Source organism: Cyprinus carpio, chromosome B20 (assembly GCF_018340385.1).
Source record: "Cyprinus carpio isolate SPL01 chromosome B20, ASM1834038v1, whole genome shotgun sequence".
Lineage (NCBI taxonomy): Eukaryota > Metazoa > Chordata > Actinopteri > Cypriniformes > Cyprinidae > Cyprinus > Cyprinus carpio.
In genome coordinates, this window is record NC_056616.1 from 20566713 (window position 1) to 20638801 (window position 72089).

Consider the following 72089-nt stretch of genomic DNA (forward strand, 5'->3'; position numbering starts at 1 on the left):
ACGGTGATATGGAGAGACACAGAGGAGACTGTTGACAAAGGAATTGTTGAATAAAGTCGTTATTTTTGTATTCTTCGCTTACAAAAACTCTCATTTGAAAATTAAGCCAAAGCGATTGAGAAAAACAGTAAATCTCCATGCACGGTAAAATTTGATCTAAACTAAAGTTGATTTCACCTATAGCATCTGGACATATTGTGTCATAATATTGTGTACTTACATGCTACAGAGTGAAGGTTATTTCTCTGAAGTTGAATTTGGCCCCACCGATTAGAGGAACTGATCTGTTTTTTGCATTCCAACTGCGACAAGGAATTTTCATCTAGATCATCAAAACCATCAGTCATCTGATTGTCAGACCTCTGAAGAGGGGAGTATCAACATCTTTCTCTGATAATGCATGCATCCTGTCTTTCTAATCTTCTCCCTCTTTATCCTTTCCTTCTTATTGCTCTTGTCATGTAATACTGGTACCCTTACAAAACCTTCAGCCAATCATAATGCAAATTAGCATACAAAATATGACAACTGCCAATGTGCCCAAAAAAGCACTAAAAGAATCGTCTCAACCTGCAGCCCCTGAATCAATTTACATAACCGGAAGTAAGGCCATTATTACCACAAACCTATATGAAACTAAACATTGCTTAACTGAATTTTTTATTTTTTTTCATAGATTGTGGAATTCTTCTAACTTTATTTTCAGGGGTTTATGGTTCTGTGCAGGTAAATAAAAATGCTAATACTAATAATAGCCTATACATTTATATATTCATATTTTGTAAAAATATAAATCTCAATTAGGTAAACCTTTCCATGCTCATGCTTTAAAATGTGCATGAGAGGTGTAAAGAGGTTCAATATTCCAGTTGGATGTAGGATGAGTTTCCCTTCTGAGCTTTTATCTATATATTATTTATTCTGAAATGTGCATGCTTTAGCATAAATTTGTGATTTTAGCTTTTCATTATTTAAAATACTCTCCTTGCGTATTTAAAAAAGCTATCAAGTTAACACTTGGAACTTAAGCATTGTGCATGGAATATAAATTTAAAATTTCAGTTAATCTTGAGGGAAAAGGGAGAAAAATACAGTGTTTTGATTGGCTCTAAAATCATTTTTGGCTGAACAAAGAGAAGGAGCAAAGGTTTTGTGAATTTGTGCTAAATCTAACTAAAATAAGAAACACGGCAAATGACCAGTGCTTGCGTAAATAACAGGGAGACAGCATCTGTGCCCTGCATCCCTTGAATATAGAAATATGCATCATAGTGTGCAGCCAATTGGGAATGTTTTAAAAATGAAAATACAGCCATTATTGTCAATTACTCACCTCATGTTGTTTCAAATCTTTAAATCCATTGTACATTTTTGTTTTGTGCTAAAGTTGTATTTTTTATTTTTCATTATTTTTAAAATCAACATAATATGTAATTATTTTATTTTTTCAGCTATTGCTTACACATTGTGACATTATGATTAATTCGGATATTGAAAAGTGTTATACATTGCTGTGCATCCGTATGAATTACATACTCATGTAAACACATGATTGCATGATTGACAGGTCTATCACATGGGGGCGGGGCTTTACAGAATAGAGCTGTCAGTGCTACATATGAACTGCCAATACTGGATTGAACTGAGAAATGAGTGGATTTTTGTCGCCGTTTACTGTGACCAGCCGCATTTTCGTAATAAACTGAGCTCTACTTTCTTGTAAAAACCGCTCATTGCTTTTCCTAGTTTAGCTCTGAAGGACCTTGCTGAACAACGACTATCATCATTATCATCATCATTATCATCATTTTCAGAAAGAGAAGTAGTCAGACCGACAGCCCCCCAGCTGAGGCGTTCAATAACAGAAGAAAACAACTGCGGCGCAGTGCGTGTGATTTACAAATGTGGATTATGGAGAAGTATAAGTTATCGACTCAATTTTAGGATAATTTCCAGTCGAGAGAAAAGTGCTACAATCATCGGGATGGTTGAAGAGTCATAGCAAAGTACGCGTTTGTTTTTCGGGAAACATTATAGGCATTATTGTGAGCGCTTTCCAAGCGATTATTGTTGTGTTGCGTGCATTTGTTGCGTCTGTTTTTGTGCTTTTTAGTTTGTTTGTTTGTTTGTTTACGATCATATAGCCTATCTATGATAACTCAGTCATAAACAGAATGCTTAAAATTAACAAAGTTTTCAAATGAAGCCTTGATAGAATTGTTGTTTAAACTTTAATGATTGTATGATTAATTTTATTCAAATTAATAATGTCCTTTACAATGTCTTGCTTCAGTATTGTTTTTTGTTCGTTGCATTTTCAAATGATTGATACTCTGTTTAAAGATGCTAAGTAGCCTACGTCATTGCAGCTGACAGATACAGACAGTTTTCACGGCTAGTCTACGTGTGTTATTGCAAAATTGGTGGTTTGTTTTTAGGTTTTAGGAGAATAACATTGCCATAAGGAAATAAGATGTTTAGATTTCAACACATACCAGAAGTAAGTGCAGGGTTTAGCATCATCTACTGATGTTTCACAAAGTTCAGCAGATATGATATTATTAATTATTCAGAAATTTTATAACGTTTAATACAATACAGAAATCGACTTATAGGCTTTTAACAACTTGTGATTCTGTATGTTTGTTTTAACAGAATTTAATAAATGAACATCCATCAAAGCCTTTTATAGCAACCCACTCTGATTCCTCAAACAAAAGAGCAGTTATTCTTCACTGCTTTTTATAGCAAGTCACATTTCTCTTGTTAGTTCTAAGAGGTCATTGCACTTTTTTTTTTTTTTATGGAACTCAAAAACTGACTTATCATGTGACAGCTTTGAAATGATTATTGCATGCATCAAGTGGTCATCTCTTAGAACAAGAGCCTATTTTATGAGTTTTCATTATTTAGAAAACGTATTTGGGGGAGGGGATTCACTGTTAAGTAACCTCACACATTTCCTTTCACGAGTTTTCAGCGGCAGGGGCTTTAACTGAAACATGGATGCAGCATCACCTTTGATCTCCTGGAAGATGATTGCAAAAGCTGCATGTCACCAGAGAGTGTAGTGAATGCTCATTAAGTTAAGGCTACCGTTTTTTTTCCTCCATAAATCCACTAGAAGCTTTAAAGTGACTAACGGTGCTGATAGGAAACATCAATACTGTGTCCATTTTAGCTCTAGTTTCAATTGGTTTTAGATAAATGATTGTCTTTGGCTGTATAAAGGTTTGTTTTGAGGTGCTTGACAGGTGTTTTTTTTTTGCTACTCTGCCAAGTAATAGCATTTTTTTTGACATGACCTCACCTTTTTGAAAAAAACAAAACAGAAAAAACAGTCTATATAGTGGAGGCAAATACTGGACTTACAAAACAAAAATGTGGCATGGCTACATAATCAAATGTAACTTTACTGTAATGGGAAGCAATTATAGTAAAGTATGTCTGTTGCACTAGTAATCTGTTCTGCTGAACATGGTGTTGTATAAAAATCCTGATGTTTTTCTACATGTTCTTTTGTCTAAAGCTGACTAAATTTCTTTATTCCCAAATTTAATATTTTTTTGAAAATGTTAAATAAATAAATACATAAATTCAATAATCCTCAAGGACTGCCAATAAGCAGTTTATAGGCACATTAGTAGTCTAAAATAATTAAATGAATAAATAAATTTACTGATTAACAGTAGACAGCAAGTTTCCTGCAAACCTCAAGATACCAAATGAAATGATATGCCTATATCTAAATATCATCTTTATAGATAAGTCCATCTAGATAAGTGGTTTTATCTGATATTGCTTGAGGGCCTGGATTTCTGCAGTGTCACTTTTCTGTTCTGTGATTTAATTCATTTTGATCATTTGATTTGGAACTGTCAAATGAATGAATGTGTGTAAGGATAAAACCCCTGCTGTTACAGTAATTAGCAACCTTATGTCATTTACTGTGAATGACATTGGAAAGGTATAAATAGGACAGATAGAGGAAGGTGCAAAAATCACACACAAAATCACATCGTATTTATTCCAGAACTATGTGTAATTGATGTCTTGAAAGGACTGACCAAATGGAAGTCGCTAATGGTAATCATTTGGACAAGCATCAGTTACAGTATTGCCAGTAATATCTCCGTAAATATATGTAGAACTTATCTATGATAGCAAGAGATTTGTCTGATATTGTGCTAAATTGCACATCTTTAGAAGACCTATCATTAAACCTTGGAAACTGCTCTACTGCTGAGAGGGATTGCTGAGAAATTACATGGCTAGCAGGTCTAACTCATGTCTAATTCCTATGCCATTTTTCACCACTGTCTCAAATGCATCCGTTTTGTGAGGGGCAGTGATATATGTTTATTTTGTATCTTCATGCTGCTTATATGAACATTTTTCATGGGAATGCATGCACTCACTGACTCAGTATGTATTGATTACAGATATGAAGGGAGTGTCTTCAGGTTCAGTAGCCGATAAGAGATGAGGTGGTTTGTAGAGCTTAATCTGGAGCCTCAGAAGATTGGCAGAAGGTTTTCGAATTGTAAAGCTGTTGGATATGGCACCCCTCCAGCTTATGTCTCAAACTGAATTCAAATATTATTCTGTTTGCGTTTTTGTTTTGAATTTTTTTCCCGTTTATTCTGCAGGAAAGTAATCACACTCCTCAATAAGGCCCTAATGGAGAATGAGACCATCTCTTCGGGCTATGTCCCACATTACCTTCTTCGAGGAGATCCCTTTGCTTCCAAGCTGTCCAAGGAGGCAGACATAGTGGCAGCGTTCTACATCCTTATCATTGGTAAGTGCACAAAGTTGTTATTCATGTGAAAGGGTTCTTTATAAGCAGCATATGAATTGTCTTGGATAAGATCAGAAATAATAATTTAATAATAATTTGAATTTGAATATTTAATTTATAACAGAATGTCTGGAGTTACAGTGATTGTACTTATTTCTTGTTGATTTTAAGGAGTTTGTCTTGTGAAATGTCTTCAAACAAGTATTTGTAGTGAATTTAACATACTGAAATGTTCATTATATTTTAGTTACCAACAATGACATGATTGGCATCAGATATGACTCTCAATGATGTCAGAGAATCGGGTTTTGCAATCAGTTTTATTGTATTACTTAATCTTGCCTGAACATATAAAAGCCTTGGCTTATTTTTAACGTCATGTTGGTTATAATAATAATAAATAAATAAATAAATAAATAAATACATAAATAAAATAGTAATAATAATAAAATGCAAAACAATTCATCAATTAGCAAAAAAGATAAAAGGTGACATATTCTTTTTGTACTTTTTAATCCTTTGTGAATTAAGAAAATTCATAATGGAATCTTTGTATTGCAGAGGTCTTTGTTTCTTTCTTTTTTTTAACCTCTTTTCATGAATTTCTCTCTAAACCAGAATAAACATTTCTAAAACTGACATGACCTCTCCAAGAGATTGAATGCTATGTCCAATCTGTATAGTTGTTAGAAATAATTCAGATGTTTTGCCACTGCATGTCTTTTACGAAATACACTTTTGAAAAATTTAATGTAAAAAATGTTTGCCAATGTGCCAATGTCTTTTGTGCAGTATGCTTTTGAAAAATGTAATTTGAAAATCCTTTTTTTTTTTTTTTGTTCAGCACAACATAATTTATAGCCCATTCATCCATCAATAACCATGGTATTACAGCTATTCTTTGAAGGATGTTGCATTCCTTTTTCCTTTGCCGAGATTTCCATGTAATTCTCCTTTGACCTGAAAGATGTGTGTGTTTCAGGGTAAAGACTGAATCAATAGTTCTTCCTTGTTGTATTTCACAGTCTGTTCTCCTCCGTTTGAATCACGAGATCAGTCAGAAGGTGTTGCAATAGACATTTACTCTCAGTAACACATACAGATCAGCAAATGCCAGTGATGAACAGGGTTCAGTTCAGATCATTTGGTAGGTAACTTTCTAGACAACATGATAGTATTTTCATTTATTGTTTACTGTCCCTTTAAGAGCACTGAAGAGTTGAAACAATGTATCTGTTAGTGATGTTAATGTGCGTAATCCATGCACACTGATTCATGATCATATGAGAACAGCAGACTAAAGGAAACTGAAAGAGTTCATTGAATAGTCACATGAAATAAACAATCTTCTCTGAAATGTTGCATCAGTCAGCTGACACAAAAGGACAAGATGTGAAATTACTGTATGTGGTACTGACAGTGACCTCTGCATTGGAAATTTGATTTTCATAAAGGGGCCTTGGACATTATGGACTGAACATAAGATTTTGAGTGATAGATGTATTATTTAATAAAATTTTGGACAGATTTTAGCAGGCACATTGGGGAAGTCGTGGCCTAGTGGTTAGAGAGTTTGACTCCTAACCCTAAGGTTGTGGGTTCAAATCTCGGGCCGGCAATACCACGACTGAGGTGCCTTTGAGCAAGGCACTGAACCCCTAACTGCTTCCCGGGTGCCGCGGCATAAATGGCTGCCCACTGCTCTGGGTGTGTGTTCACGGTGTGTGTGTGTTCACTGCTGTGTGTGCACTTTGGATGGGTTAAATGCAGAGCTTTCATGTGTGGTCATCTTGTTAAAAAACAGAGAAAAGAAGAATAACATGAATGGGAGCATCGTTTCATTTGAATGTATGTGGCTGTAACCAGAAATGACTAATTATCACACTGCTCTTTTGTTATAGTGACCTATTTTTGCCCTTTCACTGGGAAACAAGATAACTAGTAACTTTGGACTCTTATTAGTTCTCTAAAAATTACTAGTACAACAGGGGTCTTAATATGCAGTCAGTGTATTTCAACAAATAAAAAACCATTAAACACCTGCTTCTCAAACTGATGCAAAGGACTCAATATAACGGAAAGAATTAAAAAAAAGCCTTTTCCAAGGTCCAAGACTTACTTTTTCTGGCATTTTAAAAATACCATCAATCTGCACATCATTTGTAGTTGTGTTTACGGTTTAAAAAGGTAATGAATTTGTGCTTTGGACTTTGTGAGAAAACATGCAGTAGTACAGTTTGTCTTGTGTTTTTACAGGTATCTTGTCCGCCTCTGGAAATGGTTATGTCATATACACAACCATCAAACGGAAGGGCAAATTAAAGCCACCAGAGTTCATGACGCTGAATCTTGCTGTGTTCGACTTTGGCATATCAGGTGAGACTGAAAGACTTGATGTCATGCTGCTGAAATACTGTTTTCATCTGTCAGATGTGCTTTTCAAAAATTGAACGTATTACATAACTGAAAGGATCTCTTTGTTGTTTATTGGATTTTCTGCCTTTGTGTGTGTTGAAGATACATACATAAAGCTTTCAGTGTATAGTTTGTAGAGCTTGTATTTGGCTTTGGGCATTGTGTTCTGAGTAGACAGTGTGACATTAAATCAGCCAAGGTTATTCAGTGCTGCCTCTCTTATGATACTTGTCACAGTCCTTATTGATTTATTTGCTGTCATTGTAAATCAAACACAGATTTTAAGCCACAAAGTTACACAAATGAACGAAAGATCTATTTAATGCCTTGATTGACTACTAAAAAATGTAAAGTCTCTCTTTTCCTTCAGTTTACTCTGGTAATGAATTTTTCACATAAATACCAACAGTAAATCATTTTAATTACTCTTTGTTTAAATCTGAATTAATTTTTTAAAACAACCGTTCATATTTTATGATAGCTTTTAATATTATACAATAAGAATGGAAACAATAATATCTATATTTAACATGCATTTAGAAAGACGATGGCGGCATGTTGTAAAGTTTCCAAGAGTTTACTGTGGCCTTCATGTAACAATATAAAGTAAAGTTTGTGTTAATTTTTATACCAAATCATAAAGTGCTTAAGGTTATTGATTAGAGCATGTTTCATTCACAAATTTGCCATTGTTAGTTCTGGCTCTAAACAGCTAATAAAAAACACACATGACATGATTGCTGAAATATTGGCAGGGGAAATTATTTTCAAGTTAATAGAATATAATTTCAATCAAATTTATCAGTAAAATTTTAATGGGGCACAGAGGTATTTCACTGGGGCTTGTACCCCGGTAAAAAGGAACCACTGATTCCAATGTGCTGGCCTTTATTCCTTGTTCATAATAAAATATCCTCTCGTTCAAAAATTTGTATTCATACTTGTACTCTAGTCCCACCTAGTGGATGTTTAGTGTTGCTTCCTCAGGGAGCAGTGATCCCTGATAATAAACCAGCGTTTCTTAAGCTTAAAGCATTGCATGCTGCTTACAGCTCAGTTTTCATTTAAATAGATCATTTTTCGTAACACTTTACAATAACAGTACATGAATAGTCATATACTAATTTCTTAATTAAATACATTAAGTAATGATGATTATGGCATGTACTAATCAAGAACTAACTTTAATCACAGCACAAGTCACATGAATTCATGTGTGATTAATGACCACCTTGAATACATGTTAGTACATGTTTATTACACACATGAATTCATATGACTCATGGTGTAGTAGGTGATGCTAGTTCTTGATTAGTATATGCCTTAACTCATCATTAGTTCATATTTAAATAATATTTCATTTAGGTGTTAGTGCATGATTATTCATGTACTTTTATTGTAATGTGCATAACCTGTTTAGTCGCCATCATCCTTAAACACCCACTTTCTGAGATTTGCAGAACAAACTAGCTACTGTGTAGCTCATAAAGTTCATTCCCGTTAATTAAAGGTGGGCAGTGTAATTATCTGAGCCACTGACAAAAATAATAACTGTTTTCAAATAAGTTGTCTGCAATTGGTCAGTCAACAGTCCTACCCAAAAATCACAGCATTTGATCAAACAAACTGAGTAATAATGTTTTTCGTGAGAATAAGTTTACAAAGGGCTTACTAAGCTGCCTTTGCGTATTATTTGGGAGAGACGAAAGTTAATTACATAGAAAAAAGTTAACTTGAGTGTAAGTGACAAGAAATTTAATCAGATATAATCATTTTAAGCACTCGGATTCAAATCAATAGTTACTTCCCATTTGCCATTGAAGAAGACTTTTAAACTTGTCACCTACTATTAGGATGGCATCACTGTATATAAAAATAATGAGGTTTCCCAGGAGTCATGCACATGGCAGACTAATCTAGAGAGTCACATTTACGCAGACTTGATGTGCTTTCCACCTCTGGACTCTTCCTGGTTTTTTCATATCTATATGTTTACAGAGAGTATTAATAAGAATCTGCATCATATTTCAAACAAATGTAAATTTAGGTAGTTTTAGATACAAACAGTAATCAAAGATATCAATTATATTTAAAAATATTAAATCTACTGGAAAAGAGCCGTTTGGAGTGATAAAGACTTTTTTTTTTGTTACAAAATTTTTAAGAAACATCGTAACATCATAGTTTGCAGTTCATTCTTTTGCAGTGCTCTTATTGCCCTCTGAGAGTTCACTGAAAGACAAAAGTATTCTTTTGCTTCTGAAATTTTTTTATGGCTTGTTTAACATCAAGTTCTTTTTGTATGTTTTGTCAGTCTCTGGAAAGCCATTCTTCATAGTGTCTAGTTTTGCCCATCGCTGGCTGTTTGGCTGGCAGGGTTGTTGCTACTACGGCTGGGCCGGCTTTTTCTTCGGCTGTGGAAGTCTCATTACGATGACCATTGTCAGCTTTGACCGCTACTTGAAGATCTGTCATTTAAAATATGGTAATTACAATGAGCCTAACTGTCTGTCAGTGATTCTGCTTATTTTGTCTGTCATTCTATCTATCATTCTACATTTCTGTCTTTCTGTCATTCTATCAGTTGTTCTATCCATCTATCTGTCATTGTAGCTATTGTTGTGTGTGACAGGCAGTGTATCTGTCTCTTATACTATCTATATTTTTTTCTGTCTGTCATTCTGTTTCTATTTGTTTGTCTGTCTTTATATCTATTTTTGTATCCGTCTGTCTGTTGTTCTCTTTATCGTTCTATCTATTGTTCTGTATGTTGTTCCTTCTATCATTCTATCTGCCTCTCTGTCATTCTTTACTGTTCTATTTGTCAGTCAAATCTATTCTGTTAGTCTGTCGTTCTCTATTTCTGTCTATTTCTGTCTATTGTTCTATATCTCTGTCTATCTATTGTTCTGTTTGTCTGTCTGTCATCCTGTATTTCTAGTTGTCTGTCGTTCTATCGATCGTTCTAGCTGTCTAGTTAGCTTTACTAACATCAGTTCACTCTGCCAATCAGGTACATGGTTCAAACGGCGTCATGCCTTTCTCAGTGTTGTTTTTACATGGATCTATGCTGCCTTCTGGGCCACCATGCCAGTGGTGGGTTGGGGCAACTACGCACCTGAGCCGTTTGGCACCTCCTGCACGCTGGACTGGTGGCTGGCCCAGGCCTCGGTGGCTGGCCAGAGCTTTGTTATGTGCATGCTCTTCTTCTGTCTCATCTTCCCCACCGGCATCATCGTCTTCTCCTATGTCATGATCATCTTCAAGGTTAAATCCTCAGCCAAAGAAATCTCTCATTTCGACACACGGAATAAGAACACTCACAACCTGGAGATGAAGTTGACTAAGGTTTGTGCGTTTTAATAAGCAGAAATGCTATGTGGAAATGCCATGTCATTTTTTACATGGTTCCATTTGCATCCTCCAGGTGGCGATGTTGATCTGCGCAGGGTTTTTAATAGCTTGGATCCCTTATGCTGTGGTATCAGTGGTGTCTGCTTTTGGAGAGCCTGATTCAGTGCCTATCCCAGTCTCTGTTGTGCCAACTTTGCTGGCCAAGTCCGCTGCTATGTACAATCCAATCATATATCAAGTCATTGACTGTAAGAAGAACTGTGCACAATCTTCCTGCTTTCAATCTTGGAGGAAAAAGAAACACTACAAGACTTCAAGGTATGTGCAACGTTCAAATTCTAGAGGAATGAGAGATAAACTGGCTTCTGATCACATTTTTATATATCTACATTCTTAGAGGAGTTTATCACCCAAATTTGCTGAAAATGTACTGATCCCCAGGGCATCCAAGATTTGTTTCTTCACCTGAACAGATTTAGAGAAATGCATCACATGCTCACCAACAGGTCCTCTGCATTGAAAACTATTCTTTTAAAATACTTTTATTTAGGACATGATTTACTTGGGTTGGTAAACCTATATAAATGTTCATAAATTATTCCTCTGCACTAGGTCATTATATTGTGAATCAAGCGCAATATGCAAATGCATATACTATTGTGGGTGGATGTTTTCTGCTGCTGTGCGCATCTCCCTTTCTGTCTTGTTCCATTAGTGTTATAAGACACTGCCTTTAACTCACTTAAAAACAGATAACTGTGTCGAGATGCATACATCGAGTTTTAGCTGGTTAGCTTGGCCCTGTTAGCCTTTGCTGGTAGATTTTCTGTAGCTGCAGAAAATGCAAAAGTGACTATGTATTCTTATGAAATATTGTTTTCAAGCAACATATTGCTGATATTTCAATATTATATTAGTTGTTTTACAAATTTGGTTTTGCAGAGCTCTTTAAACAATGGGAATTCTGTTTTCTGAATGCAAAAACACCAGTCCTTATAGAGTTAGTATGCAGCAAGAATGTGATGCGTTTACATGTTCATTGTCATTCTGCGTTAGCAAGCTTGGACACTGTACAGTAGTATTCCCTAATTTTTTTTAATGCTTATTGGAAAGATTGTTGACATAAAACCTAGTATGACTGGATTAGGCTAAACGTAACAAAAAACAACTGATTGACTTAAGGCTATTGAATGTAGCTGTCTTGTTTTTCCCAGGTTCTACTCCATCTCTGCCTCCCTGAAACAGCGAGCAGCCAATGAAGTTCCAATTGAGATATGAGGAAATGACAGGAACTCACAATAGGCCTGTGATAGGACACTGGGCAATTTGTTATTGTGCAATTTAGACATCAACAGTTCATACCCACCTAACTTTGCTGTTGTATCCTACTGCCATCAACTGCACATACTCTGCAAACACATCTTTTCAGTTGATCTGTGTGTTTCTAAAAGAATTAAGTGGTAAATAGGATTCATTTTTATATATTTTTTATGTTTATTTGTTTGTATTGTATCCCAGCATTTCTCAGAACCACTATGTTTAAATCATCTGCTTGAATGCTAAAGTGGCTTCGCTTTTCAACAAGTCTGTGTTCAGTCTATTGTATCTAACTGAAACCGGTTGTATCTCACATATGTACAACAGCATGGTCACAGATAAACAACAATATATAGATAGCTATATACCGTATAGACAATATATGTGAATAATGTTATTATTAGTAGTATTTTTTTAATCAAATTGAATGTACACTGATGCACTGATTTAGACCATTAAATTTCTTTTGCATTATTATAACAGACATAGCCTTTACTAAGAGCCCCTAAGGTCAAAAGAAAGTGAACAGTTGGTAAATATAAGTTGTTTACAGGTACTAGTGTGGTTAAATGTTTTCCACAAATATTATAAATGTTCTGTGGAAGCTGGACAATAATGGAAGTTCTAACAGTTAATAATGTAGCAAGCTGGGTTTACAAAATGTTCAATGTTTAAATATGTTCAAAATTGTTGAGACTATCATATGTCAGAAACTTAAAGGGCCTAAAATGAACATTCACTGTATAATGATAACTGATTAGAGAGAAGCTTGTAAATACTCAAAACAAAATGTTAGCACAATGATAGCTTATTATTATTAAATATTAAAATTTAAACTTATTTTGATGCTGATCACTGTTTTACCTGAAAGGCTGGAGGTTTGGTTATTCAGTAGACATATTATCAAAATGAAATTGTATTTATTTTATTTTTTGCAAGGCACACTCCATTAACGTTTATGTATTTGAAAAATATTTTTTTTACCCTGTATAGTGATAAAAACTAAATAAAAAAAAAAGCGAATAGTTTTTAGGCAAAGTATTTAGCAGAATGTCCAGAGTAATGTTTTTAGCCCTTTGAAAAAGTGAACCACAATTTGAAAAGATTTTTACCATGATTGAGTAAATAAAGGCAAATATTTTGAGAGAAATTAATTATTAAATTATTTTTGTGCAATGTATTTTAGACAATTGTTCACAAAGGTCTTGAATGAGCAGATTTGTGGTGTGCTCTCATCAACAAATGCTAGAATAAAGTTTAACTTGCAAATGCATGGATTGACCTTGTTGGGTTTAGGTTTGAATGACCAGAGATTCCCCATTCTTATCTCCTGAGCCTCTGACAACTGTATTACCCAAGGTACTTCTTCAAATCCTCACAGTCTGTTGGTAGCTGAGCCTTATGGTGTTGGATTTCCCTCAGCAGTTTATCCCGTTTTCCAGCAGTTCAGTATAATGCCCACGTCTTTTCTCTGATGCTTTCATGCCGTTGTGACAGAGAGGGTGACTTCCCCTGCAAATCAATGCCCCAGTTGCAGGAAGCAGAAAATGCACTGGATGCCTCACTGACTGCCTTCTGTTGTCCTTGCCATAATGCAGTTTACAGCACGCAGGAGCTAGAATAACAACCAGACAATACGCTAAAAGACCCTTCAATTTCCACCGAAGGCTGTAATGGCCAGCTATCACATTGTCTTTAACTGTGAATTGAAATGAATGCCTTTTCATGTATCTTGTGCTTTAATCAGCTTGATGAATTATGTACAGTATAAAGAATGATTAGCACATTGAACCTGAAGTGAAAAATATAATAAAACCAAAGGAAAACCTATGATGTTTCATATAGGTAGATAGGATACGCTTTCCTTCTCAATCAGATCTGACAGGCTTGTCTATCAATAAGACTGATAAACCTTACAAAAAAGCTTTTAAAGAAGAAATCGCCATTAAATGAAAGAATAGACTATTCTACTAGAAATAACTTATGCTTTATTATCAAATCTGTACGTTTTTACAAATGGTAAAGGGAAGGACTTAGAACCAGCCAGAAATGCATTGCCATGTGAATTGATGTTAAATAGGACATCTAAAGTGTGCTAAATCTTAGTGGTGATCTGGAAGGCAAATAAAGCTGGCAGATTGAAGAATACCAAAGATTTGCATATTTCACAAGTGTGAGGCATAATGCATCTTCTGTACTATTTTTAGAATTCTGCTACTGCAATAAAGCCTGTCACAAGTAACAAATCATTGTTCTGGTGCATTCAACTTCAAAATGCCATTGCATTAGTCAGTTGATATAATACACTGATCTCCGGCCCTGAGGATATCAGCATTTTTGTCTTCAGCAGATGTCTTGGCATAAATAGTAATCTCTTCATCGTAGTTACAGTAAGTTAAATTTAATACAGGACATTGATTACATGACAACATTCAGTGTAGACTGATATAGTTCAATCTATAATATAGAATATGACAATATAAGACATTCAGTATATGGCTAATATAGTCATAACTTTTGTGCAAGTGCAGAATACATGTTGATCTATTATTATCATGTTCTCTTTAACATTATTTTTTCAACTTTATTAAGGTAGAGTTTTACTGCAAAGGACATTAGCGATATGGTAGACAGGGTTTTAATCTTTTATTTCCACAGGCTGGAATGTTTCTCTGTTACAGTGTTGATATTACATTTTACTGTAAACCCAGAAATTATGTTATCAGTTGATTATTGCATGTTGCCAAATCAATAGAAATTTGCTTATTGTGCTCATCAGTTTGCGTTTTGGAATTACAGTTGTTATAACTTAAAAATTCTCTTCCAACAAATGACAAAGAATAGTTGGCTGGAGAATTCATTTGTGTGTATCCATGTCAGAAAATTTAATGTCATTTTTTTTTTTTTTATTAGCTCATTGGTTGTCTAGCTAGTTAGGATCCCATGATGTTAGGATTGAAAATAACATCAATCAGTTTAAATAAAACAAATACATACATTTTAGGGCATTTATGGTTTAGTTATTGTTTCATTCATCATTTTTATAATAATTTTTTTTTTTGCCATATCATTCTTAATTTTTCACTGACTGTGGAGTCCAACCTTGGTAGGACCATGATCTCAGCGGGGGCCGCAATATGATGTGCGTGTGATAAACTCCACACACACCGTGAATTTGTGATTTCAGAGCAGGCAGAGAATGGGCTGAGAACCGAGAGAATGAGCTCAACACAACAGACACGCTGAGCTGATGAGCTCACAGCTGCTTACCCTTGAGCGAGCACATACCCACCTCCCTGTGACAGTCAAATGGACCGTTCTCACAACCTGATGGGAAACACAATTAGCCTAAAACTCCTTTACAGTTGCAGTCATTTTTTACTCACTCTTGGACTGGGAGTAAAAAACGGCCCTGGATTTTCTCCCAAATAGGCCCACCACAACTACAAACAGTAGTACACAATATTATAGCAATCCTATTGCATTTATGGCAGACAACATCACAAAACCCATGGTGAACCTGCTGACAAAAACAATAGAAACCATCACAGAAATTTTAATGATTTCCACTACAAAAACCATTACAAACATTACAAACCATTAACTTTTAACCATTAAAAACATTAAATAATGGTTTCCTGTAGTGTGTTTTGGGACATATTACATTAGGATTTAGTAACTTTAACAAAAGCCATGAATAGAAGGTGACCAATTACCAGTAGAGACCGACAGGCACCATTACAGTTTCCATTAAAACAATACAATTTTCATAATAACAATAACAATAACAAATTATGTGATGCTTTCTATTTTCTTTTTTCAACAGATGATTGAAATAAATGTATTATTGTATGAAATAAAATACTTGAAATCTACATAAAAAGAGCAGAATGCAAAATGGATATGACAATGATAAACATAAACCTAAAATCTAGAAACCTGAAACAACAGAATTCTTTGAGTATTCATATGTCTTTGTGTGTGTGTGCGTCATGTTAATCAGACTAATCACCTTACAGGCTACTTCATTTATTCTTCTAACTCAATAGCTCTCAAATGTACCCATTGTAGAATTGCTGCGGTATCTTTATGAATGAATGGAATATTCTTGTCAGACAATGCGGAGTAATAAATAGCAGTGGGCGCTCGGACTAGGGGTGTCCTGGGATTTTACTATTCAGATGCTGTGGAACAAGATCGGTCCGCTGGTTAGTCAGGATTTACTGTCCCATAGCGCAAAGTCACATGACTTTTTTAATGCACTTGGAGGGATTTATTTGCAAAATGCATTTCCATCTCCAATTATTCGCATTAACCATTTTTCGCACTAGTCAAAAACCACCTCAAGCGAGCATTAAAACTTATTCGAAATTCAGCATTTCCATCACTCAATTCTGATGCGATACTTCAAAATGCGCATGAAAACAGGGTGATGGAAACCCAGCTAGTGATAGCGGAATTTAGACGCTCAGTTGTTTTGCACCAAAAATACCTCCATAGAATGACCTCAAGTTGACCAATATATTATGGCGGATGGCTTACTTACAGCGGCCCATCGAAACAGTGGCTAATGAGGCATCTACGTATATACACTGACCGGCCACTTTATTAGGTACACCTGTTCAATTGCTTGGTAACATAAATTGCTAATCAGCCAATCACATGGCAGCAACTCAATGCATTTAGGCATCTAGATGTGGGGAAAATGACTTGCTGAAGTTCAAACCGAGCATCAGAATGAGGAATAAAGGGGATTTAATTATATTATAGATACTTTACCATTTAGCATGCTTTTTATTAATTTATACATATAGATTGTGGATGGTAAGATTTTTCAGAGATGTCTCTTATGGTCACCAAGCCTACATTTATTTGATCAAAAAACAGTAAAAACAGTAATAATGTGAAGTATTACTACAATTCAAACCAAATGTTTTCTATTAAAATATATTTGAAAATGTAATGTATTCCTGTGATGGTACAGCTGAATTTCCAGCAGCCATTACCCCAGGCTTCAGTGTCACATGGTCCTTAGGAAATCATTCTAATATGCTGATTTAGTACTCAAGTCAGTCAGTGTATATATAGAAACTTAGAGTAATTAAGCTAAAAATGTTTTCAATATTCAGGGATCCTTCACCATCTGAGCAAATGAGATGAATAGTAAAATTGGAGAACTGGAGAAATGGTCTCATAGACCTCCCTGGGTAAAATAGTGTAGCTGACAAGCATGCAAATGGACCTTGTGGTGTCACTCTCTGTTATTATAAATCTTGTTAGAATACGTCTTAATAATTAATGCAATTTACAAAGACAAAAACTGTTACATTATGGATGACACTAATGAAATCAGTTTGATTCACACTAATGGTAAATACTAGGATTCATTCATCACTCTTGTGTCATCAGAGAAGAAAGATGCTAAATTTGTGCCAGAGTGAATGACGGCTGATCCACCCACCCGGTAAGCATTATACACAGAGGGCTCCCAGTCATAATGCCATGAAGTTTCATAGACAAAGGCTTTAATGAAAAAATCCATATTTCCATGTTTCCATATAAAAATGTACATCAGCATAATATTTATAGCTTCAACATAGCAGGCAGTAAAAATATTTTACAACGAAAATATTCAGAGCATTCAAATGCATACATCTTATAAATTCAGACTTAAAGACATTCCTTTAAATGATCGCTTTACTATGTTTTTTTATTTTTGGCTGATTGATTCAGTTCACGTTACTGGCTACCTTGAATTGTGACGAAACTCAAATGAAACAGTGTTCTGGTGCATGTCACAAACTAAACACCATATTAATGGAAGACATATTAATTTAACGCTATGCTCATGTCTACCGTTGTGCGTTCTGTAACACGATAAAACCAAATCATTGCATCAGAATGGAATCTAAAACATGTTTTTAAGTCTGACATATCCACTTCACAGTGAACTCAAAAATTTCAAGACACCCAACAAGTGTACAACTGCACAAACAGACTCTATCAGCATGTGACATCAATCTTGCGGCTCGCTCACTCTTCTTTCTTTCGCCTGTTTGAAAAGATTTGATCTGCATGAGAGACTTGCACTTTGGGCCTGTTTTCAGGGCTATTCACACTCTTTGAACAAAGCACAGAAGTAATCAAGTAAGTAAGAATACACAATCACTGCAGATAAGTTATGTAACCCATTTGTGGCAGTTCATTGAATTAAGCTCTGATGAGAGCTGCTGAGAACAAAGCGGTGAGAAATAAGAAAGGAGGAAATGGGTCTACATGAACACAATTCAGATTAGGAACACAGACTAGGAATTACATAACAGCGGTTTTAGGCCACACAACAATGACATTGTCTAGCTTTTAGCTATTGTGAGCATCACAGTTTCATTACTGATGTGTTTTGTTCTTTAGAAATGGGTTCAGAATCAAACGTGCCGTTTACAGTACGGCACACCAGTGGCTTCCCTCCCATTCCAATGCAAGCATGTCTATAAAAGTAAACGTTGTATGAGCATCACAGTGTTATACACAAGCATAGGAACTAAACCTTCATGCTTTAGGACTAATGTATTAATAAAAAGACATAGAGAGCATCTTTGCATACATAGTATCTTAACCATAATTTCTCATGAGATGTTGTTCATCTTAGTGCCATTTTAAAATTGCTACACTACTATTTCGCCTAAAGATCTCACTTAGCTTGTGTCTTTGAGATGATATAAAACTACTTTGTTACTGTAATACCATTGCACATCCCTATTATGTTTTGTAATTGCACATATTTGGGCTCTTAAATGGATTTGACTAACTGTTCATTTTGTCCATACTAATTCACTGCTTTGTATTGAGGGTGAGTCAGGAATCTTTCTTTTTTCATTTTCAGAACTAACATAGATACTAAACAGACAACAGTGAACTAAACCTTATAGATTACTTTTTATCTGTTAAAAAACCCTTTAAATCTTAAGGTACTAAAAGTAGGTCTCATTATTGTTATTTACTGTTTAGGTATGTACTAATTGCATTAGATGTACAGTACCACTAAAAACTCACATTACCTTTTACATTATGCATAAGCTGCTTATAAAGATTCACTGCTGGCAATACGTACAACAAATGGTCACATTAAAATATATTTAGCACTTTGAACTGTCTCATATTTTATGAACTTGTGGGTCTTTGATTGCAAAAGCTAACATTTTAAAAGCTTTGATATGACATACAATCCATGGCATTCTAATTCTTGCCTAATTTTGTTTCAACAAAGCTGATGAGCACTCGCATAACAATCACACATCTTCAATGAGTGCTTCATTACCATTAGCTTCAACACAAAAGAAATAAATGCCAAAATTACCGAATGGAATATTATCTTAAACACCAGTTAATCTGCACTGTCAAGTATCATTTCCTAATAGTAGACACCAAATCAGATCAATGACTATAAGTCACTCCTTATTAGCAACGATTTAAAAAAATATTTTAAAACGTGCCCTCACACTTATTATGCTGGATGATGGTTTTACTGTAAAAACAACACAGTAGACTTTATACAGTGTTGAACAACTTTTAGCTCACTAGAGAAAATTCTACAGAAGCTGCCTTCTCTTCTCATTGTCGGCTTATACAACACAAGACATGAACGTTTTGGGCTCATTGTGTGAATAGAGGTCACAGATTATGCAGCCTCACCTAAATCAAAGTTCTCAACAGTGAAGAGCTTGTTAAACCATTCAACATCATAAGACAAATGTCTGTCTAATGTCAGATTTATATTTATAGCTTTATGGTTTTAGCTGATTTGTTTTGATTAACCTGACTAAAACATGGACTTGGAAAACTTCAGATGGGCATATATCATTGCTATGGCCAGGATCCAAAATTAACTTTTTGTTACATTTGCAAATGCTTTGAAAAAATGTATCAGTCCTAAACATTTGTAACCTGACATGAAATTGTGTTTTACATTATTTATTTATTTTTTAGGAACTTATTTCTCTTTTAAGAACAGCATATCATAACAAATATAATACCATGTTTTAAATTATTTTTATTGTTCAAAAAAAACAAAAAAACCATTGCAATAATTAGTAGGTTATTGTACAGCCTTGCAGTGAAATATAACTGCACAAATATATGAAGATTAATTGTTGCTTTTTTCCTCAGATTTTAATTTTGGTGACTTAATTGTGAAGAATATTTCACATATAGGAGAAAAAAATTTACTTTGTTGAAGTAACTCTTTTATTAAGCAATCAAAGCCATTTTACTATGGAATACTGATATAGTTAGTGCCTTTCCCAAGCTCAAGATCTCCTTACAGAATTGCACTGAATTTATTAATAAAAGTGTTAATTTTGGACCCTGGCAGAGTCTGAAAAAGCCTTGCACCAGAAGGGAAACAACAACATACAGGTTTGCGCTTTTTGTCTTATTATTGCTCTGTAGTATTAATGACCTGATCATGGAAAATAGTACATGCTGGTGTCTGCTATAAAGCTGATTGATATCCGTTTTATCATCACCTTGAATGCACAATATTGTATGTTTTTTCTGTATTAAAAAGGTGCCTCTGTGTATTGCGGTGAGTTTTTGTCCTTGGCAATGTAAAATACAGCTGAAATTATACACAACAGAAAGCAAAAGATGTTAACACTGTTATTTGCATTCTAAACAGCAAATCCCATGACAAAACTGACTAATTAGGACAAGCCTTTAAAAACAAAATAACAGTGATATCACTGCTCGTGTAATAAATGGTGTTAAGGAATATGAAGGTTATTCAATTAAATCTGTCCTAATGCAGCTACTGATTAAATTATCAGAAATGTATCTGATTTTTAATGAGCATTTAAATATTATAAATATTATTGTTGAGTGAGCTGTATTCCTCCTTCACAGAGCAGTAAAACGGTAAAAAATATATGTTTGTTGATTGACCTCTAACGTTGCATTTGCAGAAAATGGGGTACAGCTAAACGAGTCCCCTGTAATGAAAATTACTAATAATATTAGCAATGATTCACAGTCTTAGCTCATGAAAACTAATATGGCATGCTTGTTGTCAAAATGATTTGAGCCCAAAAGTGCATATTTGATTTATGGCCCTTAGAATACGTAGCTGTGTGCCTGAAGTCTGTAGTTTCACTGAAAATGGTGGTGACTTTGTGTTGACTTTGATTTGTGGGCCACTTTGAAGTTAAATAAAGCAGATAATAAAAATGTCGACTAAGTGATTTATGATCTGATCCAAGAACATGCATCACAACAAAAAGAACAGTATGCAGATTTTCATTTATACAGCCTTAACTCGATATGACCAGCAGTCACCAACACAGTTGGGTTATATAATTAGAACTTAATTAAGTGTCCTGAATTGTCAACATAGTTATTTGGCATTTTTAATAGCTTTAGCAATATATTTAGCAAATTTCTTACAAACTCTTTATACCTATGTCTACACATTACATTATAATTAAGATTTCTAATTAAGATTCAGTTTTGGCCACCTACTGTATAAAGAAATGGATTTTGCTGGGAGAGATGTCGTCTCCTGCAAAAATTGTGGTTTTTCATGTAGGCTATTAGTTTAAGTAACAACAAAAGATCAAACTGTGTAGTGTGGCAAGAACTGACCTGTGAGGATGCAAATAACATTTCATGTGTTATTACTGGCCTACTGAGTTTAGAATTTATTTCATTCCTTTTTTTGTTCTTTTTTGCTTTTTATAATAACATGATGACCTTCATCTTAAAAAAATGTTTCCACCTCTCATTTCTTTAAAAAATTAGAAAATTCTATACATTTATTTTACAATTCATAATTTTTTCTACTGGCTTAAAGCACACCAGAAAAAAAGTAAAACACAATTTTCTGAAGATGGTATCAAGTATGCATTAAAACAAAGTTTCCACTCCAGCATCTACACCTCTTAAAAAGTCAGGGGAAAAAATACACACACTAACCAAATACATGCATACATACAATACATGCATACACAGTTATTTTGGGAAGTATATGATTTCTTTTTATCATTTTCATTATGCATCTCTTGTCTTCGTATATTTAATTTTCATGCCTTCTTCCAACACAAATTATATAGCTCTTACAGAATATGGGGATAGACACAAAGTACATAAAAGTTTGGTTGACTAATATTTATGAAATCTGCTAGGTTTGGAATGCTGCATCTAAACATGGTGGCCTTGACGTGCCTAACACCTGTAACATTTAAACAGTCCAAAAATTAAGACCATCACTGTACATGAAGCGTTTTATCGTTTCTAATGGATTTTTCTGTAGCAAACATTTGGTCTATGTATCGCAACCTCTCAAGTAAACTCTAGTCAACGAAACCTTCCCCGGTGAGAGGCCATCTGCCTTTGGAATGACTCTACAATGAACCCAGCTGTTTGACTGGATCAGTAAGGCTCTGGCTACCACATGCGTTTTTCACAGTCCAGTGATCATGAAATGTGTACAGTATACACAGCAGGACAAAAGCTAGCAGTATTTTTATAAGACATTTTTGGGTTCAAATTCCACTTTTTTTGGCAGGCAGTCTATTTTGAGGCATATATTGCAATGACTGACCTAGAATCCATTCGAATCGACATCTGAACCAATGGAAACATGGCAAGCACGAGAACAGTTTGTTGTTGCATGAGATAAGGATATAATTACTTTGATTACACCTTTACACTGCTGATTAGGACAATCAGAGTTTGATGAAATATTTATACTAAATATTTTTAATTTGTGATTATTGGAACATTAGCCAGAAGGTTTCCGGGATGCAGGCGTGGGGGGAATAAGACTGGCAAAAAGCAAAGAGCTGATGATTTTTGCCTCCATCTACACAGTTCATTCCAGAAACTTTCAAATTAGAAGGACAGTTCACCCAACAATGATTCTGTCAATATTTACTCACCCTCATTTTTTCCATTTTGGACCTCATTGTATGGACAAAAACAATCTTGGAAATATGTATTCTGCAGAAAATAGAAAGTCATACAGGTTTGGAAAATGATACGCGACTGAGTAAATTATGACAGAATTAAAAAAAATTTATGTAAACTATCTTTTTTTTTTTTTTTTACATTTTCCACATTATCTTTTGTGTTGCATCTTAAGAACTACCAACGGGTTTGACTGGTGCTGTACGTATTTGTGACGCATAAAATAACTCTGCGATCAAAACTGTCCGGATCGACTACTTTGCTAATACACAACATCACCTGGTGCAATGCCTAATATTCCTGTGCACAAGAGAACCGACACTTCTAACAAAACAGACATACTCATTTCCACCAGAATGTACCTTGATACCTTTATATTGATTTGTGCAAGATATGTCTTCAACGTGAACACAGTGTATACCATCTGCACTGCTCATCTCCGCAAAAACACACAAATACAGACAAAACACATGCTACACTCAAAAACAATATCTACTCTTGTGATTTGACACATACTGTATATTTTTAGACGATAGCCATCAGTGAATCTGCCTAATGTGCAAAACAACAAAACAGCAGAGAGGAAACCTTTCTCATCTTTGTCATTGCACAGTTTACACGAACAGGTGCATGACCAGATTTGTGGTTTTGTAACAAACAAACAAACACACAAGCAAGTAAACAAACAGATCATATCAATGCAGCTTTAAGACATGCTACAAGTCTCTTTTCTCATGAATGTGCCACTTGGGTGTATTGGAAAACCTTTTTTAAATGGCATATGCAGTTTAATATTATATGCAAAACATTTTAGTGATTCATGTCGGTGGTCTCCACACAATGCACCTTCAGACACTGTTATTTACCCGGAAGAGTAGGACAAATTACAGTCTGAATATCAGCAAAATGTCAGATTTGACAAATGTACTTTCACTGAACATTTAAAGGAGAAAAAAACCCTTTTACAATCTTAATGATTCATTCTATTGACAATTAATGCTTTGCTTGGAGGATATTTTCCAGGTATAAGGTGGGACCTCTCGGGGGAGTCTCAGTGAATATGTCTAAATAACTGCTACCAGAGAAACTGCAAACATACTATTAGATTTGCTACAGGACATTTGTAATAAATGCATGCCAAGGGTTATTTGTAGGAGAGTGCTGCATAATTTGATGGACGCTGAAAACTGCTACTTCCTTTCGCTACTATTTTTCACATAGTTATTTTTAAACAGAGTTGGTCTTGATTAATTATGTAAGCACAAGGCTGGAGGAACGTGAGGTGCATAACAGTTAGAAAAACACAGAGTGATCAAACAGAAACATGTTGGTGCTAAATAAGAGCAAATTTCTTTGTTGGGATATCTGCTCTTGAAAAACATATATGAATACCCTTGGGGATACCCCTAGAGATCGAAAATAAGCAGGAACCCACCTGCTTAGATTCATGCTCATAACATTTTTGGAGGCCTTATTTTTAGGTCTTTTGTATCAGTTCATGTATACAGACAACCTTCCTTCGCAAACCTTTCATTAACGGCTAACATAAGCTAGCAGCTGCAGATGTTATACACTGTTCTAGACGAAGCGTACACAAGAAATGAGTGAGAAGGGGTTTTTAACTCTGGACAGCACTGTTGTTGATTGCTGGGGTCGCGAAGGTCACCCCAGGGGCGAGAGTGCCGGACTCTGCCACCTCTGGATCTGTGAAGTGCTGCCTGACGTCGCCCCCTAGTGTACAGGAGCTGATTTCTCACCACTTACGTACACACACATCTTTCAATCAAACATTGGTCACGTGGTCCGGGTTTTCCCTGACTTCGATGCACTCGATTTCCTCTCTCTCCCTCTCCCGCTCCCTCTCTCTTTCCCGCTCTTTCCGTTTGGCACGTTTCTTTTTCTTGTGCCGCTTCTTAGAGGGTGGGAAGAATGTCAAAAACACCGGTAGGATGACAAAACAGTGCAGCACTGTGCAGCCTGCCGTGAGAAGGGAGCACTTGAACAGTGTGTAGGTCAAGTTAGAAGGCACAAAGAGAAGAGGCATTATCCCAATTACAAAACACGAGGTGTTCTGCAAAATGGCGGCCCCATGCTCCTCTAAAGAGATCTTGATGCACTGAGTCCGGGTATGCTCAGTGGCCAGTACGAACGTGTAGAGGTGGGGGGCACAGTGATCCATGGCAAAGTTGAGTGTATAAATAAGGCACAGGATTGAGATGCTGTCCATGTCTACATTCCAGAGCGTCATGAGACCCAAGACACCCAGTTCCACGGAGGTGACAGTCAAGATCAACCAAAAATTCCCCAGTGGGTTAATGACCAGGAAGAAGGTGAGTATGAGAATGGTGAGCACGCTGAAACCCGATGTTAGGATGGGGGAGATGATGGAGGAACTGTAGCGGTCCATGAACACGAATGTCGGGTTGAAAACGATGAACTTTATGCTGTTTATGAGGGAGAGAGGTCGAAGTTTCTCCAGCAGCTCCACGACCTCCTCCCTGGTCTTCTCGGTCGTCCTGGCCACCAAGTACATCTTGGACGCGATGATGTCGTATTCGTCTCCGTTTTTGGAAAAAATTATGTCATCCACAAAGTGTTGATATTGTGGGCTCCTCAGAAAAGAACTCTTGAGGATGTTGATGAAATCACTTTTGGTTGATGCACTGACATTCACGACCCTCAGATAGTGAAAGTAATTATCGATCCATGAAATCTTATTAAAGCCCTGGCCCAGCGTCTTGAGGTGCTCCTGTACTGTGGAGTTCCAATACTCAATAGGTTCGTAGATGTAAAACCCAATCACCGGACTGTAGTTGCTAAAGTATTTCTGTTGGGTCAGGGCGAACGACACGCTGGGCGTATTACTAGCTAGCAGATTAATTATGTTGGAGCCGTCGTTGATTTGTAAACATCCCATGAAAGAAAAGGAGGCGTAAATCAGGTAGAGGATAACCACAAACGGCTTGACGTAGGTGTTGGTAATCCATTCTGTGTAATGCTCCCTCAGGAAGTGCTGAATGAAGTGGTTCTGGTACGGTACACTGTCGTGGTGTGTAGACAAATCGTGGCCATCACTCATCATGGTCTTGAACCAAGTGGGCTGGCGGTCCAGATACTCCACCGAGGGGATCTTGCAGCAGAAGACGCTGTGATAGCGGTTTTGCTCCAGCTGCCCGGCAAACACCAGGCAGGAGCCGTAGAATGAGAATACATAGAAGTAGTTCACCAAGATTGCTATACACATGCTCTGGCAGAAAACCTTCACGGATTCGATGTTGGTGAAAGGGCTGGCACCCATGCCGAAGGTGATAATATAGAGCGAGCTGGTCATGGTGTAGCACACCATCACATCGGCGAATGCATCTGCCACTCTCTCCTTAAAGGGCAAACTCTCTCTGGTTCTTCTCCAGCCTGCCAGAAGCTCAAACACACCCTTTGTTCCATGGCCTAAAAAACAAAACAAAAAAGAAGCAATTTATAGTTTGATGCACTGAAAATTCACAGAAGCATACAACTTATATTTTATATTAGTATTCCTGGTGCCCGTAGACTTTTGGACCCCACTGTGCATCAGCATTTTTTCAGTCATTGGCTAGATATTGGCATGGTCATCGGTCATAATGGTCAAGCACTAAACATGAGTTATGGAATAATAATCCTTTCATGACAGCTGTAAGATGAGCAGTAACTCAATTACTCTTCTACCATCCACCAATGAGATCGCTCAAGCTCATACATTACATCTAGTGTGTGCTGTCGCCTTTGAACATTTTAATATATTTGACTTTCATCCATCCACTAAAAATTTCACTCAGCATCAAGGACATCACAGCTCATCTCTACACACTCTGTCGCTGTCAAGAATATGTCACAAAACTACTTTTACCTCTTTCTACAGAATCATACATTTTCACTGACCTGACAGACACGGAGAAAAAACTAATTAACCATAAAGGATTACACCAATATAATGAGTCAGATGGACTGGCTTTCCCTGCTTTTAGCTTTATTAAGAGGAAGAAAAAGTCCATTAGCTTGTGTGAATTCATCTCCAAGATGAGGAGGGCACATGGTGGGCTAATGGTCACCCGGTGGCCAAAGATTCAGTTTGCTAACTACAAGACTACATGTTCAATTACATACACTCATAGAAGGGGTATCACAATCTTTCTTTCATCATCAAGCACACTTAAGATAGGCAGTTAGCCTCAGGTTGCTCCAAAAGGGCTGTCCATGCAATTATAGGAAACTGCTCTGAATAAAAGCAGCTGCTAAATGGTAATTAAAACCTAAACTACTGAACACAAAGATTGGTAGAATTAAAACATTCAGACATCTGAGCATGAGCATGGGTCACCACTTGTCATATTATATACAGTATATCAACAAAATCATTGTATGAGGATTTAATTTGTTGACTCTACCATCTCATGAACACTATTACTGCTTGAGCAATTCTTTTTCATTCTCCAATTAAGAAGATTAATTAGATTCATAAAGTGAGTATCATTTATTATTTGGAAAATGTGAAAAGAATTGTAAGATGCTAATGGATGATAAGCAAATTCACTTCATCTTTGCTCAGTGGAAATTGTAATCTCTTGGCTGATGGAGGATAATTCATTTAGTTCAGTGATTCCTAATCTGGAAAGTTTCATTTGTGTTTTGTTAATTATCTTAAAAGGGTAGAAAGTTTTACCCAGAAACTGTTAGTAAATTACAAAGAAATGGCAAGTGACATAATAAATTTTTAAGCAATTTTGAAATAAAAAACTTTTATATTTTTTTTATCTTGTAAACCTCTTTGTTTATTTACAATATATATAAATAATTCTTGCTAGTATTATAATATGCTTTGTATGTTTGTATATTTTGTATAATTTGCACAAAAAATAAAAGTAACATCTCTATAAATTTATTAAAAACAAAATGATAAATATCACTGAATGTCTCAAAGCACTGAATTCAGTATCAATTAAATGCAGTAACAACAAAGATAGATTATATACTTTGCACATTCACAGTACACAGTACACAGTATTCACATACTTTGCATCAGAATTCACAGTAAATGCAAACACTGAACTCTAGCCTTACATATAAAACATTTTGCCACTGGCCTGTTATAAAAGTCCTCTGACGGTCTTCTCATTAACATCTGTAAAAATGTGTTTCACTCGTGTGATACATGAATGTTGATATGAGTTCAAATCAACACATCACTGGTTTGTTGTCAATGCAGTGATATTTCAGCCTTATTGATGAGCCATAAGTCTAAAAAGGTTGGGAAACACTTATCATAGCATTCTTATTATTAATTACCGCCATTTTATTGATTTAAATATTCAAAATATAAATATTTGAACAACAAAAACACATAATAGATAATTTAGGCTTTACCATTTCACCGTTCTGGTGTTAGACTTTATCACTTTTCAGATGCTAACATATCATCTGAACATGATGCAAGAGGGATTTCCCTATGTAGGACAAATGAGAGGTACAGGAATGGTACTTCTAAATGTATTACCACACTCTTATTCAGAATGACATAGTGATTTCTTCAGTGTGGGCCGAGAATGAATCACCAATACATAAATGGAGTGCCATCAGGCTGCTGGTCAAGGGCAGAAAGAAAATGTGCTCAGTTCTAAAGGTCTCTAATGAAACAGGACAAAGAGACAAAACATGACTAAACTACTGCATATCTGCCTACTGTAGATCAAGCCTTTTTTGTCTTATGCTGCCCAGCAACTCAATGAGGGAGGCTCAAGCTGTCTTCATCTAGTTTCTTATTATGCTACAGTACATATCACTTAGAATTAACATAATCGGAAAGTTGTTAAGCTGTTAATTACAAAGAAAAAAGATGAATAGTTTTTAATTACTGTAATTTTTTAGTAACCTCAATATTTTCTAATTTCTGTTTTATGGGTTTAATCTCCTCAAACTTGCTTAAGTGCCCCCTGCGGTAGCTGGGAATCACTGGGTTAGCACTTTAACAAATATAAGAAAAATATTATTTATTATATCCTCTCCATTATAAATGCCTTCAGTTATTAATATCCACTATTACATTATTCTTTTATTTGCTTCTCCTTTGTAAAATGATTCAATTCCATCTTAATTCTGTCATCTTGTGACAGTATGCAAAAGCTTACTCCTAAAATAGAATCTACTGTATGGCAGTGATTTTGTTTCAAACAAGCTCTGTCAAAAGGGGTCCATCCATTCAAGGCTGTAAATTAAATTGGGGCCAGTAGAGGAGTGCGTAGCAAAGTGACATCTTGAAACAAGATTGACACGTTTTGCCGCAGCGGCGCCAAACGTTAAAGAGTGCAGCAGCAAATAGAGTGTTTTCAAAACTGAAAGCACAAAGCCGCGAGCTGGCACGAGAATGCTGCTTATACATTACAAAGTAAGACAGAGATTTTTAAAGATTTTGAAATAAAGCAATTTCAACAACGTCTAGGATGATTTCACTGGACCAGCACAACAGGGCTAATGGGACTCTCAGTATTCATAAATGTGGAGTAGTGAGTGACCCATTGTTGTTCAAGACATACGTTTACCTCACTATCGTACAACTATCGTACATATCATTAACATACAGCAGTGAGGACATACAGAGAAAACCCACTATATAGCATTTCATCGTAAACACTGTACTTTTCACTAACCACCTGCAATCCATCTTAACAATCTGCAAAATGCTTAAATGAAGTAAATTTATTTTTTTTTCATCCCAGACAACCCTTTCTATGCAAAATAAGTTTAGCATAGTTTTATTCAAAAAACACACTTATTTATCGAGTGATGGAAAAGAGCAATATATATAGCTGTGCATTGTACAATCTTTGAAATTCTACCATGCCAAGTTACAAGCTTAAACTAGTTAAACTAGAACCAAGCTACCATTTAAAAAAAAAGATGAAAAACTAGTTAAATGAAAAATACAATTTATATAATTTCTATAATAACTTAAGTAACACTTACAATAATGACTCATTTGTTAACATTAGTTAAATATTTTTACAACATTTACATTTTTTTTTATATTTATATATAATTTTTGTATTAGTAAATGTGAAAGTTAACGTAGAAGTATTGCTGTAGAAGTATTTTTCATTGTTAGTTCATGTTAACAAATGTAGTTAAATAACATTAATGAATGAACCCTTATTGTACAGTGTAAACGTAATTTATATAATAATAAATTAACCTAAATTGGAATTGGTAAATTTATAGTAAACACGGTAAATACCATCATTTACAAGTCTAAACCATGAATATATAGGGATTCAAATGTGTGATTCATTTGTGAATCTGTTCATTTACATGAAATGCCCAAATAGACTGATTCACTAATGAATCTGACTTTCCAGTGCTACATAAGAGAGAAAAATGAAACACTGTTATAGATAAGATACTGAAAAATGTAGTTGACAAAACAACAGCATAAGTAGCACATTGAATCAAATGTTACTTTGGACTTTCTACTTATCACATTGTCTTGTAAAATATACTCCATTAATCTCTGTTTTATTCACAACTTTTAAACAAAAATACATTTTTTTTATTTATTTGTTTGTACATTTTTGTGTTTCTACTTTTAGTTTGTTACTTCCCAACAATGGTAGTCGAGCAGACTTACAATATTTCAAATAGCAGATTCAGTTCCCAGGGTAGTAAACAGGATTGTGGTAAAAGCATCCTACACAACCCAACACTCAGAACTGACCTGCAAAAAAAGAAATTGCACTGCGCAAACTGTGTTTTTGTGGGTGTGTTTGTGTGTTACCGGATATGCATAATTTCTTTAGTGAAACAATGCAGACCGCGTGCACAAATAAACAGTGGGTGCAATTAATTCATAGTGAATTCCCTCCCCCAGAGTGTTTCTCCCATGCTAGTGAGAACACCTAGGGAACTGAACTGCAGTGTATCCTATAAGTCTCACAAGGTGTATGGTAGGAAATAAAGGGCTGTGCCTCATGTCTCTGGGTTCTGGTGGACAGGTACAACATTCCACATAGCTAAGAAGGGCAGTTTGTCACAGGCCTCCTGTGGACAGTTCCAGCCGGCCCCGGCTGGAGGAAAACTACTCTGAGGCCGTGGCTTCAATATAAAGAGCTGCATCACCTCTCTCGCTGCAGTGCAGTGAGTCATTAAACAAAATTACTGCTTTAAAACTTCAGCACCAGAGCAGCTGCAAACACATCCATCACCAGCAGGAAAACACCCTATGGAGGGACCCTTCGTACACCTCTCATAAAGCATGTCCAGTTGTGACAGAAGATGGGAAAAATATTACACGGATTTCCATACAGTGTCAGTCTTTCTATGCAGCACTGACAAGACATATACAATAGCCTTTATATCCTCTGAAGAGATATAGTTAGTTATTTAGTTATTTTGCTATTTATATTTATTTCCAAATGATATTACCACATTGTTTGGACATGCAACATGGTATTATCATCATAGTTCTTCTTTGTGGCAAATGTTACAACAAAATGGCTTGATTTATTTGGAGAAATTCACCAACGGATTCCCTGCGGTGAATGGGTGCCATCAGAATACATAAAATACAGAAAATTTGCATGTTTGTAAGAAACAAATTAGATGTTTGGACACTTATTCTGACGGCACCCAATCACTGCAGAAGATCCATTGGTGAGCAAGTGATGTAATGCTAAATCTCTTCAAGTCTGTGCTGATGAAGAAATAAACTCATCTACATCTTGGATGGCCTTAGGGGGTGAGCACATTTATTCCTCAATTATTCCTTAAATGGGCTTTTTATGCATTCATATCATATCTTGCACAAATTTATTTCTCAAATAAATATATCTTGCTTTTGCAATACAAAAAAAAAAAAAAATGTTTTTCATTTGATTGCATGACATTATCAGTATAAAGGCAACACTGTTCATTCAAAAATAAAAATAAAACACGATGAGAATGCTGCATTACAAAAATGCCCAAAATTAGCATCTCTTTTGACAGTGAACATGTCCTTATCTTAACATGGCACACATCACAGCTCACCGTTAATCCCGCTGCTAAGGATTAGGTGTACGACATGCTCAAAACTCAATGGTGTCTAAGTAGAAAGCTGAGCACTTTGCAGAGCCAGTCAAACGATTGCAGTCAGAAGATGGAGAGGATGGTGTGACACTTCTGTCGTAACGAGAATCATTGTATTGAAAGGCTGCTGCTTCTTGTGGCACCCCACACATCTGCTGCATCTGCAACTGCTAATGAAAAAGCTTGTGCAAATGCACTGCATGGAAATCAGCAGAGGGCTTGCGTTACGTGCACATAATTTCATTGGCGTGGACCTCATCAATCCTGCTGTTGACTCTACGAACTATCATTTAGCTGTGTTTGGCAATGAACAAGTTTCCATTTTTAACCTTGGAATTTCAAGATTGCCTTTTCAATGGAAACATTTAAATACACTGACATTCAAAAGTTTGGGGGTTTTAATGTTTTTGAAAGCAAGCATTTATTTTATTAAAACAGTAATATAGTGAAATATTATAACAAAATATAATATGATTAATATATGTATTATTTTCATTAAATATTAAATCAGACATAAAAATAAGAAAGAAGAAACTGGCCTTAGATCTTTTATGCTAAACATAAAGAACTAATCTAAAAATAGCCAAGAGAAAGTACAGTACAAAGTATTCATATATGAAAAAGATGATGATTAATAAAAACGTTGGGGCTTTATATCCATCTTGAATGAATAGTTAAAACTTTTATATCTTTCTTATGGCCTACTTTTCTGCTGAGACGCTGAATGAGCTGAACAAAACGCCCTGCATTTATTGTGCCATGGGCCACACTTTTTTCAACTATTAAAATTTTTTGACCTCAAACCCACAATTTAATTGTTCATTATCAGTTTCGCACAAAGTAATGAGGCTACTTTGATAACAAAAAGACAATGAACTACAACATACAGTAAAAGATAGTACAGTTTTAAACCATACATCAGCCTTAAACAGAAAGCAGCCATCAAGGAAGTGGTTAAATAGCTCATGAATGCCCTTTTCCATCACTCGCTTTCTATACACCGTGGTTTCAATCACGTAAACTCATGGGAGAATCTACCTTACAATCTATGACAGCATTTCATGTCATTGTAAAACATGCCACTGTCAGCATGTGTCAGTGTGTTCAAGGCCTTCACCGGAAGATCTATTTCTCCTAACAATTGTACTCCCACACTAAAAGCAGCACTTTTCCTTTTAGTGGTCTAGAAGCATAAAGATGACAGTAAAAATATTGTCAAGTTGAAACAGCTTCCATCCAAAATACCCATGTATTTTTAATGCCAATTATTCCACATTCCCGTAATTTCCAATCTTAATTTTCAATCAGAAAAAAAAAACTGTGAAACATAAATCATACAACAGAAGGATAAAAGGACTGGAATATTAATGACAAATGGAGGGAGGATGAAGAATAGCTGGACGTCTGTTACTATTTCTATTTCACGCATCGATTCAGTAGTCGCACATCATGCCCGACCAAGCTATGCAAATTATTTTTTTTCTCTTGGCTTGCGATGTCCAACAAACCTTTCTCATTCTGATTCTTCCTCCTGACAATGGTAAATTATCCAGCCACAGGCTTAATGGCATGTAATATGTGACACTTGAAGACATTCGTGATAAGTAGTTCTTTGGTAAGACCCCTAATCTCTTCCCCAGGACTTGCTCTTGCCTTCTGGCACAGAGGCAAATCAATGGCATTCAACACAGCCAGTTTTCAATCTACTAACACCCCATCATCTATATTTTCCTGCGGGAGACAGCAAAGGTCTGCTGTAAATGCTGTCGGTTGCACATTGTTTGTTTCTAGAATGGTGATCGAGATGGGATTGGGCTTCCCAGGCACTGTGAATGTGTGTTAGCCATGACCAGGCACAATCATGCTTGTGTGGAGAGAATTGCAAGGAGACGGTCCAGATCCCAGGGCACATGCTGTTCCACAGTCTGTGGCCCTAAATGAGCTCGATCAATAGGACTGACGTGCTGGGGAGTGACTACGCCACTGCACACACACACACACACACACACACTCACACACATACACACACACTTACATTATGGCTCACGAAAGACATACGAATGTCTAAACCAAGATTTGAACTTAAAGGGGTCATGAACTGCCTCTGTTTTTACTTTGTACTGTTTTCTGAGGTCCACAAATGTCAAAGTTCACATACATCTAGCCATCTTTCTCCTAATTTTGTCTTAATCTGCTCTTTGATTAGTTATTTTATTTGTGTTTGTCAGTGTTATCTATTTATCATTCACCTCTTTTCTCGTATAATGATCTAATTTCTTATGCTTATTTCTCTGTCATAATAGTCATAGTCAAATTTTAATGCGCTAATATGATTGCAGGAAAACAAAATAAAGGTGCAGCAATGTTTTCTTTGTGATTTTGACAGCTTTAGCATGCCGCATTTTGTAGATAAGCTCTGAAATTCAATTTAAGCCAATATATAGTTACACAAAAAAAAAAAACTTGGTGTGGATGTACTTTGAAACAATTTTCACTCAGAAAATGCTAGTAAGTTTCACAAAAAAATTACAAAGAAACGGCAAGTAACACACTGAATTAAATGTGAAATTTGGATGTAGAAAGACAGAAATGGTATTAACTTTTAAAACTCAGATAATCTTGTTTTATTTACAACTTTAAAGATTTTTTTATAGTCAGTGTAGATCACAGAAACCATTTGCACCAATGGTCTGCACAATCTACTTAGCTTAACATAATTTGTCTGTTATTTTAATATAAATTGTTGGATAAACTCAGCTTTCTATAAAACAATGTTGTTTTGGCATTGTGCCACTGCTCTGTTTCTGGCTTCACCTTTCTTTTCTTTTATGAATTTTCATTTCTTTGCTGTCAACATGACTCGCTCACCATGTGAACTTCTCGCATCTGTTCAGCTTCAAAATATTCAGCAGAGCAGACTCCGACTATTTTTGGAGAAGGTGAAGGAGACCACAGATTGAAATACTAAAACTACTTGCATGACACAGAGCACAATTTGTGGATTTTTTCCACATAAAACCGATTTAATTAATTATTATTTAGAAGGACTTTCTTGTATTTTACGAGCTGCTTAAATATTCTTTAAAAATGATCATTTTGTGGTGCATGAAAAACAACAGCAGCTGAGTAAATATTGACAGAAATCTCAATTTTGATTCACATCCCTTTCAATTATAAATGAATAAATTTGACATTATGAGAATTAACTTTATCATTTCTATAATTCTCATGATCAAGGCTCATCATACTGTACGTCAACAGCAAACAGCTTTACTGTATGTGCACTCAGATCAGGAGGGGAGTGAGTAGTCTGACATTGATTTCCTATCCTGTCATTTGTCTCAGCAGAACAAAGCATTTGCCGCTCCGCCACTAAGACATGTGGCAGGAAGCAAGTCTATAAATAGGCCCATTGCTGTATGCGTCTGAACAAAAATAACCTCCAAACTTAAATTGAAGGTATAGCACGCACTCCATCCATTGTCTCAGAAAACAGTGTCGCACATTGTTTTCTGCAGAGCATCCATCTTCTGCCAAGTCCTTTTAAAGGGACAATAACCCCTAATATGAATAAACCCTCATGTCGTTTCAACCCCTTTGTTCCCATTAAAGACAACAATTTATTATGTACCTTGACCACATCTGTTTAAAAAAGGACTAAAGATAAAAAACATAAAAATTATAAAAGTAATCCAAACATATGCACTATATAAGTACATTATATAGGAAAACCCCAATTTCAAATGTGTCTATTCTATCAAAAGACCTTTCAGAATCATCCACAAACTTGAATCCAATGTCACTTCGCCAACTTGACGGAGCCACCCCGTGTCCCCGGGGTCCCTGCAGCACATTGTGATGTGCCGTGTAGAGTGTCACCATTCATCTTCGCTGGCGGGACAAAATCTATTTCTCTAGATTGTCCTTCCTGCGAAGCTCAAATGCAAAGCACAGTAAATCACAGGTCCTCTGGTATTGTGCAAAGAGCTCAAAATCCAGTGGTCAGGGAACAATTAATCTTTCACGCTGGGCTAGGCTTGCAATAAGACTGAGCATCTGAGGGGTCCAGATCATTAGGGACTTCGTAAATGGCTGGCTGAAGCTTAAGAGGTGAGTATACAGTACAGCACCAAACATTATTACCTTTGATCCACAAGGTCCACAAGGACATTCAGGATCATAAAATCCTGCAGTACAGTCAGTCTTTACACTGACAATGTTGCTGTCTTCTTAAATTGGGAAGCCGCATGGAACTGATGGTTGATTATTGTATTGTGCTGCTACAATAACCAAACCCATCGCAGCAACTGACTGAGAGTAAAAATGCTGTAAGCGGTTATTCTCCGCAGGTTGTAATTGTGCTTTTGCACCCTGTATATCCTTGTTTTGAGCGAATCATGATTCTACCTCCACAGGAGCAAACACATCAACACGCTTTAAATCCGAAGCTAATTAGTTCCACTCAGTTGAGGGTTGTGACAGTCGTCACCTAAGGGCATCTAATGCAAGCTAAACAGGTGTAAAATCTAAGGGTGTTTTAAACACCTGCGAGATGTGTTGAGCTCGGAATTCTTTAAATTTCCAAGTTTGTTTTAGTTTGATATATTATTTTGTTAGGTTTTTTTAGTTTGTTTTAGTTTGGTAGGTTATGTTCACTGTCGGAAATTAATGACTCTCCCTTATTCTCCCAAAATGCACAAAAAATAGAAAGAAAAGGAGCTAATTATCATTAAATGTTCTGCAGACTAAAACATTCACATTGCATATTGGTGCAATGCGTGTTTGCTATCTAATATCATTTTTGGATTTACTACATTAAAAATTCTAAATTAAGTTTCAGTCAAGCACTATTATGGGAAAAAAAAAAATCTGACAGTTGTCATCAAGTGGGTCCAACGCAGCAAAATATCATCTAAAAGCAAATACTGAAATTCATTTATCTGTATTATTCTACATCTGTCTATTTTTTTTCTGTGACTCGTGACAGGTTATATCAGCCAGAAGGTGGCGACAAATAACTTTTTGTTAGTCGATGAACCTTTTACTGAACCGATTAGTTCAAAACACTGATTAATTTGAGAATAAGATGACTGAATGAGTCAATGAATCATTCACTCATCGGATTCATTCACAACACTCATTCACTAAAGAGTCATTGAAACATTCACTCAGCCGATTTGTTCAACAAACTGATTCATTCAGGTACTAAACACCACTACACGGTGTTGCTTGGAGATGACTGAATTTGTTGGAACTATTTGCATTGGCAAAGTAAATATAGGGGCAATGCAGGGTTTAAAATGTAAATGATGCAAATCTAATCACACATCCGATTGTATACAAACACGAATTATAGTAGCCAGGCACCAACCATGTTTATCCTTTTAGTGTAGTACAGTATGATTACAGTAAGACATTTATTGTAGTCTGGTTTTACCTCGCATAGCTTTGTTCATAGTTTTCTCAAATGAGCACATTTAACCTGTCCTTGCTGACACCTGCCTGATTTGGTTAGGTTTTACCAAGTGGCATGAATTGTAAACACTACAGAATTTGATTGAATGCACGCCCTGTGATGTCAACAACAAACGATATGTAGAAAGTGTCAAGATTTGATCATTTATTCTGTTACATATTTGGCTATTATTTACATTTAGCATTTTTTTTTGTTTATTTGTTTTCCTGCTGTTGAGGCCCCTTTTAGAGCAGACCTGCAACCCAACAGAAGGGAACCACTGTGTTAGGTCAGTGTGTCCTGCCCCACCATTATTTGTTTCTATGTAAAAAGGTCAACAATTTACTGAGAAATTCAATGGTTTATCGTGAGTGGTACATTAAACCATCAATCAGATCCACAGATCATGTTAAAGCTACATCAATTTATATTAATCTTAACTTGACATTCTTCACCATAATCATGGAATTTTTCAAACATTCACAGATTTTTTCACTGTACCACAAAAATGTTGACCTCCAATTATCTTTCATTTCTATTCATAATATCACACTTTCCTCCTACATGATGAAGCCAACTGTTGCACAAGCATTGACCCCGATGACTGCTATGGAAAATAATTACACCCTCCCTTCTGAGGAGTCACACAGCAATTATAATAATCCTACATACAATCACCACAGTCTCCGTGAACAAAGCCGCACTTACCCATGGCAAAAAAGGGGATCCCAAGCAGCGTAGAGTTAAATTTCCCATCAGAGATGAAAAAAATCCCAGCTGCCGTCACGTTGGCGATGCAGATGGTAAGGACGCCCAACAAGCCCAGGAAGGGTTTCCCGCGCAAACAGTCCCGCATAGAGCTGGAGATGGTGGCTGCCAGGAGCACCAGCACCAAGCTGACCAGTACCTCGCTCTTGGCCAGCACGCCTGTCTTGTGGAAGTCCCGCCATAAGCTGAAGGACGTAAGTGACTGGATGTGTAGTTCCTGGCTGTCTGTAGCCAGCTGGTGCACCAGCTTACAGAATTCACTCTCCCACTTCTCAGAAATGATGTCCTGCACCACTGGCCCAAGGTTGCGGAGGTAGTAGGTGATTTGGATGGCGCGAGCAAACTTGACCTGTTGATCCCGGTTGTTTGCAGGCAAGGCCACGCCACCCAGCTGATGGCCAATAAAGGACACTCGACCATCCTAGAGGCAGAACAAACCAGTTACTTAATTTATTTCCTTCATTATAGGAATGTTATGAGTGAAATTGAATTTGAATGCAATTTAACAAGTGTACTTTGTAATCAGTGAAAATCAACTGCAGTCCAAAAAGATGTCAAATAATTGGTACGCTTGGAACATCTGAGGAATACTAAAGTTGATTAACAAATGAATTGAGATCTGTAATATGGGCTGCTGAAAGAAATGGCAGTAGCGGTCATTTGCCGATCATAAAAACAGTTTAACGCTTTAAAATCTACGTAAAAAAAAAAAATCAATATACTGCACATTTTTACACTATACATTTGTAAATGATGTAGTTTAGTAGTTTATTAGTGGATTAGTAGTAGCACATTTAAGTCAATTACAGCATCAGTCTTTTTCAAAACAATGTTACAGTATGTGTAAACACGGCTGAATTAAAAAAACAAACAAACATTGAGTGACAGGTTGGTTACAGAGCCCCACACATGACATGCAGCGAAAAAGATTATTTAAGAATTTATTTCCTCATTTCATTAAATTGACATTTTATTAATTGTTCTAATTTGTTTGCTTGTTTTGATTTTATTAAAACGAAGGAACGAATTAGAACAACATGGCCATGATTTACTAAAATGAGAGAAATAATTATTAAAACATGGCCATGATAAATATATATTTCCTGCATGCCATGTGCAAGGCTCCAAAGTTGTTAAGGTTAAGGATGGACAATAAAACACAAATGTAAAAGTGGGTCCTTAAAGAGGAAAGAAAGAAGTCAGTCACAAGGTTGAATTTGCTGAAAGGAAGAGAGTGCAACTAAAATAGTGAGTAGTGCATTTATTTGACATATTCATGTTTGTCTTGTGAATATTTCATTGGTTTGCCATGCCAATTGTTGTTTGCATGAAATAGTTTAGTATTGACATTTCGATGTTTGGCTGTGCCTTGGTTATTTTAGACTTATGTTAGTTCCGATGTGGGGTGCATTTCCCAAAACTATCATTAGCTAACAATGGTCATTAGTTCCATTAAATTCTATGGCTTTTGGGAAACACACCCCTGGTTGTGAAAAGATATTGTGTCAAGGTTGTGTTTCATGCAATATTCATTGGTTTATTTATTAGGTAACTTCCTCAACAATTTACTATTTACTATTACTAGTTCTGCTCTTGATCTGGATGTCCTGTTACTTTACAGACATCATGTTTTTATCAGGCTTCTCAGACGATAATGGCATATAAATGTCCTTTGCAAAGCAATGTGTTTGGTATGACATTTTGCTGATAACCACTTTGTTGCACTTCTTGTTTGGTGCCCGTTAAAAAGAAATTGCATATGAGCCAAGGGCTGACTTGCTACGCCACTGCTGCATTTTAATATTAATTCCATACTATAATCATGTGTGACTTGCAGAATCAGCAAACCAATGAGCAGCTTTGTTGGTGTGGATTTGTTCTGGTATTTGAATGGATTTAACACATTTCAAAAATGTATTAAAATGGTCTCCAATAACCATAAAAAAAAAAAAAAAAAAGTTTCTCAAAGCAGCAGTGTGTGCTTAGTGTCTTTTAGCTAAATGTCAGACAAGAAAAACAGGCAAGAAGAAAAAACAAGCTCATATTAAACCACAGCATGAGGATAAATATGTTAAGACAATCTCCACAATTGAACAACATTTTTGCACCAAAACAATGCTGAATTAATAAAATCCAGAGCAGATTGAGTGTTATTATTTTTTCTCAATAGTCTCAATATTTCAGCATCCAGTAATGAGCTGGACAGTGCATCACTCAATGCTGAGAAAGCGATGTAGCCTTGGATGCAGCAATACACCCTCAAGATGTTCTGAAAAAGACTGGCACAATATGAATGAGCTCTTGTAGGCCACAGTAAGCGCCTCATTCACACAGATCCTGCTCCTACTCCTACTGACGTAGGCTTGGGAAAACAATTAGATATATCTGGCCTGCTGTACTGTTGTGAATACTGCAGCATTTTGATAAAGACTGTGTTACAGGTCATATACTAGATGCATATTCAGTCTCAGTTTAGGACACTTGAAATTTAATGTGCAATACACTGCATGAAATGATTATATGCTACTGTAGATCATGAGTATAAACTATATTTAACAGAATTATGTTAATTTATGCTAAAAATGTTTTGGGGGAAATGAACTAATATGTATTCTGTTAGAATATTTCAATAATTTTCAAGAATCACTAATAGATTATTGATGAATCTAAGTATTAAGTAGTTTTACAAGCATTTCCTATATAAGCATACCTTTAAATAACAATTCCAACAATGGTCTTTCCTGCATGCACTGGGGCCTGAAAAACTAACATGGTTTCACTGTTTCCAACAACTGTTGTTTGTTGATTGTCATATTTACTAAGTAACAATACACTGCAGTATATGATTTTGTGCTACTGTAGATTGCGAAACGCAATATATAAACAATGGTATACGCAACAGAATTATGTTCGTTCTTATGATCAAAATTTGGGTGAACATCATTTTAAATTTTGAGGAAAATTGTACTAAAACTTTTTTGTTTGTATGTTTTAAAAAGTTGTTTAAGCAGTTTTATGTTCAATCATTTCTTATATAGGCACAGCTTTTGCTCTTGGTCTTCCCAGCATGCTTTGGGGCCTGAAAAATGTATATGGCTTCACCGTTTCCCAACAACTATTGTTGCTTTATTGTCATATTTAGTAACCTGTTGTCTTGTGATGGCAGGATGTGTTTATTACTGATTAGTTAGTTGATTGTTACCTGTATATGTGTGTTTCAATGATGTTTCAAAAATTGCATAAAACTATTTTAAATGAATACAATTCAAGAATTCTTCATAGAGGCAATACAGAAAAATGCTAGTGGTTCTTCTAATTCCAATTAACTCAATGTTTTCAATGATTAACACAGCTCATTTAATTGATAAATGGATTATAAACAGTTGTAGCCTATTTTAATTAATAATATTGCTTGAAATACGTTGTCTTACTTTTATTGCGTAAATATAGTGCAAAAGGTATAAATGGTAAAAGTCTAGATTCTGAGAGTGTCTTCTAGTGTACATTGCATCACCAGGCTCCTCAAAGTGCAGTACTAGAGAACTATGCAGCTGATTCCGGGGCTGCACACACTAGAATTACAGCAGCACGGAGTCTATTCAGAATTCTGAGCGTTTCGTAAGGTTTTATGAGGCACAGTCGCAATATGCCGAGCTGTTTTTTGCCTTTTCATTGTTGCAATGTCGCTCCATCGCACACAAAGGCTGCGTCTCAAAAACCTCGGTGGGGAAAAAAAACGCTGTCTCGTTAGGCGGCTCGCGAGGTTTTGAAACACAGCCGCTGTGCTCTATACAATGTATGTCTCTTACCTTTAATGTTGTATTCGGATAGCTCACGGGGACCTTGGAAAAAGTGCTGTTAGACAGAACAGCTAAGCGAATGTCTTCGAATATGGTGATGATATCATCCAGGAGGCATCTCTTGTCCCGGTGGCTCAGGACACAGAGATGCGCGAAAGTGTAATTGAAGCCTTTATAATTGACACGCATATCCAGGACCTTCTTGTGCACCTGGAGCACCTGCTCGGCCAGTTCCAGGATATTTCCCCCGGATTTGGCCAGCAGGATGAGTCTGCCATATCTGCCGGGGGTGTGCAGGTCCGAGTACAGCTTGTGCTTGGACTGGTCGACGGGGAAGAGGCTGTTGGCGAGACTCCGCTCGATCTTGGCGAGGCTGTGCGTCGGGGCGACCAGGATCTCCAGATCCGTTTCGGGCTTAAACCGGCTCAGCACCGTGGATCCGAAAATGATGGTCAGGACTGCGGGGACGGTGAGGAAGAACACCGGATGCCTGCTCACGAACAAACCCAGCCAGTAGAAGGAAGATTTCAGCCCTCTGTGTATCACTTGCCGCAGCATCCTCCTCCAGATCCAGCTTGCAGCAGATGATGCCCCGGTTCTTCCTATGAAGCACATGTGACATGTGGCTCCAGTTCAGTCAATCCGTATGAGAATACTCGAGTGTACACCTGTGAAGCACTGCAGCGATTTGCAAAAGACAGTCAGATATTGATCACTATAGAGGCTTTTTGGTTCCATCCCTCCCCCTGATGTGTGACTGTTTCTCTCGCTTCTTCTGCTGCAACAGCAGCCAGACCCAGTCTGATGTGCATGTGTGCTTAATTCGGACTATTCGATCGGAGGCGCCTGATTTATGGGCTTGATTGTAACCATGTGCTGCTGTGTGCATGAAGGAGGCACGACGTGGATATGCTGGATGGCTGGGAGTGTGGGGGCTCATTTTTAAGACCACGCGCGATTCAAAGCCCTTCACGATCGCGGACTCACCTCTTGAAATAGCCACTCGATTACTAATGAATGAGGCATTCCCATTTTAAAGCCAGGGGCGGCAGTCAAGGCCAAATGCAGTTACAATGCAGACACGCTAAAAATAACGTTGATTTCCATACTTCCAAGATTTCCAATATAGTCAAATCAAAGTCCTTAGGAGTTTGTTGATGAAGTGACTCGTTTACCACTAACAAAACATAGAAAGTTAATAGGCTATAGGCCTAATAAACGTTATTAACTTACACTAATAGTATAAGTATTTCTAATTCATTCATATGTATTAATTTAGTTTTATTTTTGCGTTTATATTCATGATTGAGGTACTGTTTAGCACATTTTTTTTTTTTTTTTGTGAAATGGTGGTTCTGGTACATAACTTAGGCTACTTCAGGCTCTAACAACATAATTTACAAGCTTGAAATATAGAGATAATCTGTAATAAAAACTGGGGTACTCCATAACACATTTAGGATGATTCATACTCTGTAAAGAAATATGACAACATGATGAAAAAGATTTCCAATATAGTCCTATAGCTACTCAAATCAAAGTCCTGATGAGTTTGTTGATGAAGTGACTCATTTACCACTAACAAAACCTAGAAAGTTAATATAGGCCTAATAAACACTATTAACTTACACTTATAGTACACATATTTCTATTCACACATTTAAATGGCATTTTCACACTTTTCAGTAACCATAAAGTGGTGCGAGAACAACGAATAGACGCTTCTAACAAGTCGTCGCTATTGAGGTAACCATAGACATAAAATAATGTTCCTGACATTATTTACAGTAGCCTATCACTTCATTATGATTTCTAATAAATAATCTTTAATGCTAGGCTATCCTTTAATTTTGAGCTATACTTCATTTGCTAACTCAACTTTGAATAGCCTAAATCTCTCTCTTATAATAACTGTACATCTCAGAGCCTCAGAATACACTATCAGCCTGGGGGTGATTCTTCAGTTAGAAGACTACTGACTATTTGAAATCTTGAGAATGAAACTTTTCTTCTATTTTAAAAGCTTTATGTTTTATTTCTTTGTGAAGCAGAGGTAGTTAAAGCCTCTTTTATATTTGGGGAGCACAGCAGAACACTGTCAGAACCAAAAATAGATTAAAAATAGACCAAAAATAGCTCCGGTGCTGGAAGAAGATCCTTATATTACCTAACTATAATTAGTTTTTGTTTTATGTATCAGTCTAATTCATTTATATGTATTCATTTAGTTTTATTATTGCATTTAGATTAATGATTAAGGTACTGTTTAGCACATTTTTTTGTGAAATGGTGGTTCTGGTTCATAACTTACTTCAGGCTCTAACTTAAAATGATCCACAATATCATTTACAAGCCTGAAATATAGAGTAACCTGTAATAAGAACTGAGGTACTCCATAATCATTTAGGATGATTCATACTCTGTAAATAAATATTTTTTGTTAAAAGCCATAGCACCAGGAAGTCAAAAATAAATTCATCCAAGGTCTTTGAGTTGAATAGTGAAGAATAAATTCACTGTGAACTTGCAGTATAAGAATTTCCCATTGTTATTTGTCATTTTCACTGATGTTCTTCTAACCTATGAAGTAAAGTGAATCCACAGTTTTTAACAGCCACCCGTGGTTTTAATATCCTGACACAAACCTCTCTACACACAGCTATTATCAAGGCATACTTGTTGTTTGTGCAATATTTTAACAGAAGCCCCTCATAAAATAATTTTCTGCACTGCTGATCATGTGTGACTGCAGAGATGACCTGTAATCCTGTTCGGTTACAGCTTCTTCATTATTTATGTGTGGATGATGTTGTGTTTACAACCAGCGAATGGTTAGACATGGTCATCAACACAGAAGGACTGTAATTTGGTTGCTGGCTATGAATAGTAAGAACTTTACCACCTTTGAGTGGTAAACATACTGTAACTGGATGCAAAATCAGTTGAGAACAGTCACATTTAAAAGAAAAACTACTTTGTGATGTAAACATCAAAATCAGTGGATATGTCTGAATAACTCTTAATAGAGAAAGATGCTTTTAGCCTGCAAAATGTTGTAGTCAAAGCATCTACCAGCAGGGGATACCTGCAGAAGCTAACCAGCAAAAACACTGGAAGTAATGGTGGAGACAAACACCTCCCTCTCTCTACGTAAATCTGACATTGCAGAAAGCAGCATGTTGCAACATAATTGAGATACAATGGAGACCATCACAGACTTGTCCTAGTTTATTCTGCAAACCATTACCAAAAAGAGTGCACTCCTTTTCCAAGCATGACAATTTAACCTAAATTTAGAGCCATCAGCTCAGTCTTCTTACCTGTTAGGCTCAAAGGAATTAGTGCACACTATAGATACACATGTGTCAGGAAAGATACACCTAAAACACCACATGAGATAATTAAATGATATATGTAAATTCTCAACACTTACCACATCTTGTAAGCACACTGAAAACATTTAGGCTCTTCCAATGCAATGACTACTGCAGGGCTGCCAGATCTCACTATAAAAACAAGCAAACTGATCTGACAAAACAAGCCCAAAATAGCAACATGCCTCACTAATATAAGACTAATTAAGCAAGGTTGTAGATGCAAAGGTGGCACACAGGGGCAATTTATGCATCGTTGAGAAAGGTAAAGTCAGAAGTAAAAAGAAAATAAACTATGCTGTTTACTAATGACATTATGTGATGCGGAACTCAAAGTTGTTATTTGTGGTTGGCCATATTTCACTGAGCTATAAGAGGGAGCCCAAATACATCACTATATTCTAGAAATAAACCAAAAATACAAAAGTTGTGTTGAGAATGAGAAATGTGATGTGAAATCAAGCCCAAGTTGCTTAGAATTAGCAGACGTGGCAACACTGGACTACCGAGATGATGAGAGATAAATAGCTCTGGAGTTGGAGAAGGATGTGGAAGAAGAAAGTGAGACAGGGTGTCGTGTGGTTGAGAGGAATCCCATAATTTTTGCAGTCTCAGAGGATACGGGCCTGCAGTCAAAGCTTAATGTGCACTTCCTGCCAGCCGCTGTTGCCAGGTGGTGGGCTTGTGCAAGAGTGGCAGGCTTAACGCACACACATCTTCAAGCACAGCTGCGGAGAAACTGCATTGTGAAATTGCCACAAATTCACAAATACATAACCAACACTGAATTCAATTAAATTTAATTCAAAAGCTAGGATTAAAAAATGTAGGCCAACGACTTCTAAAGTAGCCATCACTAGAAACAGAAGTGTATGATGAATTATAGTCTGAATTGCCAACGATGTCAGAACATAATAAGCCCTGTATTATATCTAAAGCTCACATATTTCTAATAACGCAGTTTATTGTGTTATAAATACCATAAATGGTGTGATGCTACTTCAAGTCAGAAGCGCAAGTGCAACAGTGAAAATCAGGTGATAGATTGTGAATAATTTGCCTCTTGAGTTATCATCATAGCCTGAAGCCACGTCTGTCAATCATGAGCAGAGACCTGTATAATAACCCATTCTATGGTATTAACCTTAAGTACATTTATATTGTAAAGTGTTTTCTTTTAACATTTACAGTTATTTAACAGAGACCTGTGTGCTACCAATCTAGATGTTACTTTAAATATATTATATACAATCTATTAATAAAATAATATAAATATTAATGTCTAGCATATAGTGCCCTGCTGATATATTTTTCTATTTAAAACACCTTTTTTAATTAAATGTTAATATTTTTATGTTTTAAAATAGCAAAGCTCATGTAAAATGAAAATAAAATAAATAGAAATAGAACATAGGGCCTTTGAGCAACTTGAGTATCATAACATTTTTACTGCCTTGACTATGATGGAACAGGATATGACATCTTCTTAAAAAACTGTAATATTCCATTTGAGTGTGAAGATACACTAAAGATTATTTTATATAAGCTAAAAGATCTGGTAGGTAGTAGATATAAGACAGTAATGTAATTGTAAAACTGTTTCAATTTGGACAAAAATATAGTCCGTTTTTGTTTACACTGCCTGTGACATATTTTGCAGTATTTAGCCTTTTGAACCTATCTTCGATTACTGTTAGTTTGACATGATATAAAAATTGTACCAGTTATTGAGGTGAACACACACTTTCCATTTAACCTGTGTTTCTTCTAAGGGTTATGACCAGGAAAATAGAGCTGGAAAAATAATCTCATTACTATTCCTTGGTGCTTGGCTCATGGCTTACTTTCCTTCACAAACATCCTCTCCACAAAGCTTTGAGCATTAATGAGAGTGGCCACTAACATATATGAGCTGACACAGAGCTCATGTTAGCCTCCAAGAGAAAAGAAATGACCCATCCTAATTAAAACAGCCTCTTCTCTGCCATTAGTCCTCATGTTATCGGCTGCTGTCAATACATCCATTTCGCGGGAGTAAGTAATCCCATGCATTATAAATAGCTAACTGGTTTAATGCAGTTTTAAAGAAGCCCCTGGGACCTTGCTCATACCTGCATATGACAAAATAGGAGAGATGTTTTGTTCTTACAGAAAAAAAGTAAACTTTCACTTAAAAAATATTCTTAAAATCTTATTAAAATTCTTCTCATCCTTAAATTAAGATTGTTTTTTTGTTAACAAATGGTCACGAAGGCACTTAACCTTTGAAAATTGCTGCTTGCAAACAAGTTATTTTGATTTCCATTAATTTTATGAGTTTGGCCATTTTTGGGTAACTGTTGCAAAATTCTGGATGCAATATAGTTTATAACAATGATTTTGTAATCAAAAACAACAACATTAAAATAAATATTAAATAGGAAAATTTTAAAGATAGAAAATCTTTTTACCATAAACTGAATGTCAGTTGAACAGATTTTGAAGAAGAAAGTGCAAAGCACTTATTAAAAATAAAGTCAATTTCATAACTCAACAAAACCTTTTACATTACAAAAAAAAGAAAAAATGTCATGCATCTACTGACATGTTCACATCTACAATATCAGTTGCCAATAGAGTATAAATCATGTTCTTAGTTAAAGATTTTCTTCATATCCTCTGAAAACACCGATCTGTTTAACACTAGACTACAAAGAATTCGATAAGACCAGTAACATAATGCAACTGACAGCGAAGTCAGTTCCTGGCACTGCTGCTCAAGTCGCGCGCTGTGATAAATTAATCAAATCGTGAACAATTGCTGAAAGAAACAGGGCTTCTCTTGGAGGTGACAGTGTGCTTTGCTATTGTTGTCAGTATTATGAATGGCTCTCATATGGTCCTGCTGCAGAATGTGCCTCGTGCCCAGCAGAGTCCGTGCAACCTTGAGTCATGAATTGCTTTGGCTCCCACTCAGGAAAACAGGAAGCACCACCTGCTGTTCAAATCTGATGTTAATTTCCCTGAGTAAGACTTCATTGAGGAGGAGAGGCGGTAACAGGCTGTAATAGTGAAAGACAGCATGGGCGTCCTCTCTGTCACGGCTGCTCTATGTTATATGCTCGATTACCACTGCATCAAAATCGCAGACACTGTTTAACCAAGTGCTACTTTTTAAAGAGTTCTAGCATGGGGAAAAGACCATTTTTTAGTCTCTAAGTCTCAAAGTATATTTTACAGTGGTTTGTGACCCAAACATGAGTTACAGGCCTCTTCTGATAGGGTTTCGTATAGTAAAACAGACATGTACTATACACAGCGGGTAGATTCCTTTAAAATTGTAGTCTGTTACTGATTTACATGAAAACAATTTTAATTAGTAATCTAATTTGTTATATTATGCATTTTAGGTAATATAAGAATACTTTTTGATTACTTTCAGATTACTTTTGACAAGTCATCACATTGATTTGAACAGGATAATAAGTAACACTTTACTTTTATGTATAATGCATTATAAAAGTACTTATAATACATTAATTTAAACACCTTCAGAGAGCTGTACTTAATTTTTGGTATCTGATTATGTAATCCAGAACACATATATTCAGTTACTACCCACTTACTGCACACTATCCTATCCTATCCTATATATTATTTTAGTAATTGAGTTTGAAGTTACAGTGCAGATCAATACAACTTTCATTGCATTCAAGTGTGAATATGACAATACAATGTCTTGATATTTGTTACAGTTCAGTAAATGCACTCCAAAGCACCCTCATCAAAAAATATTACCTCTTGTTAAATGTCTGCAGCAGTCTTTCAAAGCTCATTAATCATTTCACGTGTCGTAGTGTATTTGCCACCATGCTGACATTGCTTTTCTGGCAATATCAGCCAAGGGACTTCACCCACAGCTCCTCCCGCTGCGCTGCGCTGCGCTGCCTCATGTGAGAATGAAATTCATTGGCAGGGGTTTCATATTTTATTGCCCAGTAACTAACGTTAGCGAGCGGCACCAGTTAAAGGTTGGCGCTCTTGGCCTATCCTCATAAGTGTGTTCTCCTGTACAATGGTGACTCATCTGACTGGCCCAGTTTTGTAATACTGCTGAAACAATCATTTCAGATGAAGGTCAAACGTAGCCTTAAGGGCATGTGTTCCAGCCTTTAACGATCCGGAATACTTTAACAGCTGAAGAGCTTCGCACATCAGTGTGATAGAGTGGCTTTTGAACTCAAGGGGAAGATCTGCTGGTGATAAAGTTGGGTGAAAATTGGAACGTGTTACTCTTGTGTTAAAATGCGTCTTATTAGAGAAAATGTGATGGAGAGAAGTTGAATCAACTGTAAGTGAAGCTTAAAACAGTGCTGACAGTTTTCCTGCAATAGTTAAAAATGTTATATACATAATATTACATAATATTATATATTATGTCAGCCATCGCAAATTAGAGAGTGACTCCTGCATTCTGTTTAAAATAGCAATAATTTAGAAGATTCACTCTTGCATTTAAATGTGGTTTGCACTTACGTAACTATATTGAAAACACAACAGAAAAAATACTTAAACCTAACTGGATTGAGCAGTTTTAGATGGTCTCTCATCTCAACCAGCTAAAAAGTGTCTAAAATCCCTCTATTAACCAACTAACAATTTATCCTAAGCAGAGTCAGACAACCAACAAACCTTATTAGGCTGATTTATATTACTCCAAACTGAGTGGGAAATTGGTTAAAACCAGCTTGTTTCATACGCTTCACTATATTCCACACACAACCTATCCAGACACATATCAAATAACCTGGTACAGTCTAACCAAAAATGTTATTTGGGTTCAGAAATCAGTTTTGTTCATTCAAAATGGTTAATGTCTCATTGTTAGTTTGATAGCGCTCCATGCTTATATCTCAAAAACAATGTCTGTCTGAGGATTAACACCAGACAGGAATAAGATAAGACTCTGCTTAATGCCCTACAAAACTCTACTATCAATAAAAATGTAGGATTAGCAGTTAGCACCAATTACTTTTGTCCTTTTGGGTTCTAAAACCAATTGTCTTCCTCTCTGCTGGGGATGTGGGCTCTTAGGTCAAGACAAATTTGTGGAGGCAAACGTAGAAAGAAAAGACATTTCACTGCTTGATTAAAGAATTAGAAACAAGCAGAACAAATCTAATTAGGAAGAGAACAAGGAGGAATTCATTTGTTTGTAGCTGTCATTGTCTGGTCAAACATCAACACGGAGAAAACAACAGAAAACTTTTAAAGCTTTAGAAGACTTTCTGACAACATTAAGAGTAAAACTCAACTGTATGTTGTCAGAGTCCTCCTTTTTGTGGAATACACTCTTAACAAAAATAAGGTTCCAAAAGGGGGTTTATAGGGATCCAACAGAAGAACCTTTTTTGCACAAAGAACCTTTCAGTGAATAGTTCTTAAAAGCACCATTTTTTTTCTTAGGCCCCGTTTACACTTGTGCGTTTTCGTTTTAAAACGCATAACTTTTGCTATGGTTACGCCTATCGTTTACACTTACTCCGGTGTTTTCGAACTTCGAAAACGGAGACTTTTGAAAATGCTGCAGACCCCGTTTTAGTTTGAAAACTCCAGGGTTGCGTTTCAGTGTAAACGGACCAAAACAGAGACTTTTGAAAACAGTGCCGTGTTGACATGTCCGCGATCTAAATAATAGGGAATCTACCTATTCATATCTATGACTGTACCTGCATGAATGGTCACGTGACATGCGTTTTAGGTTGTGTAGGGTAAACAGAGATCATTTCTGAAACGCAGCGGAAACACCAGTGTAGACGAGGATCATTTTCATTCTAAAATGAAAACGCACTAGTGTAAACGGGGCCTTAGTGTGAAGCATAAAGAACTTTTTCCACTATAAAGGCCCTTTCTTTTGTGCAACAGAAAATTTCCATGGATGCTAAAGGTTCTTTTTTGGAACAAACCAATTGATGATAATAAGGAACGTTTATTTTTATGAGCATAAGAAATTAATTACTTTTGATCTCTCCAGTGAAGCTGCATCATAACATTGCCTGCCTGTAAATAACCTATAAATATTAGTAGCAAAGTTTCAAGGAAAAATTCATAAGTCCTATGACTTGTATTTAAAGTTGATCATTGACAGAAGGATACAATGAAAAGCTGATAATGAGCTCAATAAAAACACTTTTAAAATATGGTTTGCTGATACAAATCTCATAGGCTACCCAGCAAAGAAAGTGTAATGCTAATGTCAGCATAATTAATGTTAGTTTCACTCAGCAATTCAGAAATGACAGTTGACAATGCAGTCTGCATTAAATTATCCCTTCCTTGAGATGGTGCATCAGACACTCAAGTTGAGAGGCACTTGTTAGAGGGCCGAGCATCTCTGTGTCTTTTCAGCTGACAATTAGAGAAGACTCACCATGGAGGAGCCAGAGAGTGATACGACACACCAGATGCTGCAAGGCCTCTTGAGAGAGCATGCGTTTTTTTCTGAAACAGCATCTGCTGTGTGTATGTGTGCATGTGGTAACATCGACTCACTGCTTAAGAACACACAAAAAAAGTACTTTCAGGTGGAAATATACTTCAAACCCTCATAGGTATTATTTGATCGCTGTGTCCTTATTCAAAAACCCTTAAATGGTAATTTAGCTGATCATGAATGTTCATTTCATACAAAGTTGCAACTCAGCAATATTGAGTTATGTTTTACCTACGTGGCTATATGCCTGACCTGTTTTTATTAGAGGACATTAAGAGTTCTATGTGCTTATCTTTGACTTTGTTCTTGTGCTTGCAGAAAAGATACTTTTTTTCCCCATTTCTAATTTTGGGGTTGTCCGAATGCTTGCAAAAAAGGCTTATGTTTCCCAGCTGAAGGCGTTTTTTCTTTTCGTTTTCTGATTAACTATGCATGCACTTCAGCACCAACCAACAGTTCAGCAGTTCCAGCTTATTAGATTCTTTCATTTCAACACTGAGCTCATTAGGAACCAGATAAATATAATATAATATAAGTCATTAAGATAACACTGATTCTTGAGACATGGGACAAAATAGACTAAACTGTTTAAATTAACTACATTTCCACTAAAGAAAGTTCCATCATTTGATTTCCATAATCAGAATTATGACTCATAACCCCTAAAACCTCCTGTCCTCAGAACAAAATCCATTCATTCCTATAGATTAAAACTAAATAAATATTAATAATATATTTAACCTAAGAAAAACAGAAAAGTAAATATGAATTTAAATAATAAATACAAATATTCCTCTGTTGTAAGGTCACTACTTTCTGTTATCACCATCATATATTAATTAAAACTATACTGAAAACAGATATTTATTAAATCATTTTTGCAAGTTAAACATCATATAAACTTTGGTGATTATTTTATTATTTATTTATTTATTTTTAAGTTTTCAGCTGTAGCCTGTTTTGGCCCAGACCTCAAGAATCAGTAATAATATTTCTACACACAAAAAAAAAATAATAATAATAAAAATAAAAAGGTCATGTTGATATTTTAGAACAGTGTAGAATTTTGTGTGTTTTAATTTTAGACATGTTGTGTCTTGTTTTTTTTAAATTTATCCTGAATGTTATACTGTATTTTTATATACCTTGGATAAAAAAAAAAATAAAAAAAAAAATCTCTCCAGGTTATCTGGAAAGGGCTAAAACTCTCATTGTAGGGTGGGTTTTGCATTTTTATTTATTTACTTTTTGCCTAATACCAATTATCTTTCAGCAAAAAAGTATGCAGTCATTTACAAATTAATAAGCATGGCGTAGCAGTTAATATGGAATCCTGAGAAGTGAATTTTTATATACACAACTTTGCAGCACAATACTGTATAGGTGAAAAACTATTTAAGGTGACCCTGACAATTTAAAGCACATGTGCTTCAAATGCATCTTTAAATACACTGACATTGATCAATCATACATATATTTTTAGAGTTCATTTAGAGTTTTTTCAACACGAACGTACCAGTTTTTCCTTTCACATCACAATACCTCACCTCAGATCGCAACTCAATAATTCCTTAAGATTAAAATATATTCAACTTAAGAAAAACTATAAATATGTATAATCTAAACATGCATTTTTGCACTTTCAGGATGTTTTCAGGTGTGATATGAAAAACTGCAGTAGGAAAAACATTAATAAAGCATGAATAAAGTTCCATGAGGCCATAAATAATACTGCGATAACAGGACAGTCCGTTAAGTAAAACCAAGGAAGCCCCTAGCAATAAAGAACAAGCAATTCTTGTGTCCCGTGCTCGGCAAACAGGCTTCAACGTCAACAGAGGATTTCGCTCACCTAAATCAGCACATTTACAAGGCCAAAAATGATGTCATGCATATTGATAAGGATGAGTCCCTGGCTGTCATTAAGGAGATCTGCACTTCCTTCTTTCTACCCTCCCTACATTTTATCCTATATAGAAGTTGAGTCACGGATAATAAGAAATATGGAAAATGTTACCTTTTCTCATGCCATTTCTTTCTACCTTTTTTATTCACAATTTTTTTTTTAAGTGTACTTTTGAATCATATTTATGATCTTATTTCTCTCTTCTGGGGAAGTCGTGGCCTAGTGGTTAGAGAGTTTGACTCCTAACCCTAAGGTTGTGGGTTTGAGTCTCGGGCCGGCAATACCACGACTGAGTTGAGGTGCCCTTGCAAGGAACCGTAAACTGATCTGCTGGCGGGGCGGCGTAGATTGATTGGCTGTGCTCTGGTTGTGTTTTGTGTTCTGTGTTTTGTCACTTTGGATGGGTTAAATGCAGAGCACGAATTCTGAGTATGGGTCACCATACTTGGCTGTATGTCATGTCACTTTCACTTTCACTTACTGATGCTTTCCATCAATGCATTGAAATATTAAAAATAAAAACACCATTATTTAAACACACAAAAGAATATGATTTGCAGTTTTATAATGAGCTGTTTTACACGTGCTGACCATGAAAAGGACTGACTGAGATTTTCATGCACAATCCATTTACAAGTCTTTGTAAAACGTATGACATATGATGGCTGGAATTCCCTAAAGCATATAAATACCATGTATTACATGAATGAATGGAGTCAACTAATAAATCACAATCTAATTATTAATTAGACAAAGAGCGAGACATCACTATTAATTTTATCTAATTATTAATTAGACAAAGAGAGAGACAGACATACATAACTTTCCTTCCTACAGATTTCTGCAATGCTGGTCCATGTGGTGCTTTAATTCAATGTGTAAGTCACATTCAGTGAGTCACAAGACCCAGCCTTCTCTGTGATTTTTAATTAGGTGGCAGATAGTGGCTTGTCTGAAGGAAGACTCCAATAGGAAACGGCTCTTCCCATGTAATCTCTTTCTGATAACGATGCTGGGCACCATCAAATTGATCTTTTGCCCTTGAGATAAGGAGTGTATTTCATTAGGGGGCATTTTTATAATTCTTTAACGGGCTGATTCTGTGATATGATAAGCATTCCACAGCTAACAAGAATGAAAACAGATGGAAACCGGGTCAAGAAAGCATATTTCCTCAAATCTGAAAAGCAAAACTAAGGACTGAAATGTCCTAAAAAGATTTCATGAAGAGCTAACCTTTATCAATTAAAGCCTAATATCATTGCTGCACAGCAATAAAAAAAATATGGAATTCCATATGGAATGACTGTCTGTGTCTGTGCATACAGTGTTCTGTTAGACACCATTTATCTGTCTCAAAAGTGTCAGACTCTAGTATTTTCAATAGCTAAATCCTAAGACTTCTTTCTCCTCTGTCAATTGAGCTGGATATAAAGGAGGCTCACACAAAACATCAGTGTGTGTGTGTGTGTGTGTGTGTGTGTGTGTGTGTGTGTGTGTGTGTGTGCATGTAAAAGAAGATATCAGCCTTAACAAAAGAAATGCATGTGTAATATATTTCCAAAATACCACAATGATATAAGAAAACAAAGGACAGACTGTTCTAAAAGAAATTACATAAAGAAATATGCCTATAAATGTCTTTCTGTCAATGTAACTGGTTATACAAGAGGATCATATAAAGAAGTTGGTGTGTATAGCCTATCATGCAACCAACTATGAATCAAAACACTGCTCAGAAAGATTTAAGACACCTTGGGTTTATACTTAGTACAGTTGGATCTACTACTGTATATACTGTATGCACTGTTGTATGCTTGCTTGCTGTGCACCTGCTGCATTGATAGCAAGAAGACCAGTATATACTGTAGTTTCACTTATAAAACTGTCAGGACAGTAAGAGTAAAGAACAGTGTTAATTCAATGCATCCTTGCCAAATAAAAGTATTAATTTTTTTTTTAAACTTAATTACTACAAACATTTGGATGGTAGTGTAACTATACTGATATAATTTATAATTGAATTAAAGACATATTTCTAACTCTTTTGAATTAATGAAGAATGCCAATTATACTAAATGTAACACTAATTTACATAACTCAAAACAGAGCACATATCTTTCACATATTTGCTTCAAAACACTGTAGAAAACACAGACATTCTATAACCATATCTATTGTGCATTCTGCAAATGTAAATTTAAATATCTGAGTATTATTTGTATCAGATATGAATATTAGTAACATTTCAGGAATATAGAGAGAAGAACAATTTGACAGAGAAAGAAGCAATCACATTAAGTGATTAAACAGCTGTTAAATTATTACATTAATGTACAAAAAAAAAAAATTGCCCACATATTGGTCATTTTCTCCTGCCCTTGGTAGGTGGTATAGGAAAGAGAATCAAGGAACTTAATATCCTTTACAGTACAACAACATGATATGGTTTAAACTTTAAAGAACATGGTTTTATTTTACAATAGACCACAGGCTATTTCGAAAAATAAAAGCAGAGTTGTTATACTAAGTGCATTCTGGAGAATGCCTTTGGGTAACACTTGGTGGAATCTGGCACTTGCCTGAGAAAGATGCATGCTGGGTAGGAGCAGATTAGTAAGGGTAATGTTGCTTGTAAAATGCCAGATATATTGATGGCCTCTTCAGATCTGGCAAGGTAGCACTGGCCAATGAGCTGCACAAAGACGTTTTTAAGACAGGGCTTGATCCATCTAAAAATAGAGAGCCACTGGACAAAAAGAGAATGGCCAGTCCACAAAACAGGAAGAGGGGATGGAATGATTCACTGGCTTGAGGGTGTAAATCAAGCCATACTTCATGGTAGGAAATTAAACTCATTTCATGCTTTGTGAACAGTTGAATAAACTGGATCTCATTGGGGGTCACCTGGGACAAGGGCGTGTCAAAGCTGATTAATATCATAATGACAACGAAAGGTCATATTAAACCATTTCACAGAGGCAGAATTGGTTGGTACTCTGAAATGTTGAAGAACATTGAGGTTCACACAACACTGGACCTCACTGACTTTCACTGTATGGACAAGAATAATCCACAAATTTTTTAAAAACATCTTCTTTTGTGTTCTACACAATAAAAAGTCATCGAGAATGACTTGATGGTTAGTAAATGAGCACAGAACTTCCCAGAACTATCCTTTTACAAACTATAAAATCCTGATTTTTTTGATTTCATGGGATCTGTAGAAGACTGTACATGATACAAATGAAATGCCAGATTATTGTAAAAAGATGTCTTAAATGTAACGTGACAGCATCGCCACTTTTAAAGGTTGCATTTCTTGTGAGTTCAAAGTGTTGTATTTTTAACAGGTTTTAATGGCTTTGCCTGGGGGCTGATATTATTTCCCGCTGTTCCAGAACAGAATCTTGTTTTGGTTCCTCTTTGTAAGCAAACAGTTTCCTTTCATGATGCTTTGTGGTTTATGATTAGAACCTTACTCTTGCCAAATGTCATTTAACTCAAAAACATGAGGACAAATGTTCAAAATTGCATTTAAATGATCAACTATTGAATTGTCACACTTTATTTTAAGGTGACCAATTTTTTACCATTAACAAACCATTAACTACAACTTTTGCCTTAATAAACTCATAATTTGTTGCTTATTAATAGTTAGTAAGGTAGTTGCTAAGTTTAGGTATTGGGTAGGATTAGGAATGTAGAATATGGTCATGCAGAATATGTGCTTTATAAGTACTAATACTGTAAATAGCCAATATGTTAATAATAAGCATGCTAACAAAAAAGTTGTTAATACTGAGAACTGGTTCTTATACTAAAGTGTTATCCTGCATTTCATTTAGGGCCAGTAAAGGAGAGGTCACATTAAAGACATTTTGATAACAAAAAAAGGGTAATAGTGTAGAGCTGTATGAAGCACTCCCTGGTGGACTAACGGTTTCCCTGTTGGTCTAGTGGTTAGGATTTGACACTCTCACTGCCGCGGCCCGGGTTCGATTCCCATTCAGGGAACAACAACTTTTGGGGCAGCTGTGGCCTAATGGTTAGAGATTTGGACTTGTAATCCGAAGGTCACAGGTTTGAGTCTTGGTGCTGGCAGGAGTTGTAGGTGGGAAGGAGTGAATGAACAGCGCTCTCTTCCACCCTCAATATCCATGGCTGAAGTGCCCTTGAGCAAGGCACTGAACCCCCGGGCGCTGGATATATAACTGGATGGGTTAAATGCAGAGCACCAATTCCGAGTATGGGTTACCATACTTGGCAAAATGTCACGACTTTCACTTTTCACACATCAAGCATTACTGGTAAATATGGCAAATCTGTGAAACCAACTAAAACCTATTCCCTTGCGCAAAATTCCAGATCACATGGATTTCTATTTAAAAGGATGTATTTCACCTGTGAAAATTCACCAACAATGGCAAATGTGACTGCACCTTAAGGGGTCATCGGATACCCATTTTTCACAAGTTGATATGATTCTTTAGGGTCTTAATGAAAAGTCTATAACATACTTTGGTTAAAATTTCTCAAACACCCTTTTTACTTTGTCCAATATAACTCTGCAGAAATCAACCCGTTTTTTGCATGTTGCTTTAAATGATAATGAGCTCTGCTGACCCCGCCCCTTGCTTCTGTGGGGTGAGGAACCGTGCTCTGAGAGACTGTTTACTTTAGCCACGAAACTTGCTAACTAGCACATTATTAGGAACAGCGATTGCAAAGATTCATTAAAAACCTTATACTCACTTCTGCAGTAAGTGAAGCTGGATCACAAATAATTTGCGTAAACATAAATGCATTTAGGCAGATAGGGGGCACATTCCTTTCACTAACAAAAGTAATCCACTGCGTCTTCAGGTGATTGGGTGTTCAGCGCTCAGATGCGGGATATGTTCATTATTACATCTAACAACAAAACACCTCAATTGCTATGGAGACATTCTTGTCTACATCTGTTCCGGCGGTGAAACAATAGGTGCGTTTACATAGACACTTTTTGCTTCCATCGGAATGAGTTCATTCTGATTGACGAATCTGAACGTAGTGTTTACATGAACGCTAAATAAAGTGATCGGGTTGATAAGCTTCTGATCGGATTTACTCTTTTGACATGTGCACACTGCATGAATATACAGAGTTTCCTGCTGCTGTCGCATACTATTTTAAAAAGCACACGTGATATTTATCTACTTCGGGTCCTAATTAGGCGACGACCAGCACATGAACTGTTGTACTGCTTAACTAGTCGTCTGTTAATGATTGTCTTAAACAAGGACTGGTGGGACGTGGTCCTGTTCCACTTCACATATGCTGAGTGAAAGGGGAGTTTTATAATGACAGGACACTTATTTATGACACTTTATTCGCCTGCGTCATACGTCATTACGCTATTTCTACGTCACTGCGCATGCGCAGTACTTTCCAGTTTCGGTTTTCAATCCGATCAAGAGTTTACGTCCTCTAGCTCGGATTACAAAAGGAATAAACCACCCCTTACAATCAGATCGAAATTTTAGTCAGATCTGGCCAATTCAATTCGATTGACGTGTTTACATGTGACTTTTTATTCTGATTGTGCTTCTAGTCATATTACGATCGGATTAGTAGGGACATGTAAACGCAGCTAATGGCAGTCGAACTCACTCAGGGCGGGTCTAAGGTAAGACGGCCGTGTCAATCAACAATTGTGGGAGTGGCCTTCGTCCGTGTGACATCACACATCACACAGACCAGAAGCTGAGAACGGCCTGATTTGAAAAAGGGGATATCATTTTTAGGGATTAAATAAAAACCACTGGGTGGATTTTTATCATTATAGGGTAGATGTGTACACACATTTACACGCAATGTGTACACGCAATCATTGCCAGGCTTCATCACTATCAAACCAAGGAGCTCGTCTTGCGTTTAGCCAGGCAGAACCAACCGCTGATCTACATGGGGGAAACGGTATCAATTTATCCAGACCTGACAACGTCAAACCCTGAAAAAATGGCAGGTGTTCAACATCATCAGAGAGAAGTGTAGAGCTATGAACACATTTCTGAGCGACAAGGTGGTTAACTGGTCCGGCGGCACTCAAACACCTTGAAAGTTTGAAGTTCTGAATCATCGATGTGTTTAGTTTTTTGGATGATCCATAAAGCAGATGAGTGATAAACTGAACCTTTACATATTATCAGACTGATTTGTTCCAGATACTGTGGTGAGACTGTATGTTTTCAATAAGATCTTATTAATAGTTCAGAGGAAGGTTAGAAGAAGCTGTTTTTTTTTTTGTTTCCGCTTTCACTGGATTAACGTCGCAAGATGGGAACCTACATTAATAATACTTTAATGTTAGGTTTAAGTGAAGTAGAGGGGAGAGATGGACTTGCTGGGAGTGTGAGGAAATGTTCTTTGAGTTCTATGAGGGACTATGCATTAATTATTATGTCAGCTTTTGTAAGTTATGCTGTATAATTTGTGTTGTTCACTTTCACTTTGTTCACTTTAAGTGCACTTTATCAAAAACATTTGTTTAATGGTTACAACTATGAGTAATTCATCTGAGGGGTTGGTTAGATTCTTAAGTTGGAATGTACGAGGGTTAAACAGCCCATTAAAAATGGGGGAAAGTATTTACACACATTTTCTCCAGGAAACACATTTGAAGAAAAACGCACAAAGATGTCTTTGGCAACTTATAACTTTTCTAAAGCATTCAAAAAGAATCTCAAACCATGTCCACTTTTAGCTAGAATAGGAATATTTAGTAATTTAGAGATGTTTAATATACATGAAAGACAAGCCATATTATTCGGTATGATAATTGCCAAGAGGGTGATTTAAAGATTGGGGAAAACTAATTTTGCGCCCAAGTTCGAAATGTGGGGTAAAGATCTTGTCAGTATGCTTGTATTGGAGAGGTTGAGGTACATCAATAATGACAAATCTGAGGTATTTGACAAAACATGGGGCCAGGTTTTAGAATATCTCAATGTAATTGATGTAATGCATTCATAGCCAGTGACCCTTGTTAATAACAAAAGCTATTAATAATGGAGTGTGATCTGAATTCATTGAAAATGTATTTAATATAGTGCCTAAAGGATTATTTGACAGCCAACAAGTCATGTTTTTTTTTTTTTTTTTTTTTGTATTGTGTACAGTGATGTATTGTATCAAATGTATTGACCAAATGTATTAAATCTAAATTAGTATAATGGTCATATTCATGTTTTCAACACATGGTCAAGCCACCAAATGCTAAATCATTATACTAACGCTCACACAGAGTCATCACATGACTCTCCCCATACTGTACATTCTGGAGTCTAAAGTGGTGTTTAGTGCTTTGTCACAGGGTCCAAAAAACATTCCCGGTTACCCACCCACTGAACACAGTCTTACACTTGCATTCACTAGCTGAAAATGCCTGGTAAGTATAAGCAAATTGTAACTACTGCCAAATAAGTGCCTGTGCTGATTGTTGGTAAAGGAATAAGATGTCAATGTTGTTTTGCGGTCGCTTCACTGAAAGTGAAGGAACAAACAGGCCTATTTTCAGTGCTGCTCCTTTTTGCCTGAATATCTCTAAGTGCTGACCAAAAATAGCATTGTTGCTGTTTCAGACAAACATCTGCTTTAAGTCCCTTTTTTTTAGTGGAACAGAAAGAGAGAAACGGTACATTTGCCCCAAACACACAAAATAAACCAATAAAGCACAACAAAAATGAGAAACCACTTATTGTCACATGAGAGCATATGCTGTCCTTCAAATATCTGTCATTCGGGATCCATATCACCTCCTGATGATGAGGGGGAAAAAACGAAGAGAAAAAATGTATTTCAATAATAATAATAAAAAAAACCTTCACTGAGAAGCATCACACAGGGAAATCTGGGAATCTAAATTAAAAAAAAAAAATTCATTGTAAATTATAAGATGACTGGTTTCTTTTTACTTCCAAAACCTGTACATTTAACAGTATTTTACTGTAAAATTACATTAAACAATGAGATTTACTGACTCATGTATTTCTTTGCTGATAATCAGATTTCAAGGTACCTTTCATTGTGTAAAGCATTATGAAGTGGTTTTCATCACAAACAAAAGGTTATAGTACCATCAGTGACCTCAACACTCAAAGTGAAGATACTCTCGGAGTTCAGTTATTTTTTGCATTGTGTTCATAGAAACTGTCCCTCTTTTTGAATTCTCAAATGACTTCATCTTTTGAATTCACAACCTCTGAAAAGTTCTAAATGTCCTGAGTAAAAATAGACCTGTTCCGTTCTTATTCAGTAAAAGCTCCTTGCACTCCAAAGCTGGGGTTCAATGTCATAGTGCCTTTGATGGGGCTTAAACAGGGCTTAAGCAGTACTTAATTACTAATGAGCTCTTTGAAACCTGCTGACTCCCTTCCACTAAAAGGCCATGGTTTGGATCACAGGTGGCATGGTTTTATTGGATTCACCTGGTCATCTGAATATATTCACTCCTTATTTATATTTACAGTTTATGTTGAGCAGACTGCACAGAAGTTCATATGAGATGTTAAGCAGAAGTAGGACCTACTGTACATCACTGGTCCAACATTAAAAAATTCTGACTGAACTATGTTCAAATCCATGCAATGCATTAAATAAATAATATAGTTCATAATATAATAATATACTTCACGCCTCAAAGACACCATGAAATCAAAATTGGAGTATTGTTGCTTTTTAAACCCATGTTAGGGCTATAAAACATGCACTTTTTCTAAACATACTAGAGATCTAAGTATGTTTAAGTAGGTTTGTACCAAAATTAGCAGCTTTTAACCACAATCACAACTGCAGTCTACCTAGAAACTCTTTTTCTTTTTTGCCTTAATTATGAATGATATTGTTAGGAGCCTGAGAGCTATTTTATTTAAAGGTCTTATTAAATAAGTCATTTTTCTTTCAGACAAGAATGGCTAGCACAAAACTACAGCTTGGCAAAGCAACATCTTCCTTCCTTGTTCTCTTTTCTACATTCCTCAGCGGGATGATCTGGACAGTCTGCCAACTCTAAAACTGTCATAAGTAGTTGAAAAAAACAATAATAACAACAGAGGCAATGATTAATGATAATCCTAATCCACATGCACATGATTGAATATGCATTTCCCAAATCACTCACATAATTAATAAAGAAAACAAAAAGTGAGAGAGGATTATATTAAGACAGACACAATAGCTCTGCCAGATCAACTCTGTAAATCATTCATGAGGAAAACAAGCCATGCAAGCCATTTTACAGTATTCTCTGCCTCTATAGGCCAAAATCCGATCAGGTAAAACGGTGTAATAAACTCTCAATATGACAATTGATTTAATCGCTACTGAGGCCTGCTGTGATAAAATTATCCTTATAGCTTGACGTCAGCAAACTTGGGGTGTAAATTCAATTTGGCTTCAGCCATCCCTTCATCCTCTTCTCTTTTTTAAAGGGCTGAATTTAAAAGCACAGCACCTTTCCTTGAGGCATTGACTCTTCATTTCCGTCCACTGTCCTCATTATGTTTTTCACTTAAATGACATTTGGCAAGTGTAAGGTTATACCCATGAGCAGAAAAAGCACTATGGAGGGAAACTGTTTGCTCACAAGGAGGAACCAATACAAAATGTTCTGGAACAGCAGGAAATAATATGAGCCCCAGGTGAAGCCAAATTAGAACCTGTTAAAAGCATATGAATAACATGCCAGGTTCAAAAGGAGATAAAAAGAGATAGTTTACCCAAGAAGAAAAATTCTGTAATCATTTTCTCACCCATGTGTCTTTGCAAAAAAGGTGTGCTACAAGTATAATGTTTTTTCTCATGGTTAAATTGTATTTGTTTGTGTAGCCTAAGCTGTTCAAATTCAGCACTTGCATAACTATATTTATTTATTTATTTTAAAGATAAATCCATTAATATGTCCATCCAAATGTCCTCCTTTTGAATGCTTTAAAAGTACTGTAAATTATACATTCTTAGATTCTTTTTGGGTTGATATTGTTGTGATATATTTTAATTTATGCTACACAGCAGTGAGATCATTAGCATTTTAGCAGCGTGGAAGCTGGAACTCAAATTACCCATTGCAGGGAAGTCTATGAAGATACTGGCTAATTGTATTACCAAGGGCAAGTGCTGGAACCGAAAGAGAGAACCCCCCACCCCCCCCCCCCCCCCCCCCCCCCCCACCACCACCTTTTGTTACAGTGCAGCTTTGCCTAAGAAAATGCAAGCTCAACTGCCTGATTTATGAAAATATGCCATCCACACTGAGACGCATCCCTTTTTCTAGGTCAGGGTTATTGCTGTAGACAGACTAGCCTGCATCACAGGAAAATGTTCACTCGAGAAAACTTCAGCACTGCTAAGCTCAGAAACCCATGACAGCACAGGTTCTCTACTTCAAACCCTTGCTTCATGCAGTTGCCATTTATCATTTATGCAAATGCTATAAATGGTTTATGCGAGCTGTAGAAAATTCCACTTAAGAATATGACTAAACGTTCCATGGCTGCTTCTCTGAGCCGTGCCGTAATGTGACAGAATTCATTAACATCACCCACAGAGTGTTTGGAGAACATTCCTGGCAAATAAAGGGTGCAATAAAATCGGCCAATCAGCTTTAAAGGCCAATACCGCTGACCCTGTTGCATGTTAGTAGCTAAATCAATACTATGAAAAGGAGGATTGCTGCTAAGAGCAGAAATGGCTCCCTTATCAATGATAGAATGTGTCAGTTCTATTTTAGCTATGAAAATGACCATTCGGTGCGATCTAGGGCATTCTCTCAATAGCTCCCTGCAGAGGATATCAAAATGCAGTTAGATTTTTCACACTTGTCAAATGAAGACTTTTAAAAAAATATTCCTGCCTTTCCATGTCAAGAAACTACAGCCTTGACGGACATCCTAACTATCCTATGAGGATTGATTTCTGTGCAATATTTACAAAATATCTTTATATTGAAACATTAAAAAATTACATTTGATTTTTTTTTTCTTTATTGAAAACTCATCCAAAAAGTAAAACAAAAAGTCCATGGATAACTATTGTGTGTGCCAATTACATTTCAATAAGTTATTACTTTTTATTCCAGTGAGGAGATTTATTTTCAAAAATCTATTTCTGTATAGACATAAACCTTGAAGTGTTGCCTACTAAAAAAGCTGTTGGATATTTTTACTGTTATTGCCCAAGAATGAAAGGATAGAGTTCAATAAACAGACGTTGACCTTTGTGACAACATGCCCCAGTAGCAATTCATGTGAATATCAACTATCAACACATAAAATAGCATTTCCAAAAATGGATCTGTCAACTCTTATAACTGTCTAGGTTACAGAGACTGTGAAGTTCTAATAATACTCCAGTGGAGGATGCGTGCAAATGAGGTGTGATGATAGGAATATGTATTTTTACCTTATATGTGGAACAAGAATATTTTCACTAGAGACTTTCAATTTTCCATGTGAGTGTGTCCGTCTGTTTCCTACCTCTGCCTCAGCTCAGTAACTTCAAAACATAAGCCCATAATGGAGCCCACACTGAACCTTTAAAGAACGAAACATGCCCCCAGGCTTACTGGAAAGACATTTATAGGAAATATAAGCCTACTGTACTTTAGGTGGAAATGGAAAGGGTGAATATGGATTTTCATATGTTGTGCTAATAATGCACACAGTTTATTTGGTCAAAAATGTCGATATTAATGAAAAACAGGGATAAAAATTTACATAAAGGGATTTATAACAGGGATTTACAAAAATGTACATAAAGTTCTGCATAAAGCCTTTTCTTACAAGACTTTATGTTTAAGAAAGGCATTTTTCATATTTCATATCATTCATCAAAATTTTTCATCTAAAAAAATGCCATAATAATAAAAAAAGAAATGTCTACATTCAATCCAAAGCAACTCAGAATCTAAAATAAGCTTATACGGGAATTGAATCCATGGTATTGCACTACCACAGTTCTTCTTGTTCACTAAAATTAAAAAAATAAATAATAAAAAAATTATAAAAAAAATAATTTCCAGTTATTGAAATAAAGCTCAAATAAAATTAAATAACATTAAAATTTATGTATAAAAAACTTTATATGTAAATGATATTTCGATTAAGTAGCAATTTTAGTATTTTAGTTTATTTATTCTATTTCATATATATATAGGCTATATACACACACATAATATATATATATATATATATATATATATATATATATATATATATATATATATATATATATATATTACCTAACTGAAAATACAAAATATAAAAAATATGCACTGCAGAAACCCATTGTGTGTTTTTGATTACCTGAGGGAATTTCATTGGCTAGTTCTTTTATTTAACATTGTAGTCACCATGAACCCCAGCTTTGCTAGTTTTCCCCAAGCCAGGCCACATTCAGAAGAAGAATACACTCAATTACGGCTTCTGTCCATCAAATGGCCCTTTTTTCTCCTCTTTTTGCAGCCCTGTTTTTACAGTCAGCCATCCTGACAGATAGAGTGCTTCTCCCCATCCCAGATGGGGCTGATTGATCAACTGACTTGAGACCAGCACTGCCAGACCGGCAGTGTGTTTGACATGCTGTGTTCTTGGGTTGGGTGTGTCAGCATGTATGTGTGTGAAAAGGACGGCAGACATTACAACCGAAACCACACAAGGTTTCTCTGACAAAGGGTTGATTCACTCCATTGAACTATGAAGTGCAGTAATTTAGTTTTACTGTGAATTGATGGCTTGTGAATGAGTACTAGATGGGGTCAGTTATGATACATGGGCATTCTCAGCTCAACCTTGGGTTCTTCTTATGAGCACTGATGTCTCATTAGCTTGGCTTTTCTGGCTTTCACAGTTGTGTTTAAATCTGCACAGTCAGTCTAAAGTCCTTTGGTGAAGCAAAGCTACCATTTGCAAAGCCAGTTTTAATGGAGTTTTAATGACCAAAGTTGAACATAGTTTTTTCTCTTTGCATTCAAGGCTAAATTAGTTTTTCTCATCTGTTTTCTCGGTTTAAGTTTAAGCTCTTTATCCTTCAAAGATCTTTTGGGTAAAAAACAAAAAAGATCTTGCTGCAGCAAATCAATACTACTTTGGAAAGTTATCAAATAAAAGTGGTCTTCTTCTTCTTCTTCTTGATAGCGACAGCAGAGAAATGTTCTGTTTTTGTTGTGGTCCTGTGGCATTTATTTGGAGCTTTATTAATCAAATGATTGTGACCTCATGACTACGCTGCAAAACATTAAATGTCATGTGCAAAACAATGCTGCAATTGTTTCATAAGATAAATATTTATATCAAGAAATAGTTCTGACTCACAGATCACACTGACTGGGACTTAAACTCTTCTAATAGTTTTTGTATGTCAACATTTACAGTTTATATTCTTCTGTTTGTATGAAACAGCTTCATGTCTTATGTTCGTCATTGAGTGACATACAACAGCGAAGTCTTGTTTTGATTATCCCTAACAGGGTGAGATGTCAGGTTGCAATGGTTTACACTTAAAAGGATTCACGGTCAAACAGAGATTTCTGTTTTTCGAACCATTCATCACTTGTCTCGCTGAGAATACATTAACAGTTCATTGCAGTAAGAGGCAATATGCTGGATGTTTAGAATCTGATTGTCACTACTGGAGGAAATCAGCAATTCCACACCAATTCGTGTGCTGCATTTCTGTGCTTATAATGGCTGAAATGGAAAGTGAATGTTCTGTTTATGAGTAGGTTACCTCAGATTTTTGAGACAAATGGATTTTTGTTTATGAACGCAAAAAATAAATAAATAAATAAATAAAATACACACACATGCACACACAAACACACACGCACACATTTTTGAAAGAAAAAAATAAATAAATAAATATATATATATATATATATATATATATTATATATATATATATTTGAGGGTATATATATATATATATTAGTGCTGTCAAATGATTAATTGCATCAAAATAAAAGTTTTTGTTTACATTATATATGTGTGTGTGTGTGTGTGTGTGTGTGTGTGTGTGTGTGTGTGTGTACTGTGTACATTTATTATGCATATATAAATACACACACATAAGGTATATATTTTGAACATATTTACATGTATTTACATTAATATATTTATATTCATATAATTTATATTATATATAACATATACATAACATATTTTTCTTACATATATACATGCATGTGCGTGTATGTTGGTGTATATATATATATATAAATTATATATATTATAGTATATATATATATATATATATATATATATATATTATATATATTACAAATTATACACACAGGACACATATATTATGTAAACAAAACTTTTATTTTTTATATATTTATTTTGTTTGCGATTATTATTTTTACAAAAACACACACACACACACACACTATATTTATATGTTTTTTTGTTTTTATATATAAAACATACATACTCTATAAATGCATGGAAATGAGCATGCACAATGTAACATGCATATACATGCACATATACATGCATATGGGTGTGTATATACGCAAAATATCAACAAATAAACAATAACAATAAAGATAATCCATAACAGTAATAATAATAACATTAATAATATTTTCCAAAAACTGATAATGGAACTGATATATTGTGTGTCCCTTTTTTGCATACTATACTTGCTCTTTTCCACACAAAGAAAATTCATGAATACTGGCTGTCAAGTTCAGCTGCAAGTTTGTTTGGTTTATGAAACCACTAACATAGTCTACTTTCATGCTACACAACTACTATAGCACTGAACTATACCATCTTTGATGATACAAGGAAATGCTCTCTGGTTTCTTTAGTCATGTCTCATCTCACCTACAGTATGAAACCAAGTAAGCCAAGACTACCATTTCTGCTCCCTCACAAAATAGGTGCATGAAAGCTCTGAATACAAGAATAACTATACTGTATATATGTAACAGAGGCCAACGAGTAGGTGCTGTGCAGGTAAACCTCACTCCCCTGATCTCAAGAGACGCACCAGTGACTGACGCTAGTGGCTGCAGTCATTTAGCCTCCTTGTTAGTGCGTCCGCCTCCCACGTTGGAGACCCACTCGGAACGAGAACAAGGTGTGGCGGTGTGGACCCGGGAGAGAGGGGTTACATTGGTGTCATGACCCAGATGGGAGTGAGGTTTAGGGGGTGAGTGTAACGGAGGCCAGCGAGTAGGAGCTGTGCAGGTAAACCTCACTTCCCTGATCTCAAGAGATGCACTAGCGACTGACGGCACCCGGGAGAGAGGGGTTACATATATGCAAATAACTGTGTTCACTCTATTCTATGCAAGGATGTGTGACATGCATATTTGATATGTTCTCACACAATCATTCTGTAAATGCAAATGAAGTGTTTGTGCAGTTCCACTGGAAGGAAGAAATGGATTTAAACGTCTGATGAGTCATACAGTACATCAGATGTTTCTCTGTGCTTAAGTGAATAATCTGAGTGTTTTGAAGCTTTATTTTAGCTTGAATAATTTAGCCTAAAATGATTGGCTGTCTTAGGGTTATTATATTGCTACGTTTGCTCTGATGTCCTAATGCATGTAGCTTTACTGATAAAAACAAAATACAGGTGTAAAAATATGGATTCCTATCCAAATGTTATACTAATCTATACATTTCAAATAAGTTTTCATCTCTGGAAGACAAAGCACATGAAGAGGAAAGGCATTCCTATGTGATGTTAAGCGTTATTATGGCAGGCAAGCTTTGTAACAGTGACCAATGTAGCTAAATATTGAGCACATTTGTCTGGCTGGGAAAGCAACAAACACACAAACTTCTCGGGAAACACAAACTGGCCCTTATGAATACTGATGATGCACGCCAAATGTGAACTATTCTTAAACAGAGGGTTTTTCCTCTGTTCCAGATAATACGCCTCCGCCGCAAAGTCCTAGTGAAAGTGTTGAGTAGCACAATGATGGGCCGCCATCTGTCGTTTTCTCATTAAAGTGAGGAATATGTTAATGCGTCTTCGCAGTCTTGCAGAGCTGCTAAGTCAAGGACAAAATTAGATCGCATCCAACATTGTTATCCATATGTCAAGTATTTCTCTTTTTATTGGCTGATTGAAACTTTATCTCCTATTTCTTAGCTTGTAAAAAGGTAAAACAGAGAGTCGGACATGATGAATAAATAATGCCTAATTGGTTAGTTCACATAAATTTAGATTTTTACATACTGTAGGTGGTATTTGTATTTGGTTTATTTACAATTAAATTGGTAACACTTTATAATAAGTTTCCATAGTTATTGATGGCTAATACATCTAACAATAAGCAATACACTGGTTACATTATTTATTAATCTTTGTTAATGTTAGTTAATAATACGACTGTTCATTGTTAGTCAAATGAGGCGCATTAAATAATATTAACAGATACAACTTTTGATATGAATAATGTAGTTAACTTTGATTAATAAATGCAAAGTATTCTTCACATATTTATTTGAATTTCTGCTCATTTTAATTCCACTTTCTTATAGTACATTCAAATACAAAACATTTTAAGAGGCATTCTCTTTTTTTTAAGGCGCATAAGCCAATTTTATATTTTTGTGTGTATTTGTGCATCCAGGACAGTATATTTGTTGCATTTAACTAGCCACCTCAAGAGACTATGCCTGGATAAAGCATTCTGGTTTGTTTTGCCAGCAGGATTATTCCAAAATCACTTTTTCTTCAGGCCACTACTATATGAATGTCTGTGTGAAAAATCCACTGCAAACATAAGCATCTAAAGACAGCTGTGTTTGCCATTCTATTTTCAATGAATTTCTAATGGGTTCTTCAAATGGTCTCTGAGATACATCAGACTGTTCAAAAAATGGCCAAAGAGAGGATGAGATGGAAAAAAACTAGGGCTCAGAGCTGGTTATGTTACTCTTACGTCGTGGACTATCTGGAGGGCAGCGCAATGTATGACTCAAAGCTTTTTCATTTGAAAATTTGCTCATTTGTTATTCTTTCTAAGCCATCAGAACCTTCCAGCTCTAAATCTTTGATGTTGCTCTGAGAAAAATCCAGTCTTCAAATCAGATAAAACAGATAAATGATTCAAATGTTGTGGCCTCAAATCAACAGCTCTTGAAATCACAGCTCCCCTGAGTGCATCAATAATACATGACGACCCACTTTTTGGTCTCAAATTAAGACATAAAACTACTGCAGAGCTGTCCCATCAGTAGCTTTACTTCAGGGGTGATTTATGCATTGGTACATTGACCACTACAGTCTATACTGTACTTTTTTATTATTGAAGTTCTTATTGAATAGGACAAGCTGTATTTCTTTTGCAGACTATTCAACACAGCTTTATGTAACCAGATATGTTTGTCATTTCACACAGAATTCAGTTCACTCCTTTCATAAGGATCACAAAAATGGTAATTGTACTTATGCAGCAGAAGTGCTTGTAAGAAGAAGCACAAATGAGAAGTCATTTATCCCGGTAGCAGAATAAAAACAAAGACAATGTTCATTGAGGCTGCCTGCCTTTCTTTTGCCACAGACATTTTCACCAGTGCATTAATTGAGATTATAAATAAACATCCTGAATGTCATGAACCCAGATGCTGAAAACAGATGCCATATGTTGTGATTATTTTGCCATCGAATTTTACAGGTTTTCACAGTAGAATGAATCACCCATTTCAAATACTTGCATGAAGCAAAGTATTCAGTAATGTGGTCTATGAAGCCTGTGCATACTATTAAATTATTTTCCTAAATTATACAATATATTAGCATATCAGACATTATGCCAGTAGGTAGCGAAAAGGGACTGACTTTATAAGTGATTAAATTTTTTATTTAACCTATTCAATCAAAAATACTGATTCATTCAGGAAAAAAAAAAAAGTTTTCATGAGTGAGTCATTGAATTATTTATTCAACCAATTCATTCATAAATGTTGATTCATTCAGGTACTGTGGCTTTGCAGTAGATTTTTTAGGGGCTATTTTCGTTTATTGAACAAAAACAGAAAAACTGGTAACTAGTAGTTAATGACTAGGAAAATACATAACTAGACATATACTGTATATTTTTAACACAATAATGTGTTGTTATATATATGGCCGCAGTGCTTGTCATGGTTTTCAAGAGTAAGAGAGTTGTTTAAGAGTACATTCATTAATGGTCATTGTGGAGTAGAGTGTCCATCCATACTGTTGCATTTAAACTGATATCTTTTCAAAAGCATAGCTCAAATTACTCCAGTATACTCCTAAACTACATCTGAAAATGGCTATTTGGTTGCACTGGGTTATTGTTGCGTTCGAATTATAGTGTTGCATTATGGAGAACAATGTTATGACAGG

At 35.8% G+C, this 72089-nt stretch overlaps 2 protein-coding genes across 5 annotated transcripts; one reads left to right on the plus strand and one right to left on the minus strand.

Annotated features, from left to right (window-relative positions):
* Positions 1-1598: 1598 nt before the first annotated feature.
* On the plus strand, positions 1599-13717 carry LOC109112667 (opsin-5-like). Of its 4 annotated transcripts, XM_042746860.1 has the most exons (8): positions 1599-2006; positions 4443-4532; positions 4650-4801; positions 7058-7177; positions 9531-9701; positions 10230-10564; positions 10644-10888; positions 11785-13717. In XM_042746860.1, exons 2-8 carry the CDS (start codon positions 4483-4485, stop codon positions 11846-11848), a joined length of 1137 nt encoding a protein of 378 aa, XP_042602794.1. In that variant the 5' UTR covers positions 1599-2006; positions 4443-4482; the 3' UTR covers positions 11849-13717. The 4 variants fall into 4 exon arrangements, with proteins under 4 accessions (XP_042602794.1, XP_042602796.1, XP_042602797.1 ...); XM_042746862.1 differs by lacking the exon at positions 4443-4532 and having other exon boundaries at positions 1601-2006; XM_042746863.1 differs by lacking the exon at positions 4443-4532 and having other exon boundaries at positions 1601-1885.
* A 6963-nt stretch (positions 13718-20680) lies between these two features.
* ptchd4 (patched domain containing 4) lies at positions 20681-42932 on the minus strand. Its single transcript, XM_042746782.1, has 3 exons — positions 41969-42932; positions 38100-38580; positions 20681-26293 (listed from the first exon to the last, which is right to left on the minus strand). Exons 1-3 carry the CDS (start codon positions 42572-42574, stop codon positions 24630-24632), a joined length of 2751 nt encoding a protein of 916 aa, XP_042602716.1. The 5' UTR covers positions 42575-42932; the 3' UTR covers positions 20681-24629.
* Between the last annotated feature and the right edge of the window lie 29157 nt (positions 42933-72089).

Coding starts and splice junctions, on each gene's coding strand:
- LOC109112667 (XM_042746860.1), top strand. CDS start 4,483: ATGAGGTGGTTTGTAGAGCTTAATCTGGAGCCTCAGAAGATTGGCAGA. Junction 4,802..7,057: donor GTTCTACATCCTTATCATTG/GTAAGTGCACAA, acceptor GTGTTTTTACAG/GTATCTTGTCCGCCTCTGGA. Junction 10,565..10,643: donor TGGAGATGAAGTTGACTAAG/GTTTGTGCGTTT, acceptor TGCATCCTCCAG/GTGGCGATGTTGATCTGCGC.
- ptchd4 (XM_042746782.1), bottom strand. CDS start 42,574: ATGTGCTTCATAGGAAGAACCGGGGCATCATCTGCTGCAAGCTGGATC. Junction 38,581..41,968: donor ATCCGAATACAACATTAAAG/GTAAGAGACATA, acceptor TTCTGCCTCTAG/GATGGTCGAGTGTCCTTTAT. Junction 26,294..38,099: donor GATCCCCTTTTTTGCCATGG/GTAAGTGCGGCT, acceptor TTTGTTTTTTAG/GCCATGGAACAAAGGGTGTG.